At 44.9% G+C, this 69,761-nt stretch overlaps 5 protein-coding genes and 2 long non-coding RNA genes across 19 annotated transcripts; 5 read left to right on the top strand and 2 right to left on the bottom strand.

Moving 5' to 3' along the window:
• The first annotated feature begins 9,115 nt into the window (after positions 1-9,115).
• On the top strand, positions 9,116-14,666 carry LOC120665362. 8 transcript variants are annotated; one of them, XM_039944918.1, is made up of 5 exons: positions 9,116-9,254; positions 10,197-10,380; positions 10,745-11,275; positions 11,422-12,126; positions 13,396-14,666. In XM_039944918.1, exons 2-5 carry the CDS (start codon positions 10,354-10,356, stop codon positions 14,152-14,154), a joined length of 2,022 nt encoding a protein of 673 aa, XP_039800852.1. In that variant the 5' UTR covers positions 9,116-9,254; positions 10,197-10,353; the 3' UTR covers positions 14,155-14,666. The 8 variants fall into 8 exon arrangements, with proteins under 8 accessions (XP_039800852.1, XP_039800855.1, XP_039800853.1 ...); XM_039944921.1 differs by having other exon boundaries at positions 9,144-9,254; positions 10,202-10,380; XM_039944919.1 differs by lacking the exon at positions 9,116-9,254 and adding an exon at positions 9,266-9,563.
• Positions 14,667-15,173: 507 nt separating this feature from the next.
• Positions 15,174-18,905, top strand: LOC120665363. 3 transcript variants are annotated; one of them, XR_005671152.1, is made up of 4 exons: positions 15,174-15,771; positions 16,118-16,196; positions 17,517-17,754; positions 17,915-18,357. It is a non-coding gene; the product is annotated as an uncharacterized LOC120665363 (long non-coding RNA). The 3 variants fall into 3 exon arrangements; XR_005671150.1 differs by having other exon boundaries at positions 15,174-15,911; XR_005671151.1 differs by adding an exon at positions 18,404-18,905 and having other exon boundaries at positions 15,176-16,196; positions 17,915-18,080.
• A 6,326-nt stretch (positions 18,906-25,231) lies between these two features.
• LOC120665361 (protein S-acyltransferase 8-like) lies at positions 25,232-29,433 on the top strand. Its single transcript, XM_039944916.1, has 5 exons — positions 25,232-25,517; positions 25,837-26,022; positions 26,134-26,427; positions 27,804-28,037; positions 28,552-29,433. Exons 1-5 carry the CDS (start codon positions 25,467-25,469, stop codon positions 29,077-29,079), a joined length of 1,293 nt encoding a protein of 430 aa, XP_039800850.1. The 5' UTR covers positions 25,232-25,466; the 3' UTR covers positions 29,080-29,433.
• A 9,025-nt stretch (positions 29,434-38,458) lies between these two features.
• On the bottom strand, positions 38,459-40,377 carry LOC120667456. Its single transcript, XR_005672193.1, has 3 exons — positions 40,043-40,377; positions 39,737-39,920; positions 38,459-38,492 (listed from the first exon to the last, which is right to left on the bottom strand). It is a non-coding gene; the product is annotated as an uncharacterized LOC120667456 (long non-coding RNA).
• A 2,624-nt stretch (positions 40,378-43,001) lies between these two features.
• LOC120667455 (ethylene-responsive transcription factor ERF110-like) lies at positions 43,002-44,075 on the top strand. Its single transcript, XM_039947522.1, has one exon. The coding sequence runs from the start codon at positions 43,173-43,175 to the stop codon at positions 43,812-43,814; it is 642 nt and encodes a 213-aa protein (XP_039803456.1). The 5' UTR covers positions 43,002-43,172; the 3' UTR covers positions 43,815-44,075.
• A 2,448-nt stretch (positions 44,076-46,523) lies between these two features.
• On the top strand, positions 46,524-50,488 carry LOC120665360 (protein LIKE COV 2-like). Its single transcript, XM_039944913.1, has 8 exons — positions 46,524-46,960; positions 47,938-47,990; positions 48,085-48,194; positions 48,393-48,560; positions 48,906-49,003; positions 49,429-49,555; positions 49,865-49,984; positions 50,194-50,488. Exons 1-7 carry the CDS (start codon positions 46,829-46,831, stop codon positions 49,969-49,971), a joined length of 795 nt encoding a protein of 264 aa, XP_039800847.1. The 5' UTR covers positions 46,524-46,828; the 3' UTR covers positions 49,972-49,984; positions 50,194-50,488.
• Positions 50,489-50,969: 481 nt separating this feature from the next.
• Positions 50,970-55,743, bottom strand: LOC120665359 (polypyrimidine tract-binding protein homolog 3-like). Of its 4 annotated transcripts, none has more exons than XM_039944909.1 (15): positions 55,573-55,743; positions 55,282-55,347; positions 55,064-55,135; positions 54,903-54,979; positions 54,556-54,637; positions 53,688-53,820; positions 53,141-53,205; positions 53,009-53,058; positions 52,881-52,922; positions 52,669-52,720; positions 52,519-52,570; positions 52,416-52,429; positions 52,170-52,277; positions 51,792-51,935; positions 50,970-51,661 (listed from the first exon to the last, which is right to left on the bottom strand). In XM_039944909.1, the coding sequence occupies exons 2-15, from the start codon at positions 55,336-55,338 to the stop codon at positions 51,269-51,271; spliced, it is 1,341 nt and encodes a 446-aa protein (XP_039800843.1). In that variant the 5' UTR covers positions 55,339-55,347; positions 55,573-55,743; the 3' UTR covers positions 50,970-51,268. The 4 variants fall into 4 exon arrangements, with proteins under 4 accessions (XP_039800843.1, XP_039800845.1, XP_039800844.1 ...); XM_039944911.1 differs by having other exon boundaries at positions 50,970-51,658; XM_039944910.1 differs by having other exon boundaries at positions 52,519-52,567.
• Positions 55,744-69,761: the final 14,018 nt, after the last annotated feature.

The raw sequence follows: 69,761 nt of genomic DNA, 5'->3' as shown, positions 1-69,761 counted from the left end.
CGCGGAGATGGGCGATCGGTCTGCACGGGAGATGTTGTGCTTGCAGTAAGTTTGATGTCGGCCTTGCGCCATAGAACGACCCCGTGCAGTGCGTCTCCCAATGTTCTCTCTCCATCCCCTCCAATGAAGTCGAGCTCAAGATCCTCATTATTTTCAACTATCTGCTCGACTGTGACGGAGGTGTAGCCAGGGGGTATCGGCTTTCCATGAATTGTAGTAGAAGGTTTAGGGGCAGGGCTGACACGTATGCGACATGAATGAATATATTTCTTGCTCGCACATGAAGCTCGCACGATATTGGCTCAATCTGTGGTTGTTGTTCCGCTTGTACGTCGGGCGCCGCCGTGGATGCACAGCTGCTGCGTCGCTGAGAGGCCGGGCTTATCACAACATCCGGGTGCGACCCAACAGTGCCCCTTTGGCTCAGAGCTAGCTTCACTGCCTCATTGACCCTGGCGTCCATCTGAGATTCCAAGGACGCAACCCTCCTGTTCATCTCTTCTTGTATGGCACGAAATTTCTCTTCCTGTTCGGCTTTGCTCTTTCGGTGAGTCTTGTAAGAGGAATCTCCTGCCCAAGCAACTTTCCATGGGACCACGCCGATGCCGCGGGCTCGTCCAGGGTGTTCCGGATTCTTTAATGCCCTTGTCAGCTCATCATTCTCCCTTTGAGGCTGGAATGTTCCTTGTTGGGTCTCATCTATTGCAGCGACTAGATCGCGGGACACTTCTTGCATATGCTCGGGCACGACCAAACTTTCATCCAACTGGTTTAGTGTCACGCCATTAGCAAGTAACCACCACTTGGATCTATCCAGCCAATCGCAAGCAGTCGGCCTGATGCCTCTATCCATAAGGTCCTGCTCTATCTTCTGCCATTTTTTAACTGACTTCTTGTACCCGGCAGCCCCAAGGTGATGGTTGTACTTCTTATTTGCTGCATTCACCTTGGCCTGTTCGGATTTTTCTTGGGCTTCCTTTGATAGTTTGTATTGTTTGAACTCCTCCCAGTACGGTTTAACCTGAGGAAGATCGTCCCAGTTCGGCTCCTTATCCTTCTTGATGTAATTGATGTACAACTTCTTCTTGAAAGTTGCAAAGGCAAGGGCCATCTTTTTCAAGGCACATTTCTTCACAAGTTCTTGGTCAACTCCTTCAGGAAGAGTGAACATAGCCTTGAGTTCTGCCCATAGCATTTCCTTCTGATATGCAGACACGGCGTGTTGCTGTTCTTCGGGTTTGCTCGTTTTCCATAGTCTTGTGGTGATCAAAATTCTTGCCCGAACAATAACCCCACATTGATTGACAAATTTTGTGCTAGCAACCTCTGAAGCACTTGGACAGCCCTCTACGTCCACTTCTGTGACGACCTATCTTCCCTCCATTTTCTTGGTTGGCCGGCGTCTCCCTTTTTACTGGCTCAAAGAAGTCGATGCGGAGGTCGACTAAATTACAGAAAATATATGTCAATCGCAAAACTAATCTACCAAAGTCATCATGCATATAGTTTTAAGATTCGTACTGGAACATGCTGCTGTTGATTGGGCAGCGGCGCAAAGTCATCATCTTCTTCATCGGCATCTCCAGACATATTCAGTAACGAATCAGCTATCCGAGCATCTTCTTCAGTGATTGGCTGGGTGGTGTTGGCCCTCGTATCTTCGTTTATTGCGTCCAACATGTATTGCTTGGCGACCTCATCATCACTGAAGGGGTCCATCCTTAACTGAAACCGTAATAATGTGTTAGAGTACGTGTTCATCCTTCAATGAAGTAGGAGAATTCAATTCTTTGAACGAATATGCGTGTTTGAGAGTGTGTGTCTGTGTGTGTATGTTAGAGGGACAGAGAAAGAGAGAGAGTTAGTGAGTGTGTGTGTGAGTTAGTGTGTGTGTGAGTCAGTGTGTGTGGGTGTGTGCATGTGTGTCTGTGTGTTTGTGTGTTAGTGGGATAGAGAAAGAGAGAGAGAGTCAGTGTGTGAGTCAGTGTGTGAGTGTGTGTGAGTGTATGTGAGTGAGTGTGTGTCGAGGGTCGATACTTTATATAAATGTGTTAGAGTGTGTTAGGGTGTGTTTGTGTGTGTGAGTGTGAGTGTGTGTGTCGAGGATCGATACTTTATACAATTGTGTTAGAGTGTGAGTGTGTAGTAGACCGGTTCAGTTACGGGTCGCTGTCGCGCCGGGCTGCTTCTCCGTTCTCTCGTGCCCAGAAGCTTGTGCGCGTGCGTAGTAGACGATGCTACCTGTGTAGCTCTGTACAGCGAGTGTACGTGGGCCCGGATCGGCCGTTCCGACACGTTGGCATTTCGACAGGACCTAGCTAGCGAACGTTATTCTACAGCTCGGCCGAGTCGGCTAGCTGGGACACCGGCGCATGGGCTGCGGCTAGGGCCTTGTTTGATTCCCTCGTGCTATGAACAGTAGCGCGGGAATCTTTCATGTATGGAGGTCTAAACGAAGTCTATTTGCAAAAATTTTTTCACAGATAGACATAACTTTATGCGGCGAATCTAATGAGCCAAAAAAATCTTGGATTGGCTACAGTGATGCTACAGTAACTATCGTCTAATCGTGCGGTTAAAGGCCTCATTAGATTCGTCTTGCGAAGTAGCACAAGGGTTGTGGAATTAGTTTTACAAACTGACTTCATTTAATACTAATAATTATTGGTTAAAGTTTTCTAACACAATTTGTGCTAGAAACCAAACAGGCCCCTGTGCAGAGCAGAGGGAGTTAAAGCCGGCGGCGAAATCTAGGCGGCGGTCACGGTCCGGCCGGCTGCCGGTGCGAGACCCACCGCCGGCATCGTCGGTCGATGAGGTAGCTAGCATATTGACGGGGGGGGGGGGGGGGGGGGGGGGCGTGTTTCGCGGCCCGTCATCTTCACCACTCATCACCATAATTCGATCCATCGTCGTCGTCTCCATAATTTGGGCCATCATCTAGCCCGGGGGGGTCTATAGTATAGACTCGAGAGCAGCCGCACGAGGCTGGTCTGTGCTGGACCACTGCTGCACGCTGCACTTTGGCCCTGTATTTTTACCTGTAAATTTTGTAAACGAAAAAAACGTCACATCGAATATTTTCACATATACATAAAGTACTAAATGAGTCTATTTACAAAACTTTTGCATGAATGATTTGTAAATCGCGAGACGAATCTAATGAGCCTACTTAATTCATAATTTGCAACAGTGATGCTACAGTAACCATCTGCTAATTATATATTAATCATGGATTAATTAACATCATTAGATTCATCTCGCGATTTACAATCCATCTGTGCAAAAAGTTTTATAAATAGACTTCATTTAGTACTTCAAATTAGTAAGATTCCAACGCAAAATTTTTACATGTAAAGAACTAAACACGGCCTTTCTCGGCAGGAACAACTTTGGAATGGTTTGGGCAGTCTCAGTGGGAGTTTCATGGACACAGTTATCAAAACTGAAAATTAGATAACTGTGCCAGATGAATTTCATGGTGTTGAAACTCTTCTCACGTCCCATGAAACTTCAGTCTTATCTCTCCTTGCCATGTCAGCAAAATTGATGATATTTAATTCTATGAAACCTTCTATTGAGACTGGCCTAATGCTGCCCAAAATCAATTCATGAAGGCACAAATCTAGACCTCAAATCAATGAAAAAACTGACCCAAATCCATCACCGAAACTGCTGTACAAAATCATCCGTGGATTTCGAAGACGAGAAATTTGGGAAAATCAACCTAAACGAAGAAAACAAACAACACAGAATGGATGAAACATGAGACCGCGAGTGCTTCAAACGGATCGAATGAAATAAACTGATCAAATTGAAGAGAAGAGAAGAAACCAGATCGAACCCCTGCAAATCTCCTAATTTGGGCGCCTGGAGAGCTCCACCCCCAAAATGGAGCCGGCGAAATGAATCTGCCAGAGGGGTGGGGAAAGTCGCGGTTCCCGAAATCAAGTGGACCCACATGTTAGCGGTAGAACAAAACAAAACCACAAAGCGGTGGGGAATAGATCAGATCGAATGCGATAACAAATCCAACGGCAAGAAAATCGAATGAGCAACAGCATCAAATCACCCGAGTGAGATATAGCTTTTGCCTAAAAGAAACAGCTTGCGAGAACCAAAAGCAAAGTAGCGGCCCGGTCCGCACCTAGGGAATTAGGACTCAATTGGGTGACATTGTGTAGCAATGTCACAATGTAACATTACCTGGATCTGAGCCCCCCAAACCAATCATATGGCTCGCTGCGTATCCCGCCCGCACAGCCCCGTTATCTCTCCGTTTTCACCGGTCTTCCAGCGCGACGGCATCCATCCCGCCCAATCCCCCCCCCCCCCCCCCCCCCCCCCCCCCCCCGCGGACGGCGCTCGCCCATCCCGCGCGGGAGGCTACTGGGACGCCGACGGGCCCGTCGCGGGGGGGCCGCCGCCGCGCCTGGCGCCGGGCTGCTGCCGCGGGAGGCCAACGGGCCCATTGCCGGCGCTCGTGGAGGAGCAGGAGGCAGGCCAGCGCGACCAGGCAGGCCGTCGGGCTGCAGCAGCTGCAAAGGACTAAGACGTCCAGCTGCTCCGCTCTGTATGAATCGATGGCTACTCTGCTCTGCTCCTCGTGCCCCTGCAAAGGACTAGCAATAGATTGTCAATTCAGTTCAGTTCTAGTTCATATGACATGCCAAATAGGTTTAGACGTACCATGATCTAGATTTTGTGTAATTCTTGTTTTATATCAGTATATTTCAGATTTATGACTTACTGTTTGTTATTTTTTTAAACGAACGGCACTCGACGAGTGTGTTTCTATTAATATAGCAGAAAATACAAGACTACGATCCTGGAAGGCCATAGGCAGGAAAAAAAAGAAAAAAAACAACAAACTCGCCCGGTTGGATTGGGGCGTCAACACGGGTTACCGCTCAACTATATACACTGGCCGGTTGGATTGAGACATCAACACGGCCAAACTCTATTCACAACGACGGCAGAGGAGAAAATGCACAACCGTAGCTTCTACCTACCATCGCACTCTTGCGGCTATCGAAACAATTGAAGTGTTCCAGCGTTGATAGAGGAGCAGAAGGGGCAGACACCACCACACCAAGAGGCCACTGCCGTGCAGAACCCAACGCCGCAGTGCTGCTGCACCCAAACCGACCGCTCGACGGCATGAAAAACACCAAGTCCGGAGCAACCCAACGCACGGGGGGCTCGCCACTTCCGCCATTGGACACCACTCTCGCGTGCGCGGGGACCTCCAACCCGCCACTCAGCACGCCTCTCTCGTGTGTGGGGACCTCCAACCCGCCACACGGCACCACGCTCCGTACTCATTTCAGGGATTACCGTCGAGGCAGCAAGAAGAGGTGCCCCCCGGAACAAAATCAAGCCGCCAGACCACTGCCGTGGTTCGAAATCATCACGTTGCTTTCCCCCTCGCACGAAGACGCTGCCCTCGAGCCAGAAGACCGAAGATGTCGCCCGCGCCGTCTTCCGACGTTGTACCGCACCGGAAGGGTTCAGCTGTGCTGAACACCCCGCGCGCGATCCGCTGCAGGCCAAGTCGTTACTGATTGTCGTTGCCGCTAGCGCCGTCCTTCAAACACTGTCCCGCACCGCACTGGAGACTGCCATGCAGCTCCAAGCGTCGCGGAACGTTGCAAGCAGTCGAACAACAACCGAGTGATGACCCCCGGCCACCAATAGAAGAGCAGGCATCTTGGCGTGAGGTAGGCAACCCCCTTCTCCGCACGCCCTCCGACAGATTTGTCACCACCGGCCGAAGTAAACCGCGAGCAGCAGGCCGGCCAAGTCGCCGAATGGTGTCTCTAGAGATGACGCCTCCAAGAAGGTCACGACGCCCACAGGCACCGCCGTCGCTCATCCAGGAGCTGGACCGGGTTTTCACCCAGACCCAGAGACCTCGTGTAGGAGGGTTGCAACTCCAAAATGGCGCCCTCAACAGGGAGAGCGACGCCCGGAGGCGCCGCCGCCATTTCACCAGAATGAATCTGGCGAGGGCTTTCGCCCGGAGTGCCGGCACCATCACTGCACGCGTTCGTCGCCTCAAGCCGGCACCATCACTGCGGCCGCCCCAACCAAGGGACGCCACTGTCACAATTCCACAAAACCCGCTGCCGAAGCTTCAACTCTCTCCGCCGTCCTCGCGACCCGGCAACGCGCCGGCGCCACACCGCACCACCGCACCTCCTCGGTTGCACCTCGCGCAGAAGGATGACCACGGCGCCGCGCTCGCATGCCGCCACTGGATGACGCCCGCACAGGGCACGCCTGCCCACGCACGGCTGCGCCGCCCTGCCGCCAGGCCAGCCTGCAGCGCCGCCGCGCACCGCACCCGCACAGACGACGCCCATGGCCTCTCGCAGCGCCGCCGCGGTCGCGGCCGCCACCGAGCACCGCACCTGCCCGCGCAGAAGGACGCCCACGGCCCCAAGCGCCAGCCGGACCACGGCGTCGCAAGAAGCAGCAGTGCAGGCCGCCGGCGGCCACGCCACCACGGCGTAACCGAGAGCTTCGCAGGCACAACCTCTCCACGCTACCACTCCACTGCAGCACAACAGCACGCCAACGCCTAGACGCTTGAGCACCCGCTCGCCACCATCGCCCCCACATGGCGCGACGCCCCCTCACGGGCACAGGGCCACCTCCACAGCAGGCCTCCTCCACCGCGGCCGCCTCCGCTTCTGCACTCGCGCGCCCCGGTGCCTCCTCGCCGTCTACGCCTGCGCGCATACGGCGCCACCGCGCCCACGCCCGACTCCCGCGCGTCGCTGTCCTCGCTCCTGGGAGCCACCCGCCGCCGTGCCCCGCGCCTGGGAGGATCCGGCGCATGAGCCGCCGTCGACACAGATCCGCCACCATGGCCGCCGGATCCGGTCGCGAAGACACTGGATCTGGGCAAGCCGGCACCGCCGCGGCTTGCCCCGCGCCATGACCCTCCGACGCCATGCGCGGCCGCGCCCGCCAGGCGAAGGGGGATGAGCAAAGGCGGCCCCGCCGCCGCCGTCTTCGCGGGCCGCCCGGGCTTCCGTGGGCCGGCTCCGGTGGCGGCGCGGCGACGGGGAGATGGAGAAAGGGGGCGGCGGCGACGGAGGGGGCTTCTGCCCGTGTCGCCCTGCGTGGGGGCGACGCGGGGGTGCTAGCAAGCTTATGTAGGGCTACTGTTTGTTATTAATTCTCATGATATATTCCATCAATTCTCATGACAGCAGAGATGAAGCCTTTTTTTGCGGATAGAGATGAAGCCATTTGGAAGATTAGATGGAAGCTGCTGCTGATGAACCTGTGATTTGTGTACCATTGTCACACAACATAATGTGAACGCCCCATGTATTCTGAATTTTGTAGTTGTGGCTGTTGGCTATTTGGTCCAGTGCCTGCTGGTCATTGTGTCATTTGTTTGGGAATTACCCGTTGTCTGTGAACTCTGAATTTTTGTGATCTGTGAACTGAATGCGCTATTTGTATGTTTCAGGTGCTAAATTGTTTGCTGTGAACTGTGAAATATGAATGTTCTGAAATATGAGATTGTCTGTAATTTATTGCAAAACACAGTGTTGTGTGGTTCTGTAGATGCACCTGGTGATACACTAGTAAAACTGTTTCTCTGTTTGTGTGGTTTTGGAAGCAGCCAAGAGCTGCAACAAGCTTGAATGAACTTGATGAGACAACATGCCTACCTGATGAGGACATACTTGCTGCAACAAAGGGATAAACTGAATGAACTGAAACTCTACCCGCCTACCTTCCTTCCGGTCCTCACTACCTTAACAATGGAAGGGACTATCATCATTAGTATATGTACGTTGTACTCCAACAAGCAGTTGCCGTCCCGTGGAAATATTTTCTTTGCTGCCTGTGCTTTGTATGAATCGATGGCTGCTATGCTCTGCTCCTCCTCCTGCCTCTGCAAAGGACTAAGACGTCCAGCTGCAGCAGCCCCGACGGCCTGCCTCCTGCTCCTCCACAAGTGCCGGTGATGGGCCCGTTGGCCTCCCGCGGCGGCGGCGGCTAGGCGCCCAGGCGCCGTGACGGCCGGCTCCCAGGCCCCTCGCGACGGGCCCGGCGCGTCCTGGCGCCCTCCCCACTAGCGGCGGCGTCCCGGCGGCCGCCCGCCTCCTCAGTCAAGGAGAGGGACCTCGCACGAAGGCCGGCCGCCGGATCTCCCTCCGCACGAGACCGGGATGGCGAGGTTCGGCAAGCTGGAAAGCGGCAGGGGCGAGCGTCGTCCGCGCGGGATGGGGAGCGGGAGCGAGGGCGGGACGCTGCGCGCGGATTGGGTGGGATGGGCGCCGTCGCGCTGGAAGACCAATGAAAACGAGGAGATAACGGGCTGCGCGGGCGGGATCCGCAGCGAGCCGTAGGATTGGTTTTGGGGGATCAGATCCAGGCAATGTTACATTGTGACATTGCTACACAATGTCACCCAGTCTGACTATCTGAGTCCGGGGAATTGCCGGGTAGGGATTACAGCTGCGGAAAATACTGTGCACAACTACAACTCTGTTTCTACGGTGTACATCGATTAACTGGTGCTAACCGTGGGGGTTACGAAGTTATACAATGTTTTCATGGCAGTGGTCTCTGGCTCTATGCGCACACGAATATCAGGGTCAGACAGACCATTCCCCAGCCCAGCACTGTGTTCTTTGCAAGTACTGTTTAGTTTCCTTCAAAATTCCAAAACTTTACAAGATTCCACATCACATCGAATCTTTGAACACATGTATGTAGTATTAAATGTAGCTAAATAAAATAACTAATTACATAATTTGTTTATAATTTGCGAGACGAATCTTTTGAGCCTAGTTAACCCATGGCAGGACAATAATTTTCAAATACAAATGAAAGTGGTACAGTACTTTACACCCAAAACTTTTCGCATCTAAACAAACAACGCGTGGGACATTATTATTGTAGCTGCTGAGGAATCTGCGTCAGTGGCACATCTGGGCCGCAGATGGAAGTAAAAGAAGCCCACCATAGGAATCTGCGCAGAAGAAGCCCACCATAGTACAAGCGCGTGGAATGAGACGACTCCCATCCTAAGTGGAATGAGACGACTCCCATCCTAAGTGGGCAAGATTTGAATTGCTATCGTGGGAGATAGCCTGTTCATCCTCATCAGTTCTTAACCCTAGGCGCGGCGTCCGGCATTCAAGCGGAGCAGCTGTGCGGCGCCCGGCTGGCGGATTCGGCGATAGCCGGCACTGGCGGACCTACGGGGTGGTCCAGCCGTCCAGGTATGCCATGGCATACCCTAAGATCCGCCCCACCCTGGAATCGGACTGCGCGGCTGCCGCTCGGCCTCGTCGCCTCCTCACCTGGACGCCGCCTCCGCCCCCCGAATCCCTCTCCTCTCCTCGGCTCTCGCATCTCGCCCAGGCAACAGGCAGGCGCCGGCCAGCTGCGCGTCCCCCTCCCCCGGCCGCGGCAGGGCGCCGGCGTCCCCATCCGGACGCTCGCCCGCGCAGCGCCGTCCCCTTCCCCAGCGCCCCATCTCCGCTCATTCGACGGCCAGGCGCAGCCTCTCCCGGCCAGACCGCGACCGGGTGGGCATCGCCAGCGTTCCTCCCCTTCCCGGGCGGCCTTCGGCCTTCCCCGCTAATGCCTCTTCTTTTCCTTTTCCTTTCGGCGCACCTTCTCGACGCGACGGTGGGCAGCGGGCGTCAAGCGACGACAGTGTTCCCCGATGCGATCCTAGATGTGCAGCCACGGACGGCTGGGGCTCTCGCCTGCGGCTAAAGCCAACATGAATTTAGCAACTATTGGATTGCTCATATTTCTATATTAAGGAGCTAGCAGTAATCGATTTGATAGTTGTCTGTTGGGGGTTAAATTGTGTGGATTATGAATGGCAATCACTGTATTAGGAAGTTCGATCTCGTGCACTGCATATTCAAAACATAAACACGCGCTGATAGGCGAGAGGATTTATTCCGTATCATGACTTGATATTTGCTTCTTATTTACATAAGTCGTGAAAGTCTGGATGTTTGCATATATCTTGATTCTTGCATGATCCGATTCATGCGTATTGGTGGGTAGTGCTGCATATTTGGCGTGGCAAAGAGAAAAAGATACTAAAAGGAAAAATTTTATTGTGTACTGATTTTTTAGATAATACCGAATACCAAATTGTATGTTGAAATTTTAATGCGGCATACCCTAAATTTCAATCCTAGGTCAGCCGGGGCACGACGCGAGTGGCGGAGAGCAGCGGATTGCTCCGTTGCGGAGGGCTAGGCCTCGCCGGCGGAGGCAGGCCTTGGGCGCCGCGACGCCACGTGGCCGCCGCTGCAGCTGTGGAGGGCGCGGCGCCGCGACGGTGGGCCAGACAGCATGACGGCGGGACGGTCCGCCGGTGTGGTGAGCCTCCTTCTATTCTCATCGCATCCCTCGCTTCGTATCTCCTTTCCTGTCCCCGTATCAGACTCCCCTCACATTTTGAAATGCCTCGTCTTCTTAAATCGTGATACATTTTGACGGTGTCATGTTATTTTAGCTTCTAGTTTTGTTGTTGTATGCTCACATGGATTCCAATTTTGCAACGATCGAACAAATCGACAAATCATGGACATAACTGGTAACCCGAACAGTCTAATTTACTACTCATCAATTCTGAGCCTTGTTTTTTTTTTCTATATTAATATTGGTTTTGCTGTGTGCATATCAGTAGTGCTATTGCCCCAATGCCTAAAATTACTTTTGGACCTGCTGCTACTACAACCAGGAATCCTTTGCCCCAGCTGCTGGTGGGACACCATGGAAGGGGCGGCTACGCTCTTACCACGCGACCCCTCAAAGTTTGCCCATGCCGAGACTCCCTTCCAGTTCCAAGAACCGAGAGGTGGAAGATGAGGTCTGCCCAACTGCTGGTGGGACGCCATGGAAGGGGCGGCTACGCTCTTACCACGCGACCCCTCAAAGTTTGCCCATGCCGAGACTCCCTTCCAGTTCCAAGAACCGAGAGGTGGAAGATGAGGTCCGCCCAACTGCTGGTGGGACGCCATGGAAGGGGCGGCTACGCTCTTACCACGCGACCCCTCAAAGTTTGCCCATGCCGAGACTCCCTTCCAGTTCCAAGAACCGAGAGGTGGAAGATGAGGTCCGAACATTAAACAAGAAAGTTGTCCCCAAGAAGAATGGGAAATGCCGCAAAGCTGGAGCTGCGCGGCAGCCGAGGGCACTTCGATGCCAGTTGCTGCGGCGTAGGGGGAGCGATCCAGAGCACTCAATTGTGATTGAGGATGAAGTAAACGAGGTAGGACCCATTCTTGCTTAATTTTCATCCATTTTATTCCTGTTCAATCTTAATATGTCATACTTGTTGCTTTGAAGGCTTGATCCAGTTCACATTTAATTCATAGCTTGGAGAAAGTTTGTTGTAATTTGTACTCATTCTTGTAGGAATATAAGGTAAGGGATGATCAATCAGCAATGATGCCTCTACGCAGATCTCCACGATTCCACCAGGAAGATAAGATTGTTGGGAAGCCGTTATTGCCACCAAATTGCCAGGAGACATCTCATAATACAAAGGCTCAAAATGCAATTAGGAAAGACAGAAATCAAGTGAATCTGAAAAGAAATAGGAAAAATGCTGGATTGAAGCCTTTGGCAAGGATGAAAAGCCACAATAAGCCTCATCAACTTTGTCAAGATCCTCAAGATATTTTTACTAGGAAAAGGGTTACAGGTGTACCTCGCATGAAGAGTGAGAAGCAACAAGAAAAGCCCAGTCATTCTGTGGTGCTGACAGGTAAGAGGAAGAGAGGCACTGAAAGGTCATCAAAAAAGAGGCCAAGTTACAACTACAAGGAACCTAAATCATTGCCTGCATATTTCCAAGAAAATGTACCTAGCAATGAACCTAAAAAGGCCATCCACAAAATGATTGAAAAGGACCCTTCTATTGTGGCGAAGCCTAAAGCTGGTCATGAGAAATTGATAAACATTGATGAAAACATTGACGAGCCAAGTAGGACTGAAAGAGAAGGAATGGAAAATTTTTGTGGTGCAGATGATTGGACAGAAGAGCAGGACATGGCATTGCGTAAAGCTTATTTCACTGCACGACCATCCCCACATTTCTGGAAGAGAGTCTCAAAATTGGTAATTCCAGTCCTAACATCATTTGGTTTAGCATTTTTTTCATCTCTTGTAAAATGCAAGACCAGACCAAAAAATCATTATCAAACATTAATTTGTCTTGCTTACATAAAAGATGAGAATGCTGTAGTTAAAGTATTGGTTGAATATGTTTTTTGCAATTTTCAGAAATAAATCTCAGTGCACATGGTCTGGTCTGTATCAATTTATTATCAAAGTTTCTGTAGTTAGGTTCTTCCTGCTAATGTATCTATGATGTAGGAATTATATGGGATATTAAAGTCACTAATTATGGACTGGACGTGGAGAGAAATTTGTGCTGATTAGTTATTTTTATTTTTGTATATGCAAAGACCCTAATGCATAGTAGAACACCAACTTCTCCTGGGTTAGAGTTACACTGGCTACACCGTTGAAGTCTGGAGGTCAATAAAACCCCATCACCAGTCTGGGTTTTGAGGCTGGTACAACCTTCTTATGAGCAAAATCAGGGGATGGTCGAGTTTTTTTAATGCATAGTAGAGCAACAGCTTTAAAATGATATTAAATTTCAATAGGAGTTCATTCTTTTTTTTTTTGAATGACTACAAATTTGCAAGTCAGCAAAAGGGCATGGTAAGCCAAATTCACCAAAGAGTAAATTGCACCAGCTGTCCCTAAACTTGTTCGGTGGTGTTCTAGGTCCCCGAACTGCCAACTGCAGTTCCATGCCTCTAAACTTGCTAAATAGTTCACTCAAACCTCCCTAATTAGTGTTGATCTGTCTATTTGACATGTTATGTGGCGTCACTTCTCCTTGAAGGTTGTTGCTTGATTTGTGAAGAGGAGGGAGAAGCGAAATGAGAGACGAGAGTTCTGCCTTATGAGTTGCTAGCATGCCACATTGGCAGCTACACGCTAATTATCAAGATTTGGACCACAAGTCGAGTACACACTTGCAAATCTTAGGGACATGAACATGCAAATTAATAGTACGGAGACCAAGGTGACACTTGTGAACAAGTTTAATGACCCCTGATGCACTTTACTCGTCACCAAATAATGCAACATTTTAAGAAATGAATAGCTAGTGGGGCTGAAATATAAAAACTTGAGGGTTAAATTGTCCTGTTTGTTCAACCAAAATAATTTGAGGCCTCATAGTGATGGTTATCTTTTCTTTTTCATACCTCACTGAGATACTTTGGTGGTAGGTCATGTTTCTTATTTAGCATATTTCTATTTATTTGGAGTTCTACCTTTAGTCTCAATGATCTTTGACACACTTTTCAGGTGCCAGGGAGATCTGCCAAAGACTGCTTCAACCGAATTCATGCTGACCTCTCGACACCCACTCCCATTGCCCCACGTCCCAGAACATGTAAAACAACATTTTCTCCTATAGGAAATTTCTCATTGTCTGATCCAAAACTTCCAAATCTCTTGGAATCGACAGTCGGAAGGCAAAGGACAGCTAAACAGAAGAGCCTAGCGACTCAAAAGACGGTGAGGCATTTGTTACAGAAGCATTACCTCGTCGACCAAGCTCAAGAGGCCGATCACTTTTCATTATTTGAAACCTCACCAAGTGCCTTTCAACTGAACATATCTTCTGAGTATTCTCCTCAGACTCCCGAAAGTTATTCAAATTCAGGTTCTCCAGGCAAGTGCAGTGGAAGTTTGTCAGCACGAAAGAAACCGTTTTCACAATTAAGAGCTGAGCGAGCAGAACCGAGCCCAGCAGTTCTGAAGCCCATCAAGAATGTTATCTTACATGAGAAATATGTTGACCAGTTGTCTCGCAGAGAAGGCACAAAAAGGCCTCGCAAAAGGACTCCAGGCTCTAAAGGCGCGGGTTCTGCGACGACTGTTTCTCGGCAGGAAGCTGGTGGCCTGAAGGCTGCAAAAAATGCTCTCATCTCGGAAGCAACTGACTTTATAAGCCAGTTCAAGAAGTTGCAAGCCAATTCCCTTGTGCACATTGTTGAAAATAGAGAGGATGATGATATTGAATGTGATGCTAGTGATAATTGCCATGATGATGATAATTGATAAAGAATAAGGAGGTTCTTACAGTAGCTACCATTAGCATTTTTTCTTTTTCTTTTTTATCTTCATTACTAAAGCTGCACTTTGGATAACATGGCCAGTTGTGCCAAAACACTGGCTAGGTATATGCAATCACTGTCAGCTTGTTATGCATCTAGTTTTGTGCTTAGCGGCATATGATCCACTAAAACAACTTGTTTCCTGTCTCTACTGTTACATTTTGAAGGATGAACTTATAAGAACAGATCCCAGTTTTGCACTTAAAGATGTTGGAAGTGGCATGGTCAATTTGCCAAGATAGAAAATTGGCATTTTCTAGTACTGGAGGCCTCGGTCTGGTGATCATACATGTGGATCAGCTTCCTCTAAGATGTCTTTGACCCAGGACCTAAAGTCAGCACAAGAGCATTAAATTGCAGCCTTTGCAGATCGATACATGTGGATGCACATCTACGTCATACCTTGAAATTTTATTTTCTAAAAGTGGCTTCAGTATCAATTCTGCAGTTCAGTGATTTGCACCAAATGGTTTGTTGTTATTAGGGGTGAAGTGTGAATAACACTTATGAGTTATGTTTGAAATTTTGTTCGACTATTTTGAGCCTCCTGTTTTCTACAATTAACAATTAAATATAGTTGCATCTTATATGAAGTCTGTAATTGTGTATAATCTGATAATGCGCATGAACTTCTCACCCGAGAAAAACTTATCAGTAAATAGTATTTTGTCCAGTATTTGTTATTTTGTTTGTTAAAAAATGATGTGGTTAAGTCGCTACATGATTCTGTTGCAAAAGGAAATAATATAATTTTTCCTTGAACTAGAATTAGTCTGGTGGGTAAGTATTAAGCTGTTATCATAGTATAATTAATATATTCCATTTGTAGGCTCTGTTAATACTCCCTCCGTTCCAAATTATAGGCCGTTTGACTTTTTTAACCCCAAGTTTGACCACTCGTCTTATTCAAAAATTTGTGCAAAATATCACTTCTTTTGTTGTGGCTTGCTTTATTAATACAAGTTCTCGAAGAATGGTTTAAATTTGACTATGTTTGCATAAATTTTTTGAATAAGACGAGTGGTCAAACTTGGTGTCAAAAAAGTCAAACGACCTATAATTTGGAACGGAGGGAGTACTTTATTTCACTGCTTGTATTGCAGTAATGATGTTACACAGTTGATGCATTGTTTCCCTTGTTTAAGAAGAAACATACAGGATACTCCAAGTTCCACTCTGCATCTTCTCTTGGGGCTGTTTTCTGTAGCTAGCTTCTAATAAAAATTTGATAGCCGGTCCTTGAGATCTTGAGCGGCGCTGCAGGTAAAATGAGGTATGGCAAAACAGGGCTTGAAAATTGTGGCATCACAGTTTGCTTAATGGGAGAAGATATCCAAGTGCAGCCTCATGTTACTTAAGAATTACCTTATCTTCATTTCTTTTGGTGTCTCTTAGTTTATTTGCAGGGTGGCCATGATATGGGTATCTGCTAGCATTCAGGATTGGAAACTAGTGTAAGTTTCAAAGAATTACCTATCTTCATTTCTTTTGGTGTCTCTTAGTTTATTTGCAGGATGGCAATGATATGGGTATCTGCTAGCATTCGGGATTGGAAACTAGTGTAAGTTTCACCTGGGACAAGACTATTTTATCAGAACAGATTAAATGCCAAAATGAGTGGTTTGGACAATGTAAACATAATTTCTATGGAGATCTTGTAGAGCTCAAGAATTAATAATCATCAGTTGGCCATCAACCTAGGTATTTTCTCTGTAATATTAGTGGAGAGCTCTTCCAATATCCACTGCCACTGGTGATCAAAATATATGTTAAACTATTTCTACTCTTGTTAGTTGTTAGTACTAGTCCATCTGGAACCAATTCTAAAACAGCCTTGATGGCTAACTGTAACTGGTTTCTGAAGAGCCTGCTTTGCACCTGACTTTTGTGTTATTCTGATTTTCCAGATGCCTGAAGACTTGAACAAAATGGTTCTCTGGATGCTCTGCTGGCCACACAGTTGATTCTTTATTTTTCTTGTCGCAGGTACTAGAAGATGTTATTACTTAAATGTTTTACTTGCTTAACTGTGTCTGCCGCTAAAGATTGGTTCACACAAGGTCAAATTATGTTATACTACTATCCCTTTTTCACAACACTGTATTCCGTTCACATGGAATTTGAAGATTCACGAACTGCATGACATGAAAAATACGACCTTTCGATTTACGTACACACTCAAGCATCACGTGCCTGCCATTGTACTAACACAATTTTACGTGAATAGCACAAATAGATACATTATTGTGGATTTGTGGAGCCCAGAACATACCTTGCAAATGGGATGATTGACATTGACTATTAAGTGTAGATGACATAGCGTGTTTCCCTTATGCTCTTGTTTGCACTGTTGAAAATAAATTTACTTTTTTCGTTTTTTGTACTCCCACTTTTGATATGGGCATAGCTACAAAGTAGAGGGCGGTCCAGTGTCAGTAAACAAGAATAAATACATTCATCATGGCTCTGAAACTGACCGCCGTGGCTTCGGGGGTGGTGGCTTACCGGCAAGCTTGTGCACTACCAGGAGCCATGGTTCGGTGGTAGCAACCATCAGCAACAATTGATGGGCTTGGTGTTGAGAGGGGGGGGGGGGGTTTAATCCTTATTGCTGGGTCGCAAGGCTACAAGTAGATAAACAGGGAGATGGGCCTAAAGCTTTTGCAGCACCGGAGCGGTAAGCTAGGCTATTACTTCATGACGTGCATTTTGATGGGTTCAGTTGAAGGACCTCGCAATTCAGTATGATGGATTGTAGCTTTTTATGGGTCAATCGAACATTGGTTGAAATCAACAAGATTCCTCATGGGAATGGACTAGTTTATTATGTCATCGAAGCTGGATTCATTGGTGAGGAATGGGAAAAAAAATAAAAATGTAAGGAAAAATGATTAACAGGCAATTGACTCTTAATAGAGTGACTTGATAAACAAACATTGGCCATATATATATATATATATATATATATATATATATATATATATATATATATATATATAAAATCAGATAGTGCCAATAAAAAGTTAATACACCAAAAACTTTGGTATTCTTTTTAGATTTGAGTCTACTAAATATTCTTTCAAAAAAAAGGTTTACCAAAGACTTTAATTTGAACAGAAAAAAATACAACCCTGATTGTTACAAGTCTTTAACATATTGGTGCACCCTATCTGTAAATAATCTGGCTATCAACCTGTGTATATGCGTTTTCTCTGCACAGACTCATCAGTCATATGATTGACAGGACAGGAGTACATGAGTCGTCTGATTCTCATATATATGATGATTTTATGTTTCCGTGTGCAGCATTGTTGATCTGAAAGATAGATCTGAAGGGGAAAAAAAGAGACAAAGGACTTTGACGCATATGCTCAATGTGTCGACACTAATGATATGAAAGATGGAAATGAGAATGGAAAAGAGACACAAAGTACTTTGTTCCAAGCATATGCGCTCGACACAGATGTCTTGGTATGAAAGATGGGAATGAGAAGGAAAGAAGAGACACATACGACTTCGTTCCAAGCATATGCTAATCTTCTAGGTATGTCTTTCCCTCACTGACCATCTAGCGAAGATACAACTTACTCTCAAAAAAATCTAAGATGCAACTTTCTGAAACTTTTGTTTACCAGTATTGCACAAAAGGTGTTTGGCGTAATCATGAACATCCCCATCACTGAAATCTTTGCCTCTGTTTTCAGGAGAGGCATCTCAAGTTATGAACATATTGACCCGTCGGTAGTCTTGGATTCTGGGCCAAAGGAAGCGAGCAGCTGTACTGCTGTAGCTTGGCATTGATGCCGCCCAACCCGTATTCCAGCTCACTCCTGCCGCCCTTGTGATGCCACAGTAGTTGAGCAGCAAGAGGTCGGTACAGTACTCTCAACTGCTTTACCTTTATTCCTACTACTATCTTTTATTTTATCCGCTTGCTTGCTCTGAAAGTCTTGAGAGGGTGATTGGCAGAATGTTTATACAGTGGCCCACATTCCCACACTTGCCACCCAACTATTCCAAATGCGCTGTCCATGAGTGGATTCTGGATTTGTTTTTATTATCTGATTTCGGGACCACACCTGCTATAAGAATTCACAAAAGTCAGAATAATACAAGTACAGAAAAAATCACTGGAAGAAAGTTCTGACGTCCGTGCATAGATAAAAGGTTAAATGGTAGCAAAAACGCTGCAGATTTCTCTATTTGGGATGTATGAAGCAGACTGAAGCACTCAAAGAAGAGGAGATAGGAATTGGTTTTGTTGGAGGACGTGTTTGTTTCTGGGAGCAAAACTTCCGCTTGGGTTCCAATATTCCATCCAGCTTCCCCTGCAGATTGCTTAGCAAGGAGACCACCAAAGTTGAAGTGTGCGTGTGTGTTTTTTTTTTTTTTTGGACTCACCAAAGTTGAAGTGTTGAATGTACTTCCTCGGGACAGCTGAAAAGAAGCTTTTTTTTCGTAGGATTGGATTCCAAACCCTCCGATTCCTCCCCGACGTTCTTTTCCTTTTTTTCCTAATAATGATAAATAAACTGAGATTTTGCCTTAATTCTTCCGGGAGTCCCAAACGTTCCACCAGGCCTGTATAAGCATAGCCGCACGGGGCCCCCAAATTGAAAGGTTTCATAATTAGCAATTGGTCCACCTAAACATCCGTTACTTTCCATGAATCCCACTTCAATGTGCAAGTAGGGGTGGTAATGGAACGTAGCTCTACTGCTCTCTTTATAATTCAATGTGGCTTTTAATATTTTTAACTTAAAATTGTATAAGATTAGAGTCCGATCTTTTAATTATATAGGTTAAAAATTAAAATCCTTTACTACCCCTGCCTGCAACAAAATCTTACAGACTAATGCGGCACGACTCAAAGCGTCGTCTTCAGGTTTCGACGTAGAATGCATGACGTGATAGACACAAGCGTAAGGGCCGCATCGGCGGCACTGCGAGTTGCCATCTGCAGAGTATAGGTCCTGCTGTTCAAGGGTTGCGCATGCTATTATTTTTTAAGGGAACGAATGTTGATATCGGAGTCTTGCTGCGCTGGTATCCTCATATGTCTCATATAATATTTCAATTTTTTATTTCTTAATTAGGATGCCATGGTATCTAAATGTGGTATTGGATTGACTTCTTAATTTCATAACTACTTCTATTTATCTAGTGGATCAGTGGATGTTTACACTTCAGTACTATTAACCTGGTATAATGGCATTTGCATCAAAATTTGATCATAAGGAGAGCAAATTGTCCACTAATAATCATGAACTTTATCTTTGTTCTTAATTTAGCTTTATTCTATTTGTAAATTACTTTGTAAATTTAAATTTCCAGAAGTGGGGCTACATTTTATATTTCCCACTGGGGTCTAAAAACTTTGGTACAGCCTTGCATTCCACTTCTGTACTGGATGGCATATTCCTTCGTCCAACCAACCAAATTTCTTGACCAAAAGTCGAACATGTTATCGCCTAGAGTTTTACGGTCAAATCTATTTTGGGACGCGAAAGATTTGCAGGAGTTTTGCATAAATAATACATTATTCAATTTCTTTGAGATCGGAGAGATTCTATGTTCCAATACTAAGAATATTTTGTACGTAAGTTTTTTGTTCTTAGAGGAACAGGAAAGATGCGAAAGAGTTTTGTTGACTAGTGGTTATAAGAGTCCCATTATCTCAGTAGTACCTTAGATTCTGGGGTCAACTCTCTATGTGAATGAATATTTTAGGATTTATCGGTATTGTGCTTTCAGTAGTAGACAATGTTCATGTCAACAGTAAAACGTTTGTGGCGACTTCATTGATCTCGAGAATTTACCGTGCTTTGATTTGCGTACGTGTATTCATAAAGGTGAGTGTGTGTTGTGAATGTCTAATAGTTATGTGTAATTAACAAAAATAGGCAAAATGTCCGGCCCCATCTTCCGATGAAGATGAAACCATAAGAATTTACAGCATCAGTGCGAAATCGAAGCAGTTCTGACTTGTGCGTCAGTTTTTTCAATCTCCAATCAAGCATACTTATCACTTATAAAAGAATTATACGAATCACTTGTTTTAGGCTTTTAGCCATTGATGAAGAAAATGGAAAACACAAGTCAGCTCTGGTTTGTCCGCGTCAAACTCAATCCATCTATTATAGAGGTAGTTTGGATCCAAGAATTAAACTTTAGACTATGTCATATCAAAGAAAATCTTAGTATTTAGAAGTATTAAATGAAATCTAATTACAAAACTAATTCCAAAATTCTGGGGCTAAACTGAGAGACGAATCTAATAAGGTATGTTAATTCATGATTAGTGAATGGTTATTATAGTATTATTGTAGCAAATTATAGATTAATTTAGCTCATTAGATTCGTCTCGCAAATTAGCACCAATCTGTGCAAAAAAAAATTATAAAAATATTTTATTTGATTGTCGTAAATGGTAAGATTTATTTTGATGCGACTGAGGCTAAAAAAAACTCTGGAAACAAACACCCCATAGTATTCTGATCTGCATATTATATTATTCTGATACTGACATCCTCTGTCTTTCGGTCACTGGATTAGCGAAGCCACACGTGCATTACTTTAACTACTACGTGTAATAACAATCCAACTCTTATCAAATCACGCGTGCCCTTCGAGATTAGGCTGATCTGCCGAAGGGCACAAGCTCACAAGTCACAAGTACCCTAGGCTCGTAGGTGGTGGTGTAGGACACCCGATTTCCCTGTAGGGCTCATCTGGCGCCCGTCCTCTGTGGCCCACCCCGCGTCCCCTCCGAGTAGGGCTAGGGCTGGGCATTCGGTTAGTACGGTTAAATCGGTTCGATTAATTCGGTTTTGAAATATTTCGGTTATGACAAACTCTTAACTGAAATTGTAGCTAGAAATCTTTTAACCGCGTAAATTCGGTTGCGGTTAAATCGGTTCGGTTTTGCGGTTAACCGTAATGTATACAATACATAAATAACAAGCAAATTAGAATGAAATTATGACATCAACTACAAGCTATTGGTCACTAAAATAAGCTTAGAAAGCTAGAAAAACAATTAATGTAGCCTCACTTAGATATCTTAATTATGAAAACCAAGAATTCTTGATATCTCACATGATTATACATATATTTAAGACATAAGATAAATACATATTACACTCAACTTGCTAAATCGGTTAATTCGGTTAAATCGGTTAGTGGCACATCAAAACCGAAATAATATGCGGTTAAAGAATATCTCAAAAATTTTAACCACAAAATTAACCATTAACCGAATTAACCGATTTTTGCGGTTAAAACGGTTCGATTCGGTTCGGTTAATCGGTTTCGGTTATATTTTGCCCACCCCTGCCTCCGAGCTTCGAGTGCCCCCCAGCAATGCGCTGGCTGGGTCTGGTTCACGGTGCGTTCCGAACAGTGCCCCGTGCCCGGCTGTGTTGACCACCCGTGGACCCCTACACGCACCTGACATCTGCCGCGGCTTTGCCTTTTGGTGGAGATGGACTGCTGGGCGCCTGGGCGCCTGGGCCGGTGTGCTTTAGGCATGTACAATAGTGTAGACGGCGATCTTCTGTAAGTATCTCGAACATCGTATACAGACAATAGAATAGATAATTTATATAACGGGGTGTTTATAGATAAAGAGCACGATGGCGACGAGCGCCCCATAGTAGGGGTAGAGCAGCGCCCTGCTGCTGAGGAACATGGCGCCGGGCACCCCGGAGAATGCGAGCAGCAGCGCGGCGACTACTTTGGTGGCCTGCTTGATGGACGGACAGACCGACGAGCTGCCGGAGAGTGGAGGAAAGATACGCATTCTTTCTTGCCGCGGCGCTCTTCCTCCCAACGATGGAATCGCGCGCCAGATCGAAGGAGTCCGCACCGGATCGAACGCCACCGTCGCCGAGTCGCAGCATGTTGTACAACGGGCAACGAGCTGTCTGTATATACTGGGAGCACGAGCCGGTGCCGTCCTCTCGTGAGACGACGGCACCAACCGGTTCAACATTTAATTAGCCTCGCTAATCAGAATAAACCACATATAGACAGCATATTAATAGCCGTTGTACATGTCTTACATGTAGCCCCTCACACATGTCTGCATTTCAGCATGACAGATTTTTTGGTAGCTTGTTCTGATTTGAGAGAAAAGGGTCTTACTGTTGTAATTTTCAGGAACTCGACCTGATAATTTGAAGTCTCTATTGTTATTGTTAGGTCATGTTTAGTTCCCAAATTTTTTCCTATAGTATCCGTCAAATCGAATCTTCGGATATATGCATGGAACATTAAATGCAGTTGAAAAAAATAACTAATTACACAGTTCAACTGTAAATGACGAGACGAATCTTTTAAACTTAATTAGTCCATAATTAGATATTAATTGCCAAATAACAACAAAATGCTACAGTAGCCAAATTAAAAAAAATCGCAAACTAAACCCACTTTCTCAAGCTCACATCCTTTCATGACGTGTCATGGACAGTAAGTCAAATACACACCTTGCATTTTGGTTCGTAGTCTTTTTTGGACTCATACTATTGTCCGTACGTGCTCTATGACTATTTCTTGTATTACATTTGTATTTTTTCTCTAATGTCGTTACTTTAGCCTTACTCAATTTTGCAATTAATTCCCGACTCGAAATAAATTCCGATCTTTATTATACCTATCATTAGTCTCTTGTTATACTTATTATTTTCGATACAGAATAAATACTATATAACAGAAAGTGACCCCTATTACCCACCATGCAACATGTATTTTCCCTAAAAAAAGAAAGGCACCTTCATACACGTGCAATTTATTATTTTTATAAAACACAAGGTGTCATGTTGAAGACAACTGTGAGTATAAATCGGATAGCATTCCAGGCAGACGCCCGCGTCGTCCTCCTCGGGGCGGCTCGGGCGGACCAAACGCGCGCCGCCGCTCCCACCCCTCGCGCTGCTCCCCACCCCTCGCCGTCGCCTGAGCGGCCGTTGGAAGTCCACGCGGCCGCAAGGAAGGCGGCGGCGGGGCTCCGCCCCCTCACTTCTTCTCCTTCCTCCCATCGCGCACTCCTTGCTAATGGTCTTGTCCATGGCGGCGGCGGCACCTTCCGCTGGTCAGCGGCCGGATCCACCCCGTGTGGACCTAGATCCGGCCACGCGATAGCCTGATCTGCTCCCCCGAGGCCTCCGCGTGGCGGGGCTCTACACCTTCGGAGGGGCCCGGCTGCGGCGGCTCGGCGGGGTCCGGCACGGTGCGGGCCCCCGTGCGTCGGGGCGCTGCGGCGGTGCGGCCCGGCGGTGGCGGCTCCAGCGGCCTGCCCTCGCCGGCGCTCGTCTTCGCCGTGCCCTCGGCTGGCGCGGTGGGGCTCCGCTCAGCTGTGTTCGCGGCCAGCGACTGCATTGGCCGCGGTCAAGTCTGCTGGTGCTCCTTGGGGATTGGCTGGGGTGCTGGCGAAAGCTTGGACGGCGACGTCTGCGGACGCCGCTCCCTCCTTGGAGGCGTCCTTTTGCACTCCTCGGCCTCCCCATGCCGGATGTTGCGGGTGAAAACTTAACTCATCTTGGGCTGGCGTCGGCGGCATTTTTCAGCGACGCAACCTTCTTGAAGGCGACGCTAGGCTATTCCGGATGGCGGCGATGGCCATGGGCAGAGTGTTCTACCTCTTCTCTTTTTTTTTCTTCTATAAATAAATTTGTTGCGTGTGCTGGTGCGGCTCGTGTCGAGGACCCAATCCGACCGGACAGGGTGTGCAGAGGCTCTGGTCGACGGCCCAATCCGACTAGACGTTGCGAGTTGAGGCCTGGTTTGATGTCCCAATCTGACCTATCCGCGGGAATGAGCCGTGTCTCTGGAGGCTTCCTATTCGCGCAGGCGGTGCAACGGAGATTTCAGCGGCGGCATGACGAAGGTAAGGTTTTGGAGTGGCTCGGTGGTACTATGTCACCCTCGACGGCGAAGCAAACCCGGATCCTTGGAGAGTCCAGCGGCGGTGGTGGCGAGACCCGTGCGCTTTAAGGTGGTGTCCGAGGAGTGTTGTGCGGCGGTGGATGCGCCGATTCCCCCACACGTTGAGTTGAGCCCTGGGTCGATGTTCCAATCCGACCTAGGTGAGGAGTTGTCTCGGAGTTCCAAGATCCGGCACTTTTCAATGTTTGGGGTGCATAGTGCCGCAGCGGTACTTCGGCGAGGGGTCCTGCATGGCGGTGACTCTTTCGGTGTGGTGCGGTGGGCTCCTCTGCTGACTTCTGCTAACGTACAACCGGAGTTGGGAGACCTGCGATCGTGTCTGTGTGATATGAAGATGACGGCGGCATGGTGGGGGAGTGGTGGTGGCCACTTGGCTTGCAGCGGATTGTGCCGGTTAGCTCTGCACGGCAGCGGCTGGTAGGTGCAGGACATCGTCGGGGACGACGGCGCTTGCGAGGTGGGCTGCGTATCGGCTTCTTCTTGGGTAGTAGTGGCGTGGCGTGGCGTGGGGGTTTTTTATGGAGTAGAGTTTAATTTGCACAACCGTGTTGACGTCCCAATCCAACCAGTTATTTGAGTCGAGTTCAAGAGTTGTGTGGTCGCGTTGACAAGTATTGTTTGTTATAGTGTCCAGTCTGGACGTTCTTTTTTTTAATATAAGCGGCAGCTCTCCGGATTCGTTTCAAAAAAACAAATGTGGGTCTGGAGCCCTGGACCTGGACTACCCCGTCGGCCCCTCTCTCGAGTCTTGTCCGGCCCCCGTTGCAGCTTGTATCTCGTAATATCTTTTAGGCCCAGTTTAGTTCCTAAAAAGTTTATCACAATACCCGTCATATCGAATATTCGGACACATGCATAAAATATTAAATGTAGTTGGTAAAAATAACTAATTACACAATTTAACTAATTACCACGAGCTGAATTTTTTAACCCTAATTAGTTTATAATTAAATATTATTTGTCAAATAACAACGAAATATGTTATAGTACCGAAACCCAAACTTTTTCACCAACTAAACACACAGCCTTACCCATTTTCCCGTTCAAAAAGAAAAGCTTTCGTTTTACACCTCACGTCCTCACCTTCCCGTTCCCCACGCACAAAGGCGACGCAAGCAGCGTTGCTTTCCTCTCCTCTGCTCGGCCTCGCCGCTTCCCCCTCTCCCCTGCCCCAACGATTCTTCCGCTTTTCCTTTTTCAAATCGCACTTTCCTCGTGCGCGTGTCGACTCCGTCGTCCTCGCCGCCGGGTTGGGGGGGACGCCGTCTCGGATGAGGCCGCGCTGACCGGAGCCGGACCACTCGCCCACCCATGGTGATGGCGCGGCCGCAGCGAGTGTACGAGGCCTGGAAAGGGAACAATGTAAAGATCCTGCCTTCTCTTTCCTCTGCTCCTCCTATGGCTTCGTGGGCTGGGAATCCGGGTTGAGCATGTCCTGTTCTTTCTTGGGGAACTCCGCTTCTTGCTGTATCGTTTGGTAGACCTGCCTGTCTGTACTGTGTCAGAATGCGGTCTACTGTTCCTGGCGCTTCCAGGCAGGAACAGTGGATGGCTTTGGATGCGTTGGCTGTGTACTTGTGTTGCTATCATGTTATCTGCTGCGGTTGTGTGACTCTGCGTGTGCGGAAGCGTCAATGTGAGGTGTTCCTGCATTCTGACGTGGTTCGCTCGCTGTCTGCAGAAATTCCTCTTTGGTGGGAGGCTCATATTCGGACCTGACGCCAAGTCCCTCATCCTTTCTGTTTCGCTCATCGTGGTCCCGGTCTCGGTATTCTGCGCGCTTGTTGCTCGGCATCTCCGCCACCATTTCCTGGCTTACAATGCGGGATATGCGATTCCTTTGGTAGCTGTAGTGTTTATGATCTATGTGAGTTCTCTGTGCTGATTCATTCTCCAGCTGGTGTTAATCAACGAGCATTTGGGTGTATGCACTCCACTGAGAACCGAACATTGTGTTTTATTCTGCGTACGTTTGCAGGTGCTTGTGCTGCTCCTGATTACCTCAGCTCAGGATCCTGGGATCGTGCCTCGCGCAGCGCACCCACCCGAGGAAGAGTTTTCATATGGGAATGCATTGTCTGGGGGCACGCCTGGGAGGCTGCAGTTCCCCCGTGTAAAGGAAGTAATGGTTAATGGGATGCTTGTGAAAGTGAAGTATTGCGACACCTGCATGATTTACCGGCCGCCTCGGTGCTCACACTGTTCAATATGCAACAATTGCGTGGAGCGCTTTGACCATCATTGCCCCTGGGTTGGACAATGCATTGGACAGGTAAATAATCTTATTTTTCAACTAAAGCTACTGTAATGCTCATGATTTTGTACTTTCGCAAACATGTAGAGAACTCAAACTTGCTAATTTTATATCTGTGCATGTAACTTTCACATCTTAATTACTGGAATAACTACACTCCAGAAGACGAGTTGCACAAGATTTTTTGGCCCTCTGATTATTTCTTATGAATTCATTTGCTTCGTACTGGTATAAGGTGTGTTGCTAGTCAACCTGCTTTTGGTTAAGGTGTCTTCAATTATTTTAGAGAGAAAAAAAGTAAGGAGCAAAAAGTGTGAATTCAAAAGGTTTGATTTTAATCTTTTACAAAAAAAAGTTCTGATTTTGTGTAAGCATGATACCAAAGTACTTGAGGGATGTTGCAGTAGCCTTGTATGAGTTTTTTTTTGTGTGGGTTTTGTATGGCGTTGGATTGTGTGACAAACCCATAAATTTAAGTCTCGTTAATTAATGCTATATGCACACCAATATATCCTCTTGTTTGTTTAATCTTAGTAGTTCTGCTGTAGATCATCGATGCTTATAGTGTGTTCCTTTGAAATTTGTTGGTTCAAAATTTATGATATAATGCCTCTAGTGCATTTGTCTTTTACATCTGGATTGGACATTCACCATGAAATTGTGTGATCTGGTACTCTCTGATGTCTTCTTTTGAGCTCATCTGAAGTATAATAAGATGGGTTAAGAAATAAGAATCATATCATAGCAAGATTTTAAATGTATTTGGCACCACTTTACATGGTCAATACAGATCTTGTTGTTACCTATTTAGTATACCTAACCTAATGTATATCTGTTGTATTTCCTTGTTATAAGCATGATACGCTTCATCATTACAAGCCTAAATCCCACTTGGTGTGCATGTAACATGCTTCTGTACTTATGTTGTATACTTAGTGGACATGTAACATGTTTCTGTACTTATTGTTGTAGGCTCAATATAGGCACATGATTATGTTTCCTTTAGGTGGAATGTGACCTTATTTTCCATCCTGACCTATCAAATGTGCATAAATGGCAGTAAATCCTAGGAGTGGAAATATGAGCGCTCAATTATCTTGCTAATCATCCTGTGACACTAGTATAATGTGCATAACACACATTATATTACTGCTCCATGATAGTTTGTATAAATCATGCGCTGTCAAAAGAACTGTTCAATTCTGTAATCCCACCAAAATCCCCTCCATCACAATATCAGCTACCAGAAACATTTAGGTCAAAGTGACAGGTGCTCAGAACTTTTATATGTTGAAAGAATGATTCCTTGCAATCTCTAGGAAATTTTGCTTTAGTTTCTCTTTTGTTGCCTTCTTTTAACCTGATCTTTATTTGCTCACTTTTACATTGTGCAGCGCAATTACCGGTACTTTTTCATGTTTGTTTCTTCCTCGACTCTTCTCTGCATTTATGTATTTGCAATGTCAGCCTTGTACATCAAGTTTCTCATGGACGAGGGCTATCCAACAGTATGGAAGGCTTTCAAACACTCTCCAGCTTCTTTGGGGCTTTTGATATATTGTTTCATTGCTCTCTGGTTTGTTGGTGGACTTACTGGATTTCATCTATACCTCATTAGCACCAACCAGGTTAGTTTCTTGATACAAAATTGAGTAATTCATTTTTTTTTCTTGACCACGGATCTGTTTTCATGAATGCTAGTTCTTTAAAATATATATTTGGCTAATCAAATGCTAGCCAGAAGTGTTGGTACATGCTCATGATAATAATAAAAAAGTGAGATCTTTTATGTTGGACTTGGACAACCAACTATCTTCACTGCAGCTATTATTTTTGTGGTGGCTCCATGGAGAATAAAAAATCTTATATTTTTATGAATTTATGTAACAAAATTGTAGGGATACTTGGTGTTATTTAGTTTTGACCATTTAATTTTTAGAAACTAAATAGTCCCAGTTACGGTTAAGAAAACCAGAAGACCAGCTGCCGACTACTTGTGTTTATATTATGTTATGTAGGATTTTAGGTTACTAGTTTGTATCTATAGCAGAAGCATTTTAACATCTGTGCAACCATTGACAATAGCTGTACAATGAATGAAGCAATGCTGCAGTTTCTTTTTCTGATGCTTTCACTTTGCAGACCACATACGAGAATTTTCGGTACAGATCAGACAGCAGGCCTAATGTTTATAATCAAGGATGTCTGAATAACTTCCTAGAAGTCTTCTGTAGCAAGACAAAACCTTCTAAACACAAGTTCAGAGCCTATGCACAAGAGGAACTGCGACCTCCCACAGTTAGCTTTGGTAGGGGGGTCGAAGACGAACCAGTTGGTGGTCCTCGGTCTAAAGTTGAAGATGATCTTGAAATTGGTAGTGATCTTTTGAAGATCTCTCAGCGGCGAAACTATGAGGATGTTGATGTAGAAATGGGAGGCCGTTGCAGTAATGAGATGGAAGGGATAGCCAATGCCAAACTTGGGACAGGTTCAGAATCATATATTCCTGCAGTTGGGAGTGATGTACGGGTACGACACTCAAGCTGGGATCGGCGAAGTGGGAACTGGGACATGTCATCAGATGTACTTACAAGAAGCGCATCAGATGTGATTGAACGTAGTGTGTTTGCTACCGAGGCTGCACATCCATCTCAAGCAGAAACTCACTAGTGAAATATTTTGTGGATTCAGAAAATGTGTGGGCGATTTGGATTGCAAGGCCGTTTAACTCATGGTGGCACACCCAAACAGAAAGGAAGAAAACACCCATCATGCATTTTGATTTTGACTGCCTTGATTGGGTTTTTTTTCCTGATGCTTGTCATGTAAGAGCAATTATTTAGTCAAAGAATTAGCCCCATTGGTGTCATATTTTCGGGTGTTTGTGCCACAGCCTCATCTGACATTGTATGGTGCATAGTCCTGTCTGTAAATTGCAAATGCAATATTCTCTTCCAACTGTAATTCTTCTTCGGCTGTTTTGCTTTGAGAATGTTTAATATGCATCTCACCTAGCCTTTGTCATCATCTTGCATTGCACCTCACATTCTTCTAAAGAGTATGGGTGCCAGATTACTCTAAACTGCTACTGGATTTACGTCCAGTTAGGTCTCCTAAACCGCGTGATGCCCCAGGGTTGAATTCCAGGTCCATCATTCAAGGAGTTCAAGGCATCCAACAATAAGCTGTCCATCTCTTTGTTTGCAAGCATGACAAACTCTTTGCTTGCTTCTTGAATTGACTCTTGGAATGTTGGCGCTTGCTTTGTTTCTAGTGGGAACCCATCCGGATTCCTGAAGAGCATCTCTGCTGTTTTTTCTGGTTTCTGACTACCACGACGGACTTACCGGAAGACCTCGCCGGTCGCCGGTCCATGGCTCGGACTGGAGCATTGAGGCCGTTAAGGATGCTTAGCTGTTGCAATGGTTGTTTTCGTTGAATTCATTCATGTGCGGCTGAAAGAATAATTGAGATTGAAAGTTTTTGTCCTTTTAATCATTTGGAGACCAGTTGCTGTATGTTTCTGAAACTCTGAAAGTAACTCCCAGTAACTGACTTCGCAGTTGATTCTGGACCACGGGCAGGCCAGGGCAGGCCAAGCCCACTGGACAATGGACTAGTGGAGTGAAGGGGAGTCAGGCCGTGTTTAGTTACAAAAATCAAAATTCCAAAAAAAATTTCCGGCACTTGCATGGAGATTTAAATCTAGACGAAATAAAAAACGCATTGCGACTGCTGTCTGTAAATGGCGAGACGAATCTAATGAACCTAATTAGACTGTAATTAGATGCTAAATTGCTACAGTAATGCTACAGTAAATAATCTCTAATGACGGATTAATTAGACTCATTAGATTCGTCTCGCGATTTACAGACAAGTTCTGAAATTATTTTTTTGATTAGTCTATGTTTAGTACTTCAAATATAGAAAGATGTCTTTTCAAAAACTTTACAACGCGCAACTAAACACTGTCTCACTGATTTTGTTGACTGCATCTGCATTGGTGTGAATGCGCCGCAGTTCTGACAATCTGACGAGTGTTTATTCGCTGGTAACATGGTTCATCTTTCAGCATTATTATTATTATGCATCCCATCTGAGCTGTTCTCTGAGGCTTCATTTCTGCAAGCTTGGCGACACCAACCTTAGATGGTGTTTGATTGCCAAAAGTCGCTAGACTAATTTTAGTTCATTGACTAAAAATTTTAGTTTCTACCTGTTTGGTTCCAAGGACTAAAAGGTACTAGAGATCATTAAATAAGTGCACAAAATATCATATTACTCTCAATCTGCATGTATACAAGAGATGGGGACCGGGGGTAGAGGGTGGAATAGTAGGCATCATGTAGGCTTTTAGTCCCAAAAACCTTCTCAAGAGATACTTCTAATTCTTTAGCCCCAACTACCAGTTTAGCCCTAAAAAATTCATACTGTTTGGTTCTTTAGCCCCAGAAGTCCTAGAGACTTTTGCATAAGTCCCATAAACCAAACACCACCTCATCACCTCACCATATGTGCACAAACGTGGACATCCCTCGCCGAAAACTCTTAGGGATAATTTGGAAGATGGGGAGTTAAAAATGGGAAAGGAAAACCTCCCATCAAAAACTAAATGTCTTATTCAAATGATATCCCCATAGATCGCTCATCCTAGGAAAAGTCAAGGTCTAATTTGGAAGAATGGGAGCTAAACCCGGGGAAGAAATACCTCCCATTGAAAACTAAATGTCTTATTCAAATAACATCCCCATAGATCGCTCATCCTTGAAAAAATCAAGGATCTTAAGGGAATTTAAGTTTTCAAAGTGGTTCTTCCCAACTGATCAGTCTCCCGTCCTGATCCGCTCTTCCGCTAGCTTCAAGTTTCAGCTGCAAGAATCTAGAGGCCGCCACACTCCTTTTCACTGTTCTTGACGCGTCTTTGAACCATCCTGATTCCTGGCAGTGATGATTCGAAAGCTACCTCTGCTCACTGCACCTGCTACGAGTACCACCCCGCCCTCATCATCCGTTGTCGATCTCGCTCGGATAAATTCCCACATCGGAGTACACAAATCCTAGCGGTCTCCACATGAGATGGGCAGGGCCCCAGAAAACACCAGCAGCAGCAAAGGAGGAATGAGGCGGCTCCGCGCCGGTTTTGACCGGACGACTCTTTTGTTCCGTCTCGCAACGTACTCGTCGTGCATCGAGCTTCGCGACGCCGGCCGTGGCGATCCATGCGAGCCCTGACACGCTAGCTGATGTGGTTTGAACGGTGAGCTGGTGTTGAACCGTGAACGCGACCGCCCTGTCGCTCTAGTCCTGTGCCAAAGGCGGCGCTGCGCTGGCCGCTGGCCGCTGGCCGCTGGGTTGACCCCCTTCGCTGGGAATTCGTGCCATGAACTGCCATGTTGTGTTGCCGTCAGCGATCAAACTGGAACTGTGGAACCCTAGCTGGTTAGCTTGGCAGCGTCTCTACTTATCGGGACATTAGCACTGCCTCGTCCAAATCCAATGGTCGAGATCATACCTCTGCAATGCCTAAGAACCATGGGGTTCACACATTACTTTCTTCTTTGAACCCAGGGTGTGTGTGTGTGTTTGCACGGCTACTTTAACATTTCTACTTCTTTCTTAATACAATGATACATAGCTCTCCTGCGCATTTGAGAAAAAAAAAACTTTCTTCTTTTATAAACATAGTACACACAAAGACACTCATAAACATGCTCGCACACTTACTCCTATGAATATAGGCACGCAACCCTACCTCTACAAGCACCACCGAGATAGTGAGCCGACGAATCAACACAAGCCCCTCGCTATCGAGGGGCATGTCGCCTACCACTGAAAGGATAGCGCTGGTTAAATTCTGAAATAAATCCAGACAAATGTAAGCACCCATGTTGAATCTAGGACACAAACCTAGGTGGATAGATTCCACCACAAGGAACCTTGCCGGTGGAGATACACTCAATTCACTTCATACATTATTTTCACGGGATGTAAATTTTGATATGGTGATAACATTTTTGCACATAGGCCATTGCAAGAAGATATGGGCATATCGTCTGAAAATAATGTTCAACGACTTTTTTTTTGGTATGTTCTCTTAATATGTCTTTCTCGCCAAAGGTTGGTGATCCTCATGACCACAAACCTACTACAATCCTTTTGAGTCTCTTTTAAGGTTGCTGTATAGTTTTCTTTTATGAAATAATTGGGGTAGAAAAAACTTTACGACAGAATTACACGAATAGACAGAAATTAAACTTACACAAGATCGTCCACCCAATCTACAATTGCTAGTAGATATTTCTTCTTTGCTCTATGGATATATAATTAGAGCAAATAATTTGCCGCAAATTCATAACTAAGGTTGGCACTGCAAGAGTCCATTCTGTTTGAAAATGAAATTTCAAATTGTAGCAGTCCGGCGGGCTAACAAAATCCTTAACGTTCAAAAAATATTGCACACTTAATATAAATATTAGCACTCTTGTTACAAAATTACATTAAATGGTAAACCTTTTTAACAAAGGGAATTGTTCCAAATAAACTTTCCAATAACTGTCAGTAGTTTTACAAACTTTTGTTGGAAAACAAAAGGGCGAGCTAATGCAATGGAAGAGCATTTGCGCGCTTGTGTCTAGAAAATCCTGCGTTCAATCAAACCTCTTACAAGTTGCAACCAAAGGTGATCATCTAAAAGCTCATACCAGACCCCACAACTTTTTTTTTTTGGACAAGAGCAGGTGCTCTGCCTTTTCATAGGAGATAGCAGGAAGTCGGAAAATTTACAGGGGAAAAGACCTAGGCAAAGTGCCAGGCTGGGGAAAAGAAAGGAAAAACAGGAAAAAAAACCCGACAGCCCAAATGGCCCCACAACTTGCATTGTAGGTGCATTCAGGATCGCGTCCTTCTTTCACAAAGGCTTGATTAGGAGAGTCTGAAAAGTAAAAAAGGTTTCCATGTTTAGCTTCTCTGTAACTTGAGCCAACATAATGGCGAGGTGTAGTGAACGCGAAGTAATCTCATGTCCTAGTATTATGAACCGCGCCCTACAGAGTCTCTCGTCCAATATTAGGGCCCGTCGCATTGCAGTTGCAGGCCGTTTGACCTTAGACTGCGAGCAAGTCTTCGGCATGCAAAGCCAAGAAGCAAAGCACTGTCACCTGTCAGGGGTGGATGCACGCTCACTCGAGCATGGACTAGCGTTGTCAAAAAAGGAATGTAAACGGAACCTTTTTTTCCATTTTTTTTACTTGCGCCGGTGCTGAAAACCTGCCAATTTGGACGTTTGAACTGTTGCATGGCACAAAGTAATCGTAATAAACAACGGCCGGGCCTCTGCTTGTCCCCCTCCTCCTCGATCATCATGCCCTGTGATTAAAGTCTCTGACTTCGCCATTTGTTCGGTGGGCAACACCTTTGCCTTGTTTATGGTAAAAAGTGTTCTGCTTCAATTCACATTCCACACAAACATCAACGGCCTGAAAAGCGAATTCAGACGTATGAAACCAGCTCCTAGCAACAACGGCTTCAGTTCAACTCCATGCTCCGATAGATAGATGCTCGTGTGTATTTCGTTCTAAACTTCTAATCATTCTCCGAGATGGGATGTCTGTGGGCGTGGCCAAACCCTGCACTGCCTTTGTGGAGACAAATCCTTCGTTTTTCCTCTTGTCCTCAGGTTTTCAAATACCTCCGCACAAAATCGGTCGATTTGGGCAGATCGCGGAGTTCAAAACGTTTGACGAAACGCGGCTAGCCGAGCTACTCTTTGCAGTGTATGCAAAGCCGCCTCGAGCTAACAAACTTGACCTCCCCGAACTGGCCAGTCAGTCCCCATGCACTTTGCATAGTCTTCTAGACGAGCTTCAGGTCACGTGGCGTTTGTGATGCTTTCTTTGGTTGCTTCATTAGCATGTGTTGTTAGGAAGGTGTCCCCAAGTCTGACCAAAATGTTTCTTCCTTTTCGGAGCACAGTAATTTTACTCTTAGGTTAGTCTCAGTGAGAGTTTTATAGAGAGTTTCAAGCATTAAATTTTATATGCCACATCAATATTTTTGATGACCTGATATGATCATTATGAGAAGAGAGAGAGAGAGTTTTATAGGATGAAAGAAGAGTTTCATCCCCGTGAAACCCACGTGATACGATTACCTAGTTCTCTGTTTTTTAAAAATTGTGCAATAAAACTTGTACTGAGACTGGCCTTATGAAAATTTTAATACACACACTTTTTTGCATTCAAACAGGGCCACACAGCATCTGAGCAACTTCCTTTCATCAAGATATATGTTTTTTTCCTCAAATAAAAAAGATTTTTTTCTCTGATGCAATGTACGGCATGTTCGTGGTTGGGTTAGCCTGAGCATCAGAGCACGCACGCGCCCCACAGCACCTTTATTTTTGTATGTAGACACCACCTGCTGCGATCTCATCTCATTACCTAGATGTGGTACATTCTCAAAAAAAAATAAAAAAACTAGATGTGGTTGTAGTGGTAGCAAGCACCTCCTGTTGACCTCTACTGTATTGCGGTCAACACCGACCTCTACTGTCGGATAGGGCACTGTCCAAGCAAAGGCAGAAAAACAGAGTGCTTCTGGAAGTACTCCGTAGCTACCTAGGCCTGGCCCGTGTCAATCTTGCCATCTCACGATTCTTTATTGGAAAAGAAATCGTTTACTACGCCACTATATTGGAAAACTTATTTTGACACGTTATTATTGCAAAAAAAGAAGACAAATAGTAATGTGCGCACTACAGCAAAGCGCCACAGTGGTTGAGTATATCCGGCAAAGTAATGTGCGCATATATGATATATATAAATAGTATATGCCCTTTAAATTACATTTACATATATGCCAAATATTTCTAATATAAAATACTAGTAAAAGAACACAGGAATACGGTATAATGCCAGTACTCTCCTTCCACTAGATCGGCCTTATGCATGCGTGCATACCGCTAGCTAGTCAAGTTTGACTGATGTACACACGGAGAACTATGTTAGCATGGCATTGGCATGCCATGATGTTAATGGCCCTGTTAGGTCTATATGCAAGACCTCTTCACGGATAGTTGTAACTTTTCGCGACGAATCTAATGATGGTAAATCGATGATTAAGTACAGTGATGGTACACAGCTACAGTAAACATTCTTTAATTATGCGACAAATGCATCATAAGATTCGTCAGGGTTCCTAGCGCAGGAGTTCTGAAATTGATTTTGTAAACTGTCTTTATTTAATACCTCTAATTAGCTGTCAAATACCTTCTAGAATCTTCTAGGAAGAATCCAAACAAGACCAATTACACCTAACGTACGTAGACGTTCGTATGCCGCCTTTGTCGAGATACTGACATTGAAAAGCTACTCCATAGGAGTAGCGCTTTCGGTGGTTAATCTTCTTCTTTTTTTTTTAAGGAGGCTTTCGATGCTGAATCTCATGAGTGCGTGCATGCAGATCCGACTCTGCACCGGCCGCCGCCCAATGCCGCTAGCTGTCGTCGTTCGTGAACCGAAGCCGCTTGGAACGAACTTGGAAGAGACTTGGTGCGCCCGGCCGGCGGCGCCTCTCCTCCTGGCGGTGACGAAAATTAAACGCGACCGACCCGCCGGAGTTGTCGTCCCGCAGAGCATGCATACCGCCGCCCTTCGATCCCCCACCGGCCGGAACCTTCCGGATCGAGGTCTGTGGTGCACGCGGACGAGGTGGACGGACGGACGAATGGCGGATCGGAGGAGTAACCCCAGAACCTCTGCTCGACGCCGTGGGATCCCCTGCTGGCATGGCCAATCGCGCGGAGCTCCGCTCGGGGCGGCGCCCGCCCAACCCGCCGCGTGGACGGGAGCGAGGCGAGACCCTCGCACGCCGCCACATGGCCACGCATGGCATGGGTGGCGGGCGACGAGTGCCTGCCGCGCACGTACCCAACGGACAAGTTGACGTTGCCGGCCGCGGGCGCCGGCACCTCGGCCGTCTCTTATCCGTCGCGTGCGTGCACCAATGGACCATGGTGATGGAATCATCTGCCCCGTTGTCAAACGAAAATCGTAATATCTCTCGATCGCTTATAGTGGGTATATATAAAACAGAAAAATAAAATACTTACTGCTAGTAAAAGCTTGACATGAATAAATTATTAAATTCCCGTGTAGCATGCATGATGGATAGCGCAATTTGACCCAGGTTGACCCCATGTCGGCAATGCAGTGCATGCGGCTCCACAAACGTTAGCAACCGGCCGCCATCACGCTAGCTTTGACTCCCCCATGATAATAAACAAACAAACAAATAAACACAAGATAGTTTTTCGCAACCGTGACTTAGCACGTTTTTCATTAAGAAGAAAGCAGTTTACAACACAATCTTGATATGGCTAATCAGAGCTTGACCAAAACAAGTGCACAAAGGACTAAAAATAGAGAAACGCTGAAGAAACGCACAAACAAACACAACACAAGCTAAAGCAGCAAGCAGCACTAGAAGGGGTAGGAACCCACCTACCTAACCTGCCCTAAAACGATTTAAACAATTGGACCTGCAAAAGACAAATACATCGCCCAAGACAAGATTGCCTAAAGAGAGCCGCATGCGACATTGGCGGCAAAGCTTCCACCCAGCGACTACAACCCGAGCGGCGAAGTCCACTCGGAGCAACAACCCAAATGGCAAAGTATCCACTTGGAGCAACGGTGGCGGCAAAGCATCCGCCAAACTGCAGCAATCTGAGCAACCAAGGCGACGATGAGCAGCTCAAAGCGAAGGCAGGCACAGAAGAAACATCTCCCGAGAGGGAGGCGACGATCACCAACACCACCAAGACGACACCCGGTGTCCCAAGACAAATAAACACAAGATAGTTGGGGATAAACAGGCAGGTTATTACACGATTTAAAAATTTTACAATTGTCTGATGCGACTACATAGGCTAGCTGATCGATCGCCTCGTTTACCTAATTACTAACAAGGCAGCCAATAATCAATGCACTTTCTCGTACAGAGTCTAGATGGATTCAACGGCACATCCGCCTGACAGACAGAGGCCCGGCGCGCATGCTTTTCTCTGCGCAAAGCACAGCCGTGTCGCGGTCAGCGGGGCGGAGGGGAGACCAGGTCCAAATCTGAACCGCCCCTTTTATTTCCCGGCGGCGGCGAGACGAGCGCCGGCGGTAAGCACGAGACAGACGTATGCCGATCCAATCCAACACACACATTCTCTCTTTCTCTCTCATCTCGGCACGTACGGTTCCATCGACACATCCATCCGATCCGTCCGTCCGGCGGTCTCTCTGTATATATAGGGCAGCACTATTTCATCCCCGGGTTCCAAATAGGCATTTGGTCCCCAGCATCCAATCTCCACCGAGGAGAACGAGCCCTCGAGCCGTCCACATGGAGCCGGTCCCGACCCCTCCCCCCTACCCCGAGCCGAAAAGGCTCCTCAGTCCGCGCTCTCTCCGGCCACGATTCGCTGCGGCAGTTCGTGGACTCCGCCTGTCTGGTTTCACCGGTAACACACGAACTTTTTTTTTCATGCGAACTTGGTTTTCCACACGTTTTATCCCCACGCTTGTTTTGCACGCACGCCTGATTCCTTGAAAACCTTGAAAACTACAGAGTTTTGCATTCGCGCACAAGGCATTCCCAAGTGAATCTTTGTAAACTGTTTATTACTTGTGTGCTGGTGCTGAGCTCAACAAATTAAGTATTTTATTCCCATTCCATAGAGCAGTGCAGGTACTATATTTTCAATCATGTCATACGTATTTTGCAAATAGATTTGTTGCCAGATGAGTCAAGGAACACAAATTGAACAATAAATCTAATTTATTCTCTGTCTGTCTCAAGGTCCATCTTGTCCATTGTAGTCTTTCAGCTAGCTTCCAATCTCGTACACATTGGCATTTGTAGACTAAGTCGTTTTCAGAAGAAAACAAAATGCTGAATGTGTACACCAAAATGATACAGTGTTTATCCTCGTAGTCAGAGACATATCATGCTGAGCTCGCTGCAATCTAAGCCCGTGTATTCACTCTTACAGTTTCCTTCTGACCTCATCTTAGCCACTGCCTGCAATAGGAACACTATAACAGTAGAACATTTCACACATATGTCATATGTGAATAGAAAAATGAACTATATGGAACATATCTTGGAGTTTGTTTCTTCATCACAAATAATGACATACATAGATGCAAAAATGTAGCTACATTCTAAAATGGAGTGAACCATAAAAACCAGTCTCAAATATTCCCATGTGAATGGAGCAGATGACCACAGCTCAGATCAAAGCATACTTTGTAGGAAGCATACTTTGTAGGCAAAGATTCAGTAGGATGATAACACATCTAATGTTTAGAAATAAGGAGTCCTTAATTAAAGTACAAATAAGCTATATGATCAAGTATTCAGTGGTACTAGCTGCTGATCGAAAAATACATTACGGGGAACAAATCAGTATTGTCCAATAAAATAAGTTTGCCTATAAGAACCACACAAGCAATAGTAGGCTAGAAGAACCACACAAACAATAGCAGGCTAGAAGGTAATGTACGACAACCACAATGATTGCAGTAATAATTTATCAATTGTCCAATAAAAATAAGTTGAACTAACAATCAATAAATTCAGAAAAATTAGCCTAATAATTTGCTAGTTGATTTAGCAAAGGGATGTTGACGGTGATCTACAACCACCGATAGAAGTTGAAATCAGGAGTTAATAGCAAACATTCACAAAATGTCCATTGCTCTGAAGAATTTTGTTTGTGTGATTCAGACATATGAGATAATCTGTAAACTGCGAGTTGATACAAAAAATGCTTGATACATCAAGTCGAGGGAGTAATAATTTTTTTTTTCACAATGTAGAGACGCACACAACTTAAGCAGATCAGCTAATCAGATCAGCATCTTTTGGTTGATGCCTATCAGATAGTAACAACTAAGAAGTATGCACATATGAACAATTACATATCTGGACAAAAACAAGATGCATATCTTAATTCTTAAACAGGAACTCATCTAGTTATATTCACAAATAAAAGTCATCAATTCGTTTATAAGAAATTAAAGCTCTAGTTATCTGAACAGGTATCTCTCGGCCAACAAATAAACATCTGTCTATGAAGAACAAGTATCATTCAGCCAACAAACTATGGATTCGACACTTTCTAGATCCACCCTTTACTCCAAACTGTAATTAGTAATAAATAAAAAAAATACCAAGAAAACAACAGTTTGCTGGATCGTCTCATGCAAGAGACGAAACAAATGAACATGAGCTAAAGTACAGTCTGATAACAATGGAAAACCAGATAGAAATCTACCTCAGCGCCTGGAAGTTAGCAAGAAGATATCTTGTGGCCAGAATCTTGATGGAGGTGCTCTGCACGCGGCGTTCCCGTGGGAGCTGGACAGGTCTGGGCTTCACGGCACATCTTCGGGCACCTGCTCATCTCCTGCAACTTGTTGGTTGGGGATAGGCGTCAACTGCTGAATGTTACCATCATCCTGCAGAGACAACATAAATCCCATGTGTGTGAGCAGATTGGAAGAAATCCCATATGCGACTACGAGATTACAATAATTTATGGCCAACAATGCAGGAAATCAATCAAAATCAACAGAAATACAGCAGCACAGCGGAGACAGGGTGGCTGAGGGCGGGTGAGTCGAGGATGCGGCGCAGCGGAGACAGGGTACCACCGTGGAGGGCAACGGCACCCGGCGCTGCAGCTCGCCAGAGCAGCACAGGACGAAGAATCGACGCGTTGACCAAAGAGTCGAGGGCGCAGGGGCTCGCCGTAGGAGAAAAGAAGAGCACCGCCTGACCAAAGAATCGACGGCGGGAGGACGAGTCGCGAGGAATTGAGGAGAAGGCGCTGCAGCTCGCCGGGGCGGCACGGGAGCCGGCGGCGCAGGGAGTCGGGGAGGCCGGCGGTGCAGGGACGGGCGGGCACCGGCAGCGCGGGAGGGCATTAGAGCGGGCGGCGCAGGGCGGCACGGCAGCCGGTGGCGCAGAACCTGGCCAGGACAACAAGGATTAGGCACCCACCTGACCAAAGAATCGACGGCGGGGGCCCGAGTCGCGAGGAATTGGGGAGCAGCCGCTGCAGCTCGCCGGGGCGGCACGGGATCCGGCGGGGCAGGGCGTGACGGGATCCGGCGGCGCAGCAGCGGATGGGGGCGGGTGGCGCGGGTCGGAGGGGAGCCGGCGGCGCACGATCTGTGACGAGCTGGAAGAAAAAAACCGTCAGCAGGAGGGAACCGCCGAGGACAGAAAACTAGACCGGGGGAGGTGGGCTCGGGAGGGAGACGCCGGCGTGAACTCGGGATGGCGACGCCGGCAGTGAACTCGAGATGGCGACGCGACGAAATGCTCCCGGCCTCGCGAAGCAATTGGAGCAGCGGGGTCGATGGGGGAGCTGCGGAGCGGCATGTCAGGAGGAGGAGCTGGTAACCGCCGGGAGGTGGGGGAGGTGGCGGTGGTGGCGGGTGACGGTGTGGGGATTGGAGAACGGCGACCGCGAAACCGCCGGCCTGTGGGAGCTAGGTGGGAGGCTGGGAGCACGGACGAATCGAACGGGCTCCCGAGCCGGTGCTCCCTGTACGCGGGCGGCCTCAAGCCGATGGGTCGGCTTCTCCTTTCCCCTGTCCGCGTTCGGCTCGCTGGGACTGAATCGTATTTGGACCCCGGGGTCCATATATCAATACTATATATATATACCCAGTCCGCCTCGTGTTGCAGAAATACTGAAATAGAGAGGCTCGACGTCGTCGGCTTTGAACCAGCTGCCGCCATTCGCCCGATCCATCTCATCTAGTCGCATCGCGTTCGCATCCGGTCCGTTCAAAGTCTCCGCGCGACGTCGTCGTGCGCGACGCATCAGCCAGCCAGATCTTTTATTTGCATGCGATCGGCGGCGGCATTGCAGTAAATTGCAGCCCGGCTGACCGCGCTCGGTGGGATCGGAGACGATGGCGGCGGACGGGCGCCGGCCGCTCGCCGCGGGCTGGGCGGCGGCGGACGCGGACGGGGGCGACGCGGCCGCGAGCGCGGTGCTCTCCGGGGAGTACCAGGCGCTGGAGAAGTCCGCGATGGTGTCGGCGCTGGCCCACGTCGTCGCCGGCGGCGACGACGACGGTTACCCGCCGGCTGCAATGGCGCCCGCGGCCGGGTACTACGCGCGCGCGCCGGCGCAGCAGCAGTGGGGGAGCTACCCGTCGGCTGCCGCCGCACCGACGCCGGATCACTTCTTCGCAGCAGGTGAGATCTTCACATTATATTACTCTATTCTATATGGCAGTATATCTCGAGCGAGAACATTAGCATGCATGCAGGTAACGGGAAGGAATCCTTAGCAATAACAAACCCAAAGAACAGCTTCGCGTGACGTGTTCGCTCTTGCCCTTTGCAACTTTCTTTAGGTGCGCCCTTCCTTTTCGTAACGGTTGCTGCTTGTTTAAATCAACATGCATGCGTGCATGTTTTAGTCGTGCATTGGGAGATGAGGTACATATGTATATGCTTCTGTATTACAATAGTATTGTCGCTGTGAATGTACTTTGCTTGCGCCAGGAGGAATCCTTCGCCGCCCAACCATGAATTACAGTCCCGGAGTGGTCTAAACACGTACGATTGGATCCACAATAATTTAGTGTTCATACTATTTTTCAATTAACTTTGACCAAATCTATAAATATATAGCAACACCTATACGACCTAATATACGCACTATTGACATATATTTCATTGTATTTTTAACAAAAAAATACGGTATTGCAAATGTTATTATTTTTTTTATAAATTTGATGATATTTAACTTAAGATATACCTAATGCGATATGTTAATAAAAACAAAGGGAGTACTAGATACTTAAAAATTGTAGGCTTTGTGGCTGCGGTGCCACCGAATTTAATGCGCAACGAGCACCCACCAGCCAAAAATGTTGGAATTGACCTAGGTGGAGCCGATGAGCAACTCGTGACCCGTTGGATCGGTTCTAGGTGCGCGCGCGAACATCGTGCATGCAAAATGAGCCCCGCATGTGGATCTCGATCGCCAGCGGAGATTAGGCGCAACAAGAAGCTGTCGATCCACAGCCTCTTCCAACTCCCACCAAACAATCCGCATCCACCCTGTACTCGTACGTATCCCATTCACTGCACTCGTGCGGCACAACAAAAATACGTACTGCTAAGCTAGCTAGGAAGGTGTGCATTGTGTGTGCGCGCACAGACAGCTGCTAGCGTTGGATTGGATATCTTCTCTTTAGTCTTGTCACGTCGCTAGGAGATATCGCTACACCTCTCAGAAAAAGAGACATCGCTACAGTTTTTTAGAGAGAGAGAGAGAAAAGCGACGACACGACACGACTGTACGAGTGCCGGCCGGGGAAGCTACGACGTAGGTACGTACGTGCTCGCAACTGGCCGATACGGATAGACCCGTATTAATAGCTACGCCCACCAAAAATACGACCCGTACGTACCCGGCGTAGTATGGGTCAGCACGACGCGGGAGCGGTCAAATGCGGCGCGCGCTCTCTCTATATATCTCTCCGCGCTGCCTACCCTACGCTGCACGCATGACCCCCGCGCGCGCAAGTGTGCGTGCCTAGCTTGCTCATCGATCAGCGTTGTCAGTGCTCGTCGTGTCTCATCCATCTACCGTGTCCGCGCGCGCAGGAGGAGGGGGAGGAGAGCAGGGCGGCGGCGGGCACCACCACGACGTGCGGCGCGCGGCGTCGGCGGCGGCGGCCATGGAGGAGCACTCGCCCACGGCCGCGGCGGCGGGCGGAGGCGGAGGCGGCGAGCGGCGGTACCGCGGCGTGCGGCAGCGGCCGTGGGGCAAGTGGGCGGCGGAGATCCGCGACCCGCACAGGGCGGCCCGCGTGTGGCTCGGCACGTTCGAGACCGCCGAGGCCGCGGCGCGCGCCTACGACGAGGCCGCGCTCCGCTTCCGCGGCAGCCGCGCCAAGCTCAACTTCCCCGAGGACGCGCGCCTCACCGCCCCGTCGTCCGCCGCCGCGGCGGCCGCAGCAGCTCCGCCCGCCTCCGCGGCGGCGGCCTCGGCCGCCGGCGCGTACCCGGACGCCAGCGCCGTCTCGGAGTACCTGCAGTACCAGATGCTGATGCAGGGAGCCGGCGGCCATGGCGGTGGCTTTCCTCATCAGTACTACGGCGGCGCCGGCGCCGTGAGCAGTTCCTCGGGCTCCTACTCCTTTCCCGCCTCCTCTGTCACCGTGGCTTCTGTGCCGCCGTCCTCTGCTCCAGGCTACGGCGAGGCGGCGCAGTGGACCGCCGGCACCAGCTGGCCGGACAGTGCGTGGAGCTATCCGGCGACTACAGGTTCTTGGTCCGGTTCCGGCAACTATCCACCGTCAACTCGTCCTCCTCAATAGCCCCAGCTCCCTATTCCATAATACCCACGTCTTCCTTTTTTTCCCTCTCCGAAAGAACAAAGCTTGTTTGATTGAGAAGATAGATGCTTTTTTTTTTGTTCAAGGTGCTTGCATCCGTGCAAGATCCAGAAGAAGGTTGCGATGTCGTGTTTCTTCTTTGCTTGGTGGTGTTGATCCTTTATTAGTCATGTGGTGATGAATTTCGGCTGCAACTTAACGGAAAAGCACGTGATAAATAACACTGCACTTAAAAGTTCTTTATTTATTTGTCGATGAGCCATGTGACGCTGATCGCTGAGGTCCTGTAAGCTGTCATCTGATCTAACAAGTTCGCCCGCAGGCTTCACGGCCGCTGGCATGGGAATGAAGCACGTGGATGTCAAATCATCTCTTACGAAGTTTTTGTAACTTCAATCAAATTTTGGTCCTGTATCATTTTTGTTAGAAGTTTTCTTTTTTTATATGATACATTTATGATAGAAGTTGGCCTGTGAGCTCTTGCAGGACCAACAGAACTACAAAAAAAAGGATCTAAATGATAAATTCACAAAAAAAGGCTCTTCGCCGAGTTAGTGTTAGAGCTAGCAGCTAGGTACTTGGTTTGGGCTAAAAGTTCATCAAAGTCCGATCCAAGTTTAAAGGGAAGCTCATGACAACAAGCTGACTGCTGACCAGACTCTGGGTGCCACATAACGAGGTGCTGGTCTTCAACAACCGTTGTAGCGAAGGGCCGTCATTGGGCTTGGGCTAGAGGTGGCGGGAAGTATCATCAATGGTGACAGGAACCGCCAAAGGTGGGGAATGAAAGTGGTGGAGTTCGCAAGAAATGTGGTGGCATGTAGCGAGTTTTTATGACCAATGTGTGATAAATAGTATGTATTATCACAAATTGGTACATTTTTTCCTCGCAAAAAAAACAAATTAGTACATTTTTTTCTTTTTTTATATACTAGTTAGTCCACCGGAGACGATATAGGAGAACGGAGACGCAAGATCATGAAGAGTGGTAGGAGGTGGGTGCTCGTTTGCTATACTTATTAATGGCTGCGAATGAGGTGGGGAAGGCATAAAGAGACAAGAATGCCGAGAAATAAGATATCACAAGGGTATGTGTATTGCGTGGTTTACATTGTAACATCGAGTAATGAGCTCCAATGACAACACTTGTATAACATAACGGACACAACTAAAATACGGCCGGCCGTAAATTTAGTTATTCGTACGGCCGCACCGTTTTAGAAATACAATGATTAGGAATCAACGTGCGGGCAGTGACACGTGGCAGCACGAGGATTGAGAGAAATACAATTATAATACTTAGTGGGTTGCATCTATATAGAATATATAGATTTATAGTTCTTAAACCATCCATCAAATACAAATTTCGATTGCACAATTATATCTCTTTCGAGGAGACCTTCAAAACAAGACCCCATTTGAATATATTTCGACGATACTTTTCAAAACACATAAATTGTTTTATGTACAATGAAAAAAATGCCAAAATTAATTAGTCAAAATGCTCAATCGATCTGCTAAAGTTGCCTATTATTGATAATGCGATCAACATTCACCTACCTAACAAAGTTGTTTACCCTTATCCACTATTGACACTAAACATTCTATCTTCACAATATAAACACCAATATCTATTTAACTGAACTCGGGCATGCAAAAGCAACATTATGTAAACCCGTAAGCAATTTTTGCAAACATCATAAGCAAATTAGAATACGCAAAAAAGTATTTTCTCTCAAAAAAATTATATCATTAAAACATAGTGGTGTGAGATCTTGTTTTGAAGATTTTATTGAAACAAACACACCTGTGCAATCGGATTTTGATTTCGATGCTCGGTGTTGAAACTATGATCTTTTCTATTTTGAAATTATGTGCATGCATGTGCTGTTTGGTTCTGACATTTTCCCTCACATGCATGCAACACCCACTGTCCGAACGGCCGTACGACCCGTCTGATTTACGGCCGGCCTAAAATAAGTCTTTACCATAACATAATATGGTCTACTTATTTCTCTAGAATAATTTTGTGTCCAAGATCAAATAAACAGAGCATTCCTGTGACCACGTGTGTATTCTTATTAAAAATAGAGACGCTCTTTTGTTGCGCCATTCATGGTAGAAGAATAATAAGTACAATACAAAACATGCATGACCGGCATGTCCCAAACACCGCAGGAGAGTATTTGAACAACGCGGAACAACCTCTAGCTTATTATAGCTCCAGCGGCAACCCATAATTTTGCTTCATACTTGATTTTGATCATATGGACACCAATATTGTGTTGTCTCATAATCAAAATTTTGTTCCCTTCTATAGTTATCCAGTTTTTTAATTGACAAGATCGACGGACGTGGTGTATATGTGGCATGCATACTTACATGAAGCTTTTACACTAGGGAGACGTAATTGTTCTCAGCACAAGGAACGTTCTTTGTTCCGGCTGCTAAGACCTCTCCACACGTACCAACGTGACAAGATCACAAGAACAAACTCACCCACCTAGTCCTAGTCGCCTACTCAGCCACCCCCACGGAACCACGGACGTACCGCACCGCACGACTTCGTGCGTGCGCCGGTTTCGAGACGGAACCGAACCGAACCGGACCGGCCCGCTTACGGTCCGCAACCACCGCCGCCCGCCACGCCCTCCTCTTCGGCACGTCAACCCACGGGCCCGACCCCATATCCCAGTGAAACAGTGACGCGCAGGGCCGGCGCCGCCCCAGGTCGAGCGGGCCCCACGCGAGGGGCAGTCCGGTCACTTCAGGCGGCGTGTCGCTTTCGAACTCGACTCCGCCACCAACTGCTTCCGCAGGTGGTGTTTGGTTAGCTGCCCCCTCCTGCCCGCTGCTGCTGCCGGTGCCTGGAGGTATCCAGCGGAGCCCAACCACCTTGCTGCCGTCGAGGCCGCCCTCGGCTCCTCCCCGCCCCGCCCCGCCCCGCGAGAAGCTTCCGGAAGTCTCGGCGAGGAGTATCCGGCCCCTCGATCGCAATGCCGGAGGACAAGGAGTACGCGCCCGTGCCGCTCGGCCAGGCGGCGGCGGAGGCGGCGGCAGCGCCCGACCCCGAGGACCCTGTCAAGTCGCCGCCGCGGCCCAGCTCGCCCGCCACGTCCACGCGCAAGGTCCGGATCCGTCTCGCCCTAGAACTAGAACCTACCCCCCGCGCTTGTATCCTGGCGGGCGCTCGGATCTGGTCGCGCCTGTGCGGCCGCGCTGTTCCGGTTCAGCAGGCGTCTCGCCCTTTGATCTTCAGAACTCCTGTTTCGGGTGGGCTGCAGGGGTCGGGTCGGCCATGTACGGGGAGCTTACCTGACCGCGCGTTCTGTGGTCAGATTAACGCTTTGATTTTGTCCACCCCAACCCCATTATTATCGGTCCTCTTGGTGCTATTTTGCGCTTGTGCATGTTTGTCCAATCAACGTCTATTGTGAAAGCCACTGGCCGTGGCAATGTGGGGGCATTACTTACAGTATAGATCATGTCGGAAAAAAAGGTTTAAGGGGTACTACGTGATTTCTCATGACACCAAATGCAGGCCATTTCGTGCTTGAAATAGGCACTGTTTTTTTCGTTGTGTGAAGTGGGCACTGAAATTTAGACGAAAGATTTTTCGGTTGTCCTTAGCAAGATTTGTGCCGAATGCTGCATATAATCCTACTACACATGAATTTGGGTTTCAAACAAGTCTTGAGTAGCATGATGTTCATGGAGTCAAAAGTATTTTGAACTTGAGCATGCAGAGTTGTAGAGAGGGAATGCATGAACTAGTTCAACAATTTTGTTAGAGAATACGGGACTCAACAGTAGAAATATGCTAAATTAACTACCCTTAGACGTTAGTCTCTGGTCTACCCAGTGGACAAATAGCAGTTCACATATTTAGGCATTCTAATCATTTTCCATCATAAAGGTTTATTTAGATACAACAACAATAAAATTATTCCAGCAAATTATGTAATGAGTACCCAATCTTGACGTGTTACTGTCTTGTTTTTCCTGGCGTATCTAAATCAATATATTTCTTTACAAGTCTACATGCATGTAACGTGTTGTTTACAGACAGTATTTTTGTACTTAATAACCTTGTTCGTTTCAACAGGCATGCTTTGCTGTTCTTCAAAGCTGGGTGTCTAGAAAATTTATGACCGGATGGTATGTTTCACAAGGATCAATTCAGATACTTTGCAAGAGCTACAGCATATCCATGCTAATATCTTGTTCTTGTCTGCCTACCTTTTCTTTGCAGTGTAGTTCTATTCCCAATTGCTGTCACGTTCTTCATCACTTGGTGGTTTATTCAATTTTTTGATGGTTTTTTCAGCCCACTCTATGCAAAACTTGGGTTTGACATATTTGGTAACTGTTTATACTAAATTCATTCTATACTTGTCATTGTATATTGCTAAGAGTGTCGAATTATTGGTTTCCTACCTATAACTAAATTCTTTGAACTTCTTGAGTACATGATAAATTGTTATGATTTGTAGAGTGCATATACTTTCTCTTTCTTGAATTCATATTTTTTCGTGACAAGAGATTTTGACATTATTTCAGGCCTTGGGTTCTTGACCTCCCTGGTGTTTATACTTCTTGTTGGAATATTTGTGTCTTCTTGGGTGGGTTCAACTGTCTTCTGGATTGGAGAATGGTTTATAAAGAAAATGCCATTTGTGAGGCACATATACTCTGCGTCAAAGCAAGTTAGCACTGCTGTTTCACCAGGTAATGTAATCTATACACAGCTGCAATTTTCACATGCACCAGGTAATGTAGCTTTTCTGTAGCACATGGACCAGGTAATTTGCCAGCACATGGATACTATATCTAAAAAGTGATAACTTTTTAATAAGGTAAACATTATGCTCCATAAAGAGCATAAAACTGTTTGACAGTCACATTGTTTTTCTTGCGTACTTTTTTTACTACCATGACTCAGAAGCACCAATTTTATGCTCTAAATGTTGTGTGTTTGTAGCTATCAATATTTTGGCATTTATATCCAACTTTCTTATGGTTCCTTTCTTCTGCCAGAAATGTTCTTTTAATGTTTTTTTTTCCTTTTGGCAGATCAAAATACAACAGCATTTAAAGAAGTAGCGATTATTAGCCATCCCCGTGTTGGCGAATATGCATTTGGATTCATAACATCAACCATGGTTCTTCAGGTACTTGTTCATGCATATTTGCATGCTGTAGATGGCTTTTGACCAGCAGATGGTGATTTAGAAGAATGCATCTGAAGATTCATTCCATTATATTTTTTTGTTCTCGTTCTTTTGTGTTCAAGGTTTGCATAAATAATTGAAAATTAAGTCTTACATAGCATAGTAAGGTGACTTTCCCATAATTGTCAATCTCTTTTCACATAATGATCATACAAAGCCTTAGCCCTTCAAACCAGCCTGGAGCTGAGACCCAGTTTCTTGGGGTAAAGGGATATAGCAGTGACCCATATTAATTTGGACATCTATCGTTCCATTCAGAGTAACGTTGCACTTAAAGAGGAAGTTCTTGTGCTTAGGTTAATACTTGACAACGTTTCTTGGAATCTTGATGAACTCTGAGATGACCATCTATTGTTTCATTGCAGACAGACAAAGGTGATGAAGAACTGTGCAGTGTTTATGTGCCTACCAATCATTTATATATTGGTGACATCTTTTTGGTAAACTCTGCTGAAATTATAAGGCCCAATTTGTCCATTCGAGAAGGCATAGGTTGGTTCCTTGCTCTCTTTTTACGTTTGCCTCTACTGCTACTGTCCAGAGAAAAGAAAATAAATGTTGGTTCCTTTCTCTCTATTACAGTAATTCCTTTGAATGATTTGATTTGAGATAGAAAGCAATTGTTAAGTTGTTCATGCTAGAAACTATTAAGATGTTCTGTTATCTTTCAGGTGCTAGAATTTGATTTTCGTTTTTTGCATTTGTTTCCCAAGCTGATACAAACTCATAAACTACATATAATAAAGCTTTTCCTATAGCTGGTTTTCTAATATTTTGATTTTGCTGTTATGCTTTCTACAGAAATAATTGTTTCGGGAGGAATGACTATGCCACAGGTGATCACGTCACTTGACCCAACTCCTCGCAAGAACCAGAACATCCGTTTGGACAGAGTGATGACCGTATGAGGCATGAAACTAGGTATATAACAGGCATAATCTTCTGCAAGCAGGGTTTTGAAAGCTACCTTTTCCAAGCCCCCCTTCATTGCTAGCATCCTTTGGTCCATTTTGCATCTTAATACCAGCCAAAATCAATTTATCGTAACGAATGGAATGTCAAATTACTAGGTTCTTGCAAATCATATAGACTGATATATACATTATTGTTGCTGGTACGTTGTATTGCAGGGTTGATTGTGCAGAGGCGAGTGCCAATACATATGATCGGTTTTGGATTAGAAGCTGGAGCACGGGGCATTCAGAACGCTAAAGTGTGGCACCAGATACATGGCAGCCAGAAATGTGATCGTCCTGCACTGCCTTGTGTTTTGTGTAGTTGTGTTGCGCAGTTGATTGGCCAGTGACATGAACATTGCAGCTCCAGCCACGTGGCCTTTGCCTGATTCAAGTTGTATCAACCAGCTTTTGTATATACAAAAATTCCTTACTAAGAGCTGCTGAAATCACCAATTCTTGCACGTTATATTTTGAGCGTGGTGAGATTAAGATTTGCGAGGGGATTCTTGGTTTCTTTCTTCAAAAAAAAAAGAGGGGGTTTCTTGGTTTCGCAAGGTGCCCCTTGACATCGAGGCATCAAAGTGGCATGGCAGTAGGGCAACTGGTGCATGTTGGATTTGGCGTGGGAGGCCGATGTATGTTAGGGTTTCGAGTTAGTGACGTCAAAAATAACAAACCAACGTCAACTGTAACGGCGATGAGGCAAACTGGCACAGCAGGAGGGCGATGCGGCGATGCTAAACTTCAAAGCAGTAGGGATTGAGAGTTGCTGGGGGAGTGCTGCCGGCTGGCAGTGGCAGGTAACGGACGAAGAAGAGGACGAGTGGTATTCAATTCAACAAATCTATTTGGTGTTCAGTCAGCAACACAGAACACTTTCATATTTCAGGTTATGTAAAGATGCCATCACAGGTAGGGTCATTTTCATGGAGCCAGGAGGCAAAGGATAAGAGATGATCCACACACAATAAGCAGGCCTTTGAACTCATAATAGCATGACATGAAAGGGGTAAAATCCTTTGATAACCTAAACGACAGAGCAGGGAAGAAACAGAAGAGAAAACCCTTTGGTGCAAGGCCAGTGTCACAAGAAATGAAGAAACCGAATGTCAGGGTAGTACAGCTCAGACAGAGCATCAGTCTGGGAGAACAGCGCATAGGATTCACATCTTAGTTTCAAATGCTTCCTAAACAAAGCTCACAAAGGCCAAGAGAGCGGTTAAAGACCTTTCCCTGGAGGAGCGGCTTATATACTCTGCATCTGGGAGAAAGAGATCCGGATCGTGTTCCCCTCCAGTGAGCTGGCGTGTTTACACACGAGAGCCTCTGTCGCCTCCTCTTCCGTCTCAAACATGACGAGAGCCTGCCTCTTGCCATTCACCTCGAACAGCTTTGTGTTGACGACAGAACCATGCTCAGACACGTGGTTGAGGATTGTTTCCTCGGAGATCTCTTGGGGAAGGGCAGAAATGTGTATCATCTTTGTTGGAGCGCAGCAATGTCTGTAGTTCTTGACTACGTTGCTGTTGAACCGGTTAAGGCTCGAGTTTAAGTAGTCATGGGCGTCAGGGGCGGGCGTGATGTTGGGGTACTTCGAGTAGTTAACTTCCAGTTTCTTCCCAAACAGAATTGCGCCCTGCTAAAATATAGGCATCCCAAATATAAGATGATAGTAACAGATGTGGAAAAAAAAAAAATGTGATTGACGATAGTCACAGATGTGAACAGAAAATAATGTGATTGAGAAAAGAACCAGAGTCTGAATGTACCTTTAGATAATGCACAGCTAGCTCAGCCTGCAAACCATCAGCCATCTCAACTAGGGCGTGATCTGGTTTATTACGCAATATCTTGATTCGTACTATGTTTCCGTACAGCGAAAACAGATTGAAAAGCCTATCCTCATCAACTTTCTGCACATAAAAGGGAATGATTAAAGATAGTAGGCCCAATCGTCGCAAATAGTACTTAAGAGGATCTTTTCTACCAAAAAATGAAAGCTTAAACATACATGAAGTCACCAACCACTAGTATAATATAATTATTCAAACGAGTATAGAAATTTTAACATAAAGTAACCAAAGGAGCTGCACTAGTTTAGATTTGATGATAGAAAATAGGATAAAACATGAAAAGAGTCAACTTACATCAGTGTTCAAATTACTAACTATGAGCGTGCACCGTTCATTGGTACCAGTCACTCCATGAGGTAACGTTCCACCAAACGCAGCCGCAATCATTGCTACTCTTCCCATCTGGTATCACCAAACACAAATGCTTTGTATGAATATTCACAGGAATGAGAGAAGCGATAACTCAAATCAGAATAAATGTATATTCAGTTAAAGCATTTCTCTGCTATACAGCATTGAAGAATCCATTCAGATGCCAACCTGTGCGTACGAAGCTGCAAGTAAAAAAATGAATAAATATTTTCACAAATATCAGGCATGTGCAATTAACAATCCAAAAATAAATAAAGTTTAAGTGCGCTACCTCCAGGTTGTTGGAAGGCATAGAGACCAGCTGGATCAGGATAACCTTGCTGCTACAAAAAATTTGAAATAATAGAAAACCACACAGTTTAGCTTTACAGCATCAATTGATCCAGGTAAAAGAGTACACAAGAAATGTATCACCACCAACCTGAGAGGTCCTAGGACGTTGTTCTGTAGGCAATGATGGATTTGTAAAATCCCTGAAGAAGAAGAAAGGAATTAGAGGCAGGTGGCTTTCATGTTTAATGAAAATTAAGTTACATGTTAACTTGTAAGATCTGAGATGGCAATATCATTTCTAGGTAACTGGCATTAACACAAATTGCAATGTCGGTTGTAGGGATGGAAAGTTAATATTACCTAGACCGGTCATTGTTGTAGTGGACTTGCAGTTCACTGAGGCTGGATATTCAAGAACAGAAAACAAGAAGAAATTAAGCTACAGAAAGTGAGGGAGACGAATTTCAAATTTGTTAAGATGCTCATACTTTGAATATTGAATGTCTAGCTGGCAGCAACCATCATATATGTTTCTTCCCTGGGATATTGTGTTTGTTAAGAATAGAGTAATATAAGATATAGATGCACAATACAAGGAAATCAGTATCATATAATATTACATGCAAAGAACCAAATGCTTCCACAGCTTCTTGGCGCGAGTTATACTGAATAAGAGCTTGAAAACCTGCATCAAGTAAGAAAAGGATGAAGAACCTATGACAAATATACCTATATCTGGCAGGAAACGAATGGGTGACACAAGGAAAACATTAGAACATAAGTACTTAATCAATCCCATGGGGTGAAGGGTTAAGTTTGTGAAATTGTTTTGGTATAAAAACAAAACCATTTGAATTAAACAATCGGGACAACAGGTTTAGATGTACAGAACTGTACCAGAGACCAGTCATTTGCAGACACATCTAGAACTTGTAACCAATTGCTATGTACAGCACATGATGTTGTTAGTAGTTAAAAGCTGTTGTTTATACCTTACTTTTTTGAAAGAGGATGCATCTCAACAGACCCACATTTAATACATATAAGGCTCATATGAATTGGTAAAGCCACCTTACCATTCACATGCAATCTATAAGTGAATCAGAAAATGTATAGCAGGTGTACGTGTGCGTGGTGAAAAGATAAGAGAGAGCAGGAAAATCTGACCAGCTGACTTTTGAAATGTGACTATCTTCTCCACAAATCCATAAGCTTTGAATACTTGATGTAGAACCTCCACCGTTATAGGATAGATCATGTGGTGGATAGTAACTAAGAGGATTCGGTTGGGTTCAGACTCCTGAGGCCAAGCAGCAACAAGCACCAAGATGGAAAAGAGGAGATAGAAAGAAAAGAATAAATAGAGAGGAATGTGCATAGAGTTGGAAAATAAGACCAGACATGATATGCCAATCTAACTCAACTATCTAAAAGAGGAGGTAGAACTATATAAAATACAGCTGAAAATGCTGCCAATCAATGCAATTTTGAAACAATTAGTTGCGTATGTCAATGATTTTTATAAAGAACTAGTTTTTACCACTGTTGCAATCGAATGTCCAACTTCTAATAACTTTTCCCCATCCTACTCCCTCCTTAAAAACTTACAAAATGGATTGCTCAAACTAGGAAATGACAAAGCCTATTCCTATCAATATGCAGGCAACTAAACCTACATGGAATCTACGGAGGTATGAATTGATGTTTTACTCAAACATACTAGCAAAGGGGGCAGCCATTACATAACTTAAGAGTATGCTCTCACACAAATAGCTATCCTACGACATGGGCTTAATAAAGCTGATTCTTTTCCTGTTAAGTCATTGACTATTGCTGCCAAGCCTAACATGTCTGATGTGATAACTGATTATCATACAACTAAATGCCAAAAAAGATCAACAAGAAATAAAAGAACATATGACACACTAACAGGCATTATTTACATCCAGAGTCTATAGCATGATATTTATTTAGGTCTGGATCATTTTAGGAAATACAATAGATTAACTCTACAGTACATAATTGTCTGGCGTACCTGATCAGAATTCCTTCCATGAGAGCTCTGGTCTGTGGTAAGTTCTTGGTGGGATGAGAATTGCATGTATATATTCCTTCCCCTAAATGGCAAACATGATGCACAAAAATGATATACCACATACCAAATGGAACATGAAACTCAATTGAAAAAAAGGTTACATTTAAGCTAAACAAGAATGCAATATGGATTGAAAGCTGAAAATATATTCACAGAATTCGTAAATTTGCACACATTATATATCCAGTATAGTCATATTACTTAGCAGATTACATTGTAAAACATGTATGAGTATCTCTTTTTGGAGCTTCTGGCGTCCATAAATCATTACAGCCAACACACAGTACCTTACACTAGGTTGAACTGAACTGTAATATTGCAGCGCGCTCACAGAGGCATGTATGTCTTCCATCTGCAGAAGAGCCTACTCCACAAAATAACCAGAAGTCAGCACTAAAAATAAGTCAATCTACTTTATATCTCAAGCGCAAAAGAAGGAAGCGCTCACCTGGTTCTTGGCACGCAGCATGACAATCTTGGAGACCAGCCCGAACGGCTGCAACAGCTGGAGTAGATCAGACTGCAATCACAACAGCACGGTGGGTAGATAGAAAGTAAAAAATCAAATATTTCGGCACAAAAACCAAACCTGACCTAAACCCTAAACCCAGAAAAACACAAAAACGGAAAAGATTCAATATTCCCCTTTTCTGCTCCCCTTCTCACCTCAGCAATCTCGTGCCCAACGTTGCGGATGTGGATTACCTTGGACGGCTCCGCCATCCTCCTGCACTGTAACACAGGCAGCAGCCACTAATCAACACCAGGGACCGACCCAGTATAGGACATGGGTGTACACATGCACACCCGATAATTTTTTGCAAAAAAATCGAAGTCAGTAGGTATGATACATGTATATATTTGTAACTGGGTCAGATCCGAGTAGAAATAGTTTACATTAGGGTTTGGGGTGCTCCGTTCCGCACAGCAAGAACGGAAGAGAGGGGGCAGGCATACCTGGTGGGTGCTAGTCGCCGGTGAAGACGTGCGAAGGGCACCGCAGCTTGCCCAGTCGCCGCCGCCAGGAAAGGAAGGCCAGGAGGGGGGAGGGGGGGGGGGGGGGGGGGGAGGGAGAGGGAGAAAGAAATAGACGAGGGGTGCACGTCCAGGTCCAGCAGGCAGCAACGCCGTCTCGGTGGCAGATTGGCAGCGTATTGCTTAGGTTTTCTTCATCTGAGGGTTTCTTTGGAGCACGACTTAAACTATTAGAGCAGAAATAACGTAGAATTAGAGTTATATAAAACTTAATCCTACAGAAATTTAAAATATAAAAAATATTTTCAAGAGATCCTTAAACATCATGTTATTTTCCAGGAGAGCCAATCTCATATTATTTTTTCTTCAAAATACCTATAGATTCAAGCATCCAATAAAAAGCCTATAATTCAAGCATCCAATAAAAGCCTATATAATTTATAGATACAAATATTTTGTTCCAAAATATATTATAAAATAAAAACATTCATATAGGATTGAAATGTTTAAAAATCATATGGTTTTCCTTTGTTTCAAAGGACACGTTTTTTTTAAAGAAGAAAGGACACCTAAATCGTCATCTTGTACTATATCCATCCTGATTTTCTTTTGCTTAATATTAGTCACGTCATGAACATTTTTTTTTGTTTGCTTTTTTATGCAAGTTTCTAAAATCCGAAATTGATATATCCAGTGTCTTCAAATAAAATCTATCAACTAATAAAATGTACTCTCCATATAAAGTGATAGAAATAAAGTAAAAGAACCGGACAACCACATTGCTCCTTAGGCCAGTCTTAGTGGTAGTGTCATGAGCATTAAATTTGCCGATATGACAAAGTTTTTATGAAGAGAAAGTATATAGAGTGTTATGAATATGAGAGGAGTGTTATCCCCATGACATTTCTACAGTTCGATTACCTAGTCTATGATCTTGATAACTGTGTCGATTACACTTGCACCGAGACTGGCCTTACCACGGGCACGTCAAGCCCGACGCAGACAATAGTCAAAACCCCCGAACTGTGGCTGATGCTGATTTGGTACGATAAAAAAACAGTACTGGAGGGCTGACTGACAAACGAACTGAACAGAGTGGATATATTTGAGACAGTCGTTGATGTGCTTCAGTGCTCAACACAGCGGACTACCTATTCCGCTCATCATGGTCAACGCAGGTCCATCACTCTCTCAAGCGCGCGTATTTTGCTGAAGGGAGGGGATATAATGGTGTTGATGTAAAAATTTCCTCGTACGGATCTCTGCATTTCATGTACGCTAGATTCGGGAAGATTTGCTTCGCTCCGGAGTAGTGAACCCACGTCGACGTGCATGTGGTAAGCGCTGGTGTGCCAGTCAATTTGATTCGCAATTGACAAAAAAGGTAGATATTAAATTCTAAGGATATTCAGCCGATATTGATGACACCAGTAATCGGCTCTCGTTCAGCTGATTGGGGAGAGCAAACTACGCTTCAAGCAATGTAATTTGTGAGCAACACTTAAATCTAAATCAGATCGGCCTGCCCGATCATATTATAAGAGGTAGTCGATCGAAATAGATCTAAACTGGATAAATCATGGTAAAAATTTAAAACAAACTAGATTAAACGGATTAAACTATCAAGATCTAAGCAATTACCGGTAAATTGTGATAAAAACAACTAAAAACCAGATTAACATATCAATTAACCTAACAAGTTGATAACTTCATCGATAATTGGTGAACAACTTAAATCTCGCCGGACAAATCTAACTTGCTCGATAACTTAAGCGCAATAGACAGAGGAAGAAGCGATGCGCCGTCAACCTTGATCTATCTACACAACTCGACTCGAAAGTTACCAGCAAACCGAAGTCGGGAGGATGCAGCCCTGCTTGCTGAGAAGAACTTGTAAAGAGAAAAAGCTACTCCAACTAGGATTTTGCGAAGCCGCCAAAATGAAAGGTAAATGTTTTGTGTTGGATGTGGCTAATTCAAATTTACAAATATCAGAGGTTTGCTATTTATAGCTTAAACCTAGACTCTATTGTCGATGCGGCTCATATTACTTGCTTACAAAGAAAAGATCTTTTCTAAAAACAAATACTACTAAGAGATAACCTGGTAATGCCCGCTCAGCTTTCCTTAAACTTTGTCTGCTGCGAAGTCCATCCTAGCCCATAGGCCCAATACATTTTCTGTTCCTTCTTGCTTCAACATCGCCCATTCTCATCGGCTACAAATCAATTAACATGTTTAAAAAAAACGGTGTTAACAAATTGTAGTGTTTGAAAGGAGTGTACGCAAGCTAATTTTAATCTAGCCACATGACAGCAGCCTCCCATCTTGATCCAACGTAGCATCGTAACTCCATAATGCTTAAGCTGCAGGTATACCACCTGATACGATGTCTAAAGGCTATGTTTAAGTTTTTTCAATCCTTTGAAATTGCAGAGATAAGTACAATTAAATGAAACATCACATGCAATGTGGTTTCTAAATTTAAAAATATCATAAATTCAAGAGCATGCATCCAAGTTAAAAATTTGATTAGATCATTGTGTTCCTCTCAATGATACCTTCAAAAGAAGAGTCCAATTGCATATGTTTATATGGCAATTTTTGTATGGTACAAAATGTTTATTTTTATTCTAATCTGCTTATGATTTTTCCAAAATATACTTATATGTTCTAAAAGGTTGCTTATTATAAATTGGTTGGGGGAACTAATTTAGATAATGATATCCATGATAAGAAGAGAGCACTATTGTTATGGAGGCATTATGAACGGATAATTAAGTGGAATGAGTGAATTTTTTGTCAAATATATAGGAAAATTTGGTGAATAATCTTAACCACTTTATTTGATTTATTAATTTCTTTTTGCAGTTTGGTATAGGCAATTCTGTGTCCACTTAAAATATGGCTTCAAAATATGGACAGATTAGTCTTGTTTTGTTGATAAAAATATAAGAATTACAATAGTGCAAATGGATTCTAAATTCGATATATGATTTAGCAAATGTAAGCATTTGAAGATGATTCAATCATTTTTTAAACATTCATACATTCATGTTGAATGCAACTTTTTATAGTTAAAAGTAGAAAAGAATGTTAAAATACAGTCAACAGTACATTAAAGCACCCGCAGCAATTTAGAGAGAGTACGCTCTCTATATTGTTGTCCACCTCAGCTATACTAAGCGTTATAGACCACTCGTCCAACAGGATTGCTACAACGACATGCTTATGGGTCCTCCATGTTACAATTTTTAATCTTTGCTTTCTCACTCTTCTAAGATCTTCTCGAAAATAACTCTCTTCCAAGATCTCACCTCTCCTTCGAACATGCTTTTGGCGTAGTGGTAAGCTTCCGGTGTGGGAGGCAGCCGGCGGGGTACATGTGAGTTCAGACACTATCAGGTTGAGGCTTTAAAAAAAATCTCACCTCTCCCATCCAATATAGTTGGCCAAACGGGCCGGCACGGCAATAGCACTATGTGTCACGGTTGATAGGCCGTGTCGTGCCTGGTAGTGCCACCGTGTCAAAATCCAAGCACTAGCACGACACGGCCAAGACTCAGTCGGGTCGTGCCGTGCTGAGGGGCACGACAGTGCCAGTGCCGGCACTAGCACACCAGGACCTCAAACCTTCATTGAACTCAAAATTTCATAAACTACCAATTCAAACAAAGGAACTAACATATATAGATTTGAACTAAGAAATTGAGCATCACACAGAGATAAAGTTACCAACACAAATGTGCTAACAAAAAATTAAATTTATGGGGAGCTTGTGCAATGGCTGCCTCATTAAAAACCTCTCTAGGTAAAACTCACTCTTGTGAGAAATTCTAGAGACGGAAAAAAGGACAGCCAAACTCCAATTAAATTCATTACATCACAGTTCAATACTTAAGTTTTAGAGTCCATAAGTTCTAAATGTTATAGTTCCATTATGTAACGTCCCGCCTCCCAGAGGCCGGGCCTGCTTACATCTGGCAGTTTTATAGGACATAGACTACCCTCACAGACCAACACAAGTTTTTTCTGCGCACTTTGTCCTCACTCGTGCGCACCCGAGAAGAAGTTCCCGGTCGGTCACCCATCCCGAAATTGCTCCAGGCCAAGCACGCTTAACTTTAGAATTCTTTCAAGATCGGCTTTCGGTAAAAAAAGTTACAACTTATTAGTATGAGTATCCTATTAATCCTATTAAATCTTTGGGCTGGAGTGTCACATACTCACCCCCTTAAGAGACCGACATCCTCGTCGGTCAATCCCAAGCCAAGAACGTCCTCTCTTGGCCATGTCTCGTACGTCCAGTGCCAACGGCCCATGTGCGACGTCCGTGCGTCCAGTGCCAACGGTCCTTGTGCGATGTCCGTGCGTCCAGTGCCAACAGCGTATCCCAGATGCCCGCGCACTGACCTGCCGGTGGCATCTGCGCCCCCACGCGCCCATCTCTATGCCCGTGCACTTACGTCCGTACGTGCCCGTAAAACTGCGAGAGTCGGCTCTGATATCATTCTGTAACGTCCCGCCTCCCCGAGGCCGGGCACGCTCACATCTAGCAGCTTTATAGGACATAGACTACCCTCACAGATCAACACAAGTCCTTTCTGCGCACTTTGTCCTCACTCGTGCGCACCCGATAAGAAGTTCCCGGTCGGTCACCCATCCCGAAATTGCTCCAGGCCAAGCACGCTTAACTTTGGAGTTCTTTCGAAATTGGCTTCCGGAAAAGAAATTGCAACTTATTAGTATGAGTATCTTATTAATCCTATTAAGTCTTTGGGCTGGGGTGTCACAATTACATAAATGATCATTAATCAAGATAAAGTTCTTCAAAAGCTTGTTCAAGCTCCATGTCCTCCACATTCTGTTGCAGTCTTGCTTCTGCAGCCTCCCAGTCCGTGATGCAGGTCAGCATCTCTACCATTTCATGCTTCAAATTCCTTCTTCGCTTCTGAATGATCCTGCCAGTCATATTAAAAGTGAATTTTGAAGATATGGTAGATACAGGAATAGTTAAGATATCTTTAGCCATAATTGAGAGTACTAGATATGTAAGTTTGTGCTGATGCCACCAGTACAAGACGTTGAAGTTATCAGTTAAGTGGTTGACAGTGTCACCGTCCAAGTAGGACATAAGTTTAGAAGCATTAGAAGCTGATGACCTTACCGCATGTAGCAGAGAGGTTGCAGATGTATCTCTGGACATGTTAAGACTACCAGGCAAGGTACCACCACCTAAACCAGCACCACCACCATCATTATAAATTTCATCCCAAACAGATCTTGACTTACCAAATAGGATAGGAGGGTCAGTCCTCCTCAACCTAACAGCACCATATTTCTCATCATATTTATTGTACACATCAGTAAGTCTAGTTCGAGTGCCAAGCAAATAAGTAGAAAAATTAGTACTAGTGAGACCACCTAACCTTCTAAGCACCCTAGTAAAATCTTTTATTTTAGCTCTGGGGTCCAATATGAATGCAAATGAGTAAAGCAAAGGTATGCCCCTCCAGTACTTATTATATTTGTATATCATAGGTTGCACCACAGATCTAATGTGTATGTCATTAACATAATTTTTTAGGTGTAAAGCAATCTTAACAAGATAATGAATCATGAGTGGAGATGTAGGATAGTACACACCAGACAGTGTAACTGTTGAATCATAAAACAACTCAAGAAATGATAGAACTTTTTGTGCCACCATCCAATGCTTATCAATTAACAGCAAGGGTGTAGGGTCGAGATGGCGGACTAGAGGGGGGGTGAATAGTCCTTTCTAAAACTAATTGCGCCGGCTAACCGAAACTTATGCGGAATTGAAACTATTCGCTTAGCCAAGACTACACCACTCTAACTATAACTCTAAGGCACCTCCAAAAAGATCCTACACAAAGCAAATGGAGTGCCAAGCTAGTAAGAGCTCTCTTAATAAATCTAATGCCAAGACACACAAGCCTAAGCACTAGTACTTCACAAACCGCGGGAGCTCCTACACAATTCTAATGAGCAAAAGCACAAAGCCAACCTAAGCTCACTAGATGCTCAAGGACAAGGATACACAATCCAAATCCAAGAGCTCAACTTGCTTAGTTACACAATCTAAGCAAGAGCAACTAATTAAGCTACACAAGCTAACTAGATACACTAGGATCTCTACTTCTAGCTACACAAGCAAGAAGTTGATTAGCAAGCTACACAAGCTAACTAATCACTAGAGAGCAACTACACAAGCACAAGATATAGAACAATGTAAATACAATGCTTGTGATTTGGAGAAAGCAAACCACCGAGAAGAGTAGACAAAGTTGACACGGTGATTTTTATCCCGAGGTTCACTTGGTTGCCACCAAGCTAATCCCCGTTGAGACAAGCTCCAAGGTTGCCGCCGATCCTCTTGCTAGTGGTGACTCTCAAGTCACACTCTCCCACGTGGAGTGCTCACACCGAGCTCTAGCACATGATCCGGCCGGACCACTTGTTGCTTTTCACGTCTCGCTCAACTAGAGTTGCTCTTCGCGGCTCCCGCGGGGTGAGCACAATACCCCTCACAAACTCTTCTCCGGAGCACCGCACAAACTTCTTGCGGGCTTCAACGGAGTCTCTTGCCACCAAGCCGTCTAGGAGGTGGCAACCTCCAAGAGTAACAAGCACACCGGCTTGCAACACGATCACCTAGTGCCACTCGATGCAATCTCTCAAAGCAATCGCACTAGAATCGCTCTCTCACTCGATCGGATGAATACTATCAAGTTAGAGTGAGTAGAGGGCTCTCAAGCACTCTCACACATGGACACTAAGTCCCCAAAGTGCTCAGCACTCACAAATGGCCGGCCACACCCTCTATTTATAGAGGGAGGCCCCAAACTAGCCGTTACACTCAAATCCCGTGAAAACTGAGTTTTCGCGGACTGTCCGCCTCACAAAAACCGGACCGTCCGCCATTTAAAACCAACGGCTAGAACTGCAATGATTATGTGTCAGAGTCGACCGTTAGAGCCCCGAGCGGACTGTCCGCGCCCATGGGGCGGACTGTCCGCGGTTCAAAACTTCGAACCAACCGATTTGCACACGTCTCTGACTAAATCTGGAAGTTACCGGCGGACTGTCCGCTCCCCAGGGGCGGACTGTCCGCAGTTCAAAACGTGAGCACACACAGAAACCGCAGAGTTTCTGTCCCAGAAATTTCAGTAGGAGGCGGACCGTCCGCCCCCAAGGACCGGACGGTCCGCAGGTCATTTTGGGCACCCAAGACAGAACAACCAAGTTTCTGCGCCCGTTTCAGCTTTTAAAGGCGGACCGTCCGCCCCCATGGACCGGACGGTCCGCAGGTCATTTTGGACCACCCACAGAGCCAAAAACGGTTCTGTTTGAGCTCAACCGAGATAACGGCGGACCGTCCGCCACTCAAGGGCGGACCGTCCGCAGGTCTAGCGGACCGTCCGCAGGTCTATTTCCAGCAGAAATATACCTCGGTAAAACGGCCATAACTCTTAGCTCCGAAGTCCAAATTAGGTGATCTTGGACTCTATGGAAAGCTAATTCAGAGGGCTACACAACCCAACTGAATACTTGATCCAAAACACAATGGATCAAAGCAGTATTCCACTCCAAGGGACAACCTAATTTCCGGAGAAAACCGAAAAACCCTTCTTGCTTCCCAAAGTTGATCAACATCAACTCCAACTCTTTCTCCTTTGCACATGTGCCAACACCACCACGTGAACAACACCATGTGCATGTGTGTTAGCATTTCACAATCATTTTCAAAGGATTTTCACTTGATCTCACCACGCCACTCGATCCTAGCAACATCGCAATGTTAGATCGCTCAAGTGGCACTAGATGACCGATATGCAAACAAGTTTGCCCCTCTTGATAGTACGGCCATCTATCCTAAATCCGGTCATGCACTTCTCTACACAACCTTTGACCGGTGAAATGAAATGCCCTACAAGTCATACCTTTGCCTTGCGCATTCCATTTCATCTTTCCAAATATTGATGCCACACAAGCACCAAACTCCATCAAGCCTTTTGATCATCTTCATGAGTCAACACTTGGCTTGATCTTCCTTGAATGATATGATCCACTCCATGTCATCACATGACCTCTTTGGTCCATCGATCTTGACCTTGCTCGCTCTTCACCGTTGCCTCGGTCCATTGGCGCCAAATCTTGCCCAAGCTTCACCGCCTCGCGGTCCATCGCTTCAAAGCCTTGACTTGCCCTTCTCCATTGCAACCGGTCCATAAAGCCAAGCATTGTCTTGATCTTCTCCACTTTGGTCACATGACTCCATGTCATGTCTCATATGCAATGAGCTCCTCGATCACACTATATGAGCATAGCATCAATCCCTTAGCCATTTCTCCACCATGGCACATGTTGCTCATACTAGTGTCTTTGTGTGGACTAATTTCCTGTGTATCTCAACATAAACACTTATTAGTCCACCTAAGTTGTCACTCAATTACCAAAACTAAACAAGGGCCTTTCAATCTCCCCCTTTTTGGTAATTGATGACAACTCTACAAAGATATGGAAATTAAGCATATTCCAAGCTAGCACTTCACACATGTGTAAATAGCTAACTTGGTTTGGATTTTATGTTTCTTATCCACCATTAAGACCACTTGTAAAGATTGGATAAGCACCATAAAAATCCGACTTGGTAGTGATAACTCCCCCTACATGTGTGCTCAAGAGATTTGGTTTTAAACTCACACACATGCATAAATATGAAATTTGTGGGATTGTTATCACTACTAAGTGATGCTAAGGTATATAGGATAAACCTTTGAAGCGTGATACCAATTTGAGTTGCATCCTTGGAGTTCATTCCTTAGCATCAATGAGTAACTAGACATTCATCAAAAACTCAAGATACCTCATGAGATCAACAATATTAGCAAGGCTCTTGATCCATTTGTAAAAAAAATGTCTAGCTACAATCTATGCATGCTAGTTATCAAATCATCAATTAAGTTCTATGACTAGCATACATCACACACAAGCAATGCATATATAAATTTTAAAACTTATGCAAATGCAAGCAAGCACATGAATATGCACATATCAAATGCAAACAACTAAGTTCATGAGCTTGCTCCCCCTACTTGTGTGCTCCTCTTGTCCAAGAATATTGATCCTCCTCAATATTGCCCCTCTTGATCCATGTCCATGATCGTACTCTCATCTCATCTCTCCCTTTGTCATCCAAGGATAATTCATATCTTTGTTCATTTCTCTCCCCCTTTGTCATCAATGACCATAAAAAGGGCCGAAGCCACATGAAATTGGCCATGTGAAGATCAATGGCTACCACTTGAGGTTGTACCTCTTGTACTTATAGGGTTACCACTTGAATACCCCTTGTAGGCAATCATATGAAGCGTTTGTGGTTTGATACAAAGAGTTGGACTTGGGTAGATGGTTGAGTCTTGAATCTTCATTTTTGATGGACACTTTCAATTTGATTGGAATTGACACCACTTGTAACAACAACATGTGGAAGCATGAAGATCACCTTGAAATGCCACATGTAGGATACTAGTAGGATCCTTGACCTTGATACTTTGTAGTGGGGCTCCTCCCCCTATGTCAAAGAGTTTTGTCAATCTACTTGAATCTTGAGCTCTTCTTGATGAGGATAGCTTTCTTGATTTGAATTGATCACTTAAAGTTGAGGATCACTTGTGGAACCACCATTGTTGTACTAGATCTACTTGAATGAGTACCACTTGTATGACCATGTATATCACTTGTAGAGATACAATGATATACCTTTTGTTGAATCTAGTATCATTTGTAAAATTATGATGGATCACCTTGTGGAATTTGACATTGATAACCAATTCTTGAACTAGATTGTTTCCATGAGCTTCTTTCTTTTTGACTTGATCTAGACTACTTGCCCAAAAAATTCAACTCGGTTTGAACCAATGACAAGCTTCTTCACACCTCATTCTAAGGGTTATCTTGACAATGTTGAGTTAAACACTTGAAAGCTCATTTTCTAGATCAACTACTTGGGTTTACTAGCTCATGAACATGTCATATGTTACCACTAGATCATATCAAGCATAGAAGCAATAGTGGCATCATAAAACATTTAAATTTATTTTATTTTTCATGAATGATCACTATATATGACTATATGCATTAATCATGTCCTTAGCATAGTATGAATGCATATGTCAAGCAATTTCACCTTGCTATGTTGGAGTAGAGCATAGTCATTAGATTCCAATTTAGCTCTCCAACTAGTATCATGAAGTCCAATTATAATAGCTTGGTGAAGACAATGAATGTCAATATGAAAACCATTCTTCACCCATATGAAATAAATATCCCTTATCATCAAATGCACTATCTTGTTGTGGTTGGCTTGCTTCATCTCTTTGATCCTTGCTTGCATGAGAGAATACCATTTGAATATCACTTGAATTTTCATGAATCTCTCTACTTTGGGTGTTGCTTGTTTTTTTTTTATCAACTCATTTGATATTTTCAACTAAGAATCTCCAATGACTCTAGATCACCACTTCCATATTGGCCTTCCAAGCACCTTGCTTGTCAATCCCATTGTTGGGCGGCTTGGTCCCTCTCTAGGGAGAAGTGATCTATCCAAGAACCATTCTTGACACTCATTTGAGATGAATTTAGTTGATTGATCAGACAATGGACTTGTTATGATGAGTAATTTTGGAGTCTGCTCTAAGTCCTTTTTCTTTCTACTTGAGGTTGGTCTTGATTCTCAACTTGAGTACTAAAAGTGTGCCAAAAATACTTCACAATCAAATGGCCTTGTACCCAATACTCGTCATGCTTCTAGATTATTTCAAAACCAAACCTAGGTTCCTCAACCACTTGTAAAGATGATCAACTTGAGGACCTTTCAATTTAAGTGACTCAAGATTAATCCAATATTTGTCACTTTTCTGGGCAGATTCAACTTGTCTCAGGCGGACCGTCCGCGGTATACTTGGCGGACCGTCCGCGCTTGCATAGTGGGCATATCATCGGTGTAACCGAAGCTTACCGGTGCATCTGGCGGACCGTCCGCGATCCATGGGCGGACTGTCCGCGCTTTAATTTTCTGCTGATCAGAGCCTCTGGTAAACAAGTCTCATTAACTGCGGACCGTCCGCCTCTTACCCGCGGACTGTCCGCACTACCAAATTTCAGACAGCCCAGAATTTTTCTAAATTTCACAATTTCAACTTTGAATTGGGATCATTGCTCAAATAAAATTCCAAAAATCTCAAAATTAGCATGAACACCATCCAAAGACTCATATGAGTGAGTAAGAACGAGAATTCAAAAATAAATCAAGTAAAATCAAGAAAACTCATAAATAGCCCATAAAAGCCTCAAAAATTCAGAATTTTGTACCAAGGAGTGCACAAAAGAACCAAATGTCATAAGAACTAGTTTTCAAGCCACATTTGAGAAGTAAATGACTTTTAACTCATTTTTCAATTTGCAAAAGATTGTTCATCCAAAAGCAAGGTTAAACACAAATAAGTTAGCAAGCCAACAAATATTTCCAATGAATTTCTCCCAACTGGAAAAAGAAACTTGTATGTTGTAGCACTTGGACTTCATTGTTTTGATTTGGCATTGGGTTGTATATATGCAAAGAAAATTTGAATTCCTTGATTCAATCATAAGATCAAGAATATGAATTTTATTTGAATCAAGCCTCCAATGCCTTTGGTACCTACACACATTCATCCACGTTTTGATGGTACCCAAACTAGGTTGGGTCCTCTCAAGTTAGGAGCAACATACTTTGGCAATGCCTTAGTATGAATAGCGGGATGTTTTGCAATACTAACAAATGAGGTACCATTACCATCCTTTCTAAGCATAATATTTGCATCAATTGAAATAGGCTTAGAATTGTTACCTAAGGGACATGAATAAGCCATGTGTCCCCTTTCCCGGCATAAGTAGCATCTTCTCTTTTGTTGAGCCTTTTCTTCCTTGTTCATTTGATGCTTCTCATTGCCTTGCTTCTCATTGTTTGCTTGAGTCTTCTTCTCAAGCTTGCTTGGGCAACCCGAAGCTAGGTGACCCAATGTTGCACAACTATGGCACCTGATGTGAGTATGTGGATTCTTCTCTTGAATCTTGTTTTTGCTCAACATCTTGGTATCTTGAATGTGAGTTGGATGCCTTGTTCTTGCCTTGCCACCCCTTCTTGTTCTCTTTTTCATCATATTCAAGTCATCAAATTGATCATCATGGTTGATCTTGACTTGAAGTTGGGGTGCCTTCTCTTGCTCAACTTGTGGCTTTGGTTGAGGTTCTTGTTGCTTCACCAATTGCTTGGTTGGGCACATTGAGGTGAGATGACCCCAAGTGCGCCACTTGAAGCATTTGACATATTTAAACTTCTCTTCTTCCTTCTTCAACTTGAGCTTTTCTTTGTTGGGGCAACCATTTGCAAAGTGTCCCATCTCATGGCATTGAAAGCACATGAAATGAGATAGCTTCATTTCTTCTTGCTTCTTCATCTTCCTATTATATTTATTCTTGCCCCATTTCTTTCCTTTGGCTTTGCTCTTGTTGGAACCAATGCCACTCATGTCACCGAAACTTCTTTGATTTTTTATTATGCTTTCAAGGGTGACTTTTGATTTTGTCCATCTCTCTATTTTGTTGCTCAAATACTTCACTTGACTTTGGAGCTCTTTGTTTTCTTCTACAAGGTTAGTCTCATATTGCATAGTAGAAGAAGAACAAGTATTTGAAGTACATGGCATAAACAATAAATCATCACATGAGGTGGATACATGTTTCTTACCTACATCACAAGGGTTAGCAATATTTTGCAATTGATCCTTTGACCCATGTGATGAGCTCTCACTAGTTTTAATTACTTTACTAGAAAGCTTGTTAGTGAGTAAAGCATGGTCTAGTACCAAATTCTCATGAGCAACACTAAGCTCCTCATGAGTCAATTTTAGCTCCTCATGTGAACAACTTATGACATAAAGTAGATGCTTTTGTTGTTCACATGTGTCTTTGAGAAAAGAGTTTTCTTTTTCAAATTTGATTGTTTTGACTAACACTTCCTCAAATAATTTGGTCATGCTAGCATATCTATTCAAGAGCTCATCATATGAATTAGGATCAATCATATTGCAATTTGATACCTTTGTGTCACCTTGTGACATGAAGCAATGTGATGATGGAGATGAGCTTGAAGTATAAATATCATCCATGCATGAACCACCTTTATTAACAAGTGTGCTTGGGATAGGATCATCATTTGCAACACTTGAATTATCACCATCAATTATATCAAGTGAGCTTATTGTAGTTAGATCATTATCATCATCATCATCATCACTTGACCATGAGGTGGAGCAATCTTCCACAAGTACCATGTCGTGAATATGCTCACCATCCTTATGCACTTCTTCCTTGGCCTTAAAATCATCATCATCATTGGAGGCCGCCCCATATTTCTTATTGAGATAACTCCAAATCTCGTGTGCGGTTTTCATATCCATGATCTCATCAAGTATACAATTATGCAAAGATCTAAATAAAATGTTAGTAGCTTGGATATCTAGATCTAGGCATTTCTCTTGTGTTGGAGTTAGATTTCCTTCATCTAACACATGAGAAAATCCTACATCCACCATCCACCACATTTGAGGGCAAATAAATTCAAAATTGCATATCATCCAAGTTTTCCACCGTGTAAAGTGTGTGCCATCAAAAATGTGTGGACACTCAACATCTAACCCATAAGTCGCCATCCTCTCGAGTCGGTAAGGACCACAAATGAGAGACCTCGGCTTTGATACCACTTGTAGGGTCGAGATGGCGGACTAGAGGGGGGGTGAATAGTCCTTTCTAAAACTAATTGCGCCGGCTAACCGAAACTTATGCGGAATTGAAACTATTCGCTTAGCCAAGACTACACCCCTCTAACTATAACTCTAAGGCACCTCCAAAAAGATCCTACACAAAGCAAATGGAGTGCCAAGCTAGTAAGAGCTCTCTTAATAAATCTAATGCCAAGACACACAAGCCTAAGCACTAGTACTTCACAAACCGCGGGAGCTCCTACACAATTCTAATGAGCAAAAGCACAAAGCCAACCTAAGCTCACTAGATGCTCAAGGACAAGGATACACAATCCAAAT

Source organism: Panicum virgatum, chromosome 3N (assembly GCF_016808335.1).
Source record: "Panicum virgatum strain AP13 chromosome 3N, P.virgatum_v5, whole genome shotgun sequence".
In the NCBI taxonomy this organism is placed as follows: domain Eukaryota; kingdom Viridiplantae; phylum Streptophyta; class Magnoliopsida; order Poales; family Poaceae; genus Panicum; species Panicum virgatum.
The sequence above is the reverse complement of the archived record's forward strand: the minus strand, read 5'-3'. Positions and strand labels throughout refer to the sequence as shown.

Coding starts and splice junctions, on each gene's coding strand:
- LOC120665362 (XM_039944918.1), top strand. CDS start 10,354: ATGACGGCGGGACGGTCCGCCGGTGTG. Junction 10,381..10,744: donor CGGGACGGTCCGCCGGTGTG/GTGAGCCTCCTT, acceptor TACTACAACCAG/GAATCCTTTGCCCCAGCTGC. Junction 12,127..13,395: donor GGAAGAGAGTCTCAAAATTG/GTAATTCCAGTC, acceptor CACACTTTTCAG/GTGCCAGGGAGATCTGCCAA.
- LOC120665361 (XM_039944916.1), top strand. CDS start 25,467: ATGGTGATGGCGCGGCCGCAGCGAGTGTACGAGGCCTGGAAAGGGAAC. Junction 25,518..25,836: donor AGGCCTGGAAAGGGAACAAT/GTAAAGATCCTG, acceptor CGCTGTCTGCAG/AAATTCCTCTTTGGTGGGAG. Junction 28,038..28,551: donor ACCTCATTAGCACCAACCAG/GTTAGTTTCTTG, acceptor TTCACTTTGCAG/ACCACATACGAGAATTTTCG.
- LOC120667455 (XM_039947522.1), top strand. CDS start 43,173: ATGGAGGAGCACTCGCCCACGGCCGCGGCGGCGGGCGGAGGCGGAGGC.
- LOC120665360 (XM_039944913.1), top strand. CDS start 46,829: ATGCCGGAGGACAAGGAGTACGCGCCCGTGCCGCTCGGCCAGGCGGCG. Junction 46,961..47,937: donor CCGCCACGTCCACGCGCAAG/GTCCGGATCCGT, acceptor TCGTTTCAACAG/GCATGCTTTGCTGTTCTTCA. Junction 47,991..48,084: donor AGAAAATTTATGACCGGATG/GTATGTTTCACA, acceptor TTTTCTTTGCAG/TGTAGTTCTATTCCCAATTG.
- LOC120665359 (XM_039944909.1), bottom strand. CDS start 55,338: ATGGCGGAGCCGTCCAAGGTAATCCACATCCGCAACGTTGGGCACGAG. Junction 53,059..53,140: donor AAGCATTTGGTTCTTTGCAT/GTAATATTATAT, acceptor ACAATATCCCAG/GGAAGAAACATATATGATGG. Junction 52,721..52,880: donor TACAACAATGACCGGTCTAG/GTAATATTAACT, acceptor CTTCTTCTTCAG/GGATTTTACAAATCCATCAT.